We start from the raw sequence: 72,089 nt of genomic DNA on the forward strand, positions 1-72,089 counted from the left end.
CTAATGTTTTACCACAGACGGTTCAATACGATGAACACTACTGACACCGTATACATAACGTCCCAGTAGATCCTTGTAAATATTTGTAAATAGTAGCCTTAAGTTTTTAGTTTTAGTTCTTAGTTTTAGTACATAGTTTAAGCATTTACTCGTGTTTATTTGCCCATTTTTTGAATTGACATTTTGGGGCTTACATACATAATAATTATAAAAATATTACTTTTAAAATTAATGGACTTCAGCTCGCAGTTAAGCTGCAGCTTAATTTTGTACTGGAGAAGGTGGCGATTGTCACATGTATACTTATTTTTAATTAGCAGTAAGTCATGCTGTATAGTCTTAAGATGTAAATCAATAAAAAATGGCCATAGCCAAAACCGAAAACCGAAACCGTTTGAAAATTGTCTCAATGTTTTTTAGGCTAGTTCAGGTTGCATGTGTCAAATTTCACTGATTTTGGTGCATTTTTATCTCATATCAGATGCTAATATATATGGAAGCTGCATCCAAATCTGGACCAATTTTCATTATTTTCTATAGGATTAATCCTTGTATTAATCCACTGTGCGCCCCTCCGAAATTCAATAATATATATAGCCTATTTTCACCACGTGTGTTCCCTGTACATTTTCTGAAAATTTCAAGAACATCGGTTGAGCAGTTTTTGAGTCTATACGGAACATACAAACATACACACTTTGTCTTTTATATATAAGATGAATGACCATATACAAAAATTCAGCCATTTCGGTGGAATTTTGAGTGTGACGTAGATGGTGGAAAATACCAAGCAAACGTCCTGACCGGCTTTAACATGACAAAGCCCAGATTTATCTTGGGCCCTCTTTCATCTCAAGTGAAAACTAACTTCCCCGTGGTGTCACCTGTGGAGCTGCCTTTACCCCATAAGGACATTAAAAACTTGGGTTGGGCGTTGGGCTAGTAACCATCCAACATACTATCAAAAAACAAAGAAAAAGAAAAGCAAACGCCACCCTTTATAGAGAAGGTGCAGTTTACGCACTGACAGGTATAGTTGAAAAGTAAAAGGTCCATATACATACATAAGTGCCATACAGGAAATACGATAGATTGGGAAAGTCGTCACAACAACACCTGATATTTCGTACTGGTTATAATTAGAGATTCGTTCTTGAGACAAATTGTTTATATTTTTTACTACTATTTTTGTTTGAGTTTATTTCATTCAATACCATTAAAGTTCAGCCAAAGTATGCTAAGCATGATTACGAGATTTAGCTTTTACTTGGGACTTAAATTACCTGTGTTCTGTCTAAAGTGTACTAATGTACGCAACTCTGTTTTCAGTATCCAGATTGCACTTTGAAGAAGGCAGTTATTTTATTTTGGGTTTTGTTTTGTATAATCTTATTGTTTTTGCCGAATTAACATTTTCTTAATGCGTTTTTTCAGTTTCAGTATTACTTGCTGATGACTTTAATGAAACGTTAAGTATTATCTTTGTGTAGCGGAAACACGTGTAAAAATTGCTCGTATCCTTCGTAAAAGCAAACAACAGATTTAGCAGAATTGTTTTAATGATTCGAATAAAATCAATAAATTCATTCGAAATACTCATTAAATGGAAATAGCTCTATTGTAGGATTCAAATGATATTTTTATTCAATCGATAATGGTAAAACTAGACCAAATTTGTCTTTTAAAAAAATAAAGTGTTCAAAAGTTGTATTAGAAATTTTTATTACGGGTGGTCCCGGGCCCACAAGAAAACACCCTGCGTATGTACCTTCCTATTACAACAAAGTGACGAATCAAAATAAATAATACCAAGCTGTTTTTTTGTCACCCTGAGATTAAAAAATTATCTTCTAACAATACTCTTCGATTTTGAGATGTTTGTCCGTCCGTCTGTCCATTATAAATTGTAATCAGACTCCAGGCCGCAATTATGAACCGATCGTCACGAAATTTTGTATGGAGGTCGGGTTCAGACCAGAATTGATCCCTACTGTTGTTGGTGATGATCGTGAAATATTTAGCGGGTGAAATAGACCAAAAACATAATATTTATACATTTTTTTAGCGGCTCTGTTGGTCGCAATAATAGTCCGATCAACGCGAAATTTTAAATAAGGTAAGAATATATGACAAAGAAGAAGCTTACAATTTGAGATGGCGATCAGATAATATTTAGAGGGTTAAATGGACCACAACTTTTGTTTGAAAATTGTGAAAATTTGTAATATACAGCTTATATCTTTATTCCTGTAAGAGACATTCCGGGCAAATAAACTATACTTGGAAGAGGAACACTTGACCTTTCTATTGATGTTAATTGTGTTGGTGTACGTGATAATATAACAGAGATACAGCCTAATAGATATACCCTAATAATATACCCTGTTATTTGTTTGTAGTGTAATCAAAACACACTAGAGGTCGCAATTATAGCTCAATAATCACGAAATGTGCACGAGGTAAGAGTTTAGGTAGAAGATGATGCCTACAATTTTGGATGATGATCTGATATTATTTAGCGGGTGAAATGGACCATTACTTTTGTATGAAAAGTTATAATATATATATTTTTGGTCTATATTTTATTTCCTGGAGGCATATACCAGCAAAGTAGCCTAGATATGGAAAACTACTACTGACCTTTCCCCTGATGCAAATTGCAATAATGTGTCTGCCACATAACGGGCCTACTGCCTATACTATAATGGGTTTTGTGTAGAGAACCACATTTTCCCATTCCCAGTTTTTGCATTATTGCAAATAACATGGTGCCCTAGCGTATTAATTGTCCAATTGGATTTGTATACATACATTGCATCATGGGTTGCTTTGCCACATTTTTTTAAAACGATTCCCCTGGCAAGCAAAATCAAATGTTCAATGGTGGCAAAATACCCTTCAGTAATATTGGCGACATTTTCAGCCAAATCCTGAAGCAAAATCCTGAAAGCCTAAAATAAACCTAAAAATGTGAACTTTGACCGCGATTTATTTAAAAATACCTCCAGCGATTTTTTCTTGTTATCGGATTTTTCTTATCTATAAATATTGATGTTTCAGATTCCGCAAAAAACTTCCCAGGTGTAAGCGGTTTTCATTTGATACTAGTTAAGGGCACCGTACATGACATTGATGTATAAGGAGGCGAAGCAGTCAGTGCATAGTCCCAATTTGAACTTCTATTTTAAAAATGGTTAAACCTACGAAAATATCAAAAAACTTCCCAGGTGTAAGCGGTTTTCATTTGATACTAGTTAAGGGCACCGTACATGACATTGATGTATAAGGAGGCGATGCAGTCAGTGCATAGTCCCAATTTGAACTTCTATTTTAAAAATGGTTAAACCTACGAAAATATCATAAAGGTCAATCTTGTAGAGAATTTTCACAGCTACAATATTTTTTCTAATCCCATTTAGATAGGACTTGCGGTTTCCAAGCCAAAACATGAAAATCTTAAAAAACCCTAAAAATGTGAGCTTTGACTGTGATTTATTTGAAAATCCCTCCGGCGATTTTTTTTCTCATCTACGAACATTGTGGTTTCAAAATCCGCAAAAACTTCCAAGGTGTAAGCACCTTTCATTTAAAGTTAGTTAAGGCGCACCGTGTACAATAAGTTTATTTGTTCCCTAAAGAAATTTTGATTTGTGGAAAGCTTATTCCCAGGGGTAGTGATGTAGGGTATCACATGGTCGCAATTTAATATTTAAAATAAATTTTTATCAATGATTGTACTCTTCAATTTTCATGAATTATTTTGTATTAAACAACGATTAATTACAAAAATTGTAAGTCCTATTTGGAAGTGGGATTCGACCAATTACTATTTTTTCTAAATTTATTGAAATGTGTCAATACAATTTTTCACTCAGAAATCCCCATATACATATTTAGGATACAAAATATTGCCTACCCCGACAATACTTTTACTATTGGGACAATGCATTAAACTGAATCAGACATACTTATCTTTACAATACAATAGATTTAACAGAATTTTTTTAAGATTCTTTATAATTTTTTCCTAGAAGGAACGATTCGTGAGATAAGGGAAAATCGCATATATTCAGGTGAAACGGCTAAAATAACCGGAGTAGCCGGGTCTGTCCCCCCAAAAAATATATGTTTTGTTGAAGACCGAAATTATACCTATCTTTAAAAAAAAATCCAACAAAATCGGAGCGTGTTTAGTAGAGTTTTTCCATGCTAGAGTCAGTTTATGCGAAAATAGCCCGTTTAACCCACATGTGTAATCGAAAGCTCAACAGGAACGACCTCAATGAAAAATCTCCGATTTTTTTTTGAAATTTTCGTGGACAGAGGATCCGTTTCTTCTGTATAAATATATAAATGACCTCCATGCGAACTGTTGCAAGCATTGATTCTTTTAAGGCAATTTTCGACGACTTTTTGACACATATTGGGCGGTACCTCAGCCATAACTTGACGAATATTGGTTTTGTAAGTGCTCAAGAGTTGAAAGTTTATCTGCATAAACACGGTATTTCGCGTAGTCCCATAAAAAAGTCTAATGGTGTCAAATCGCATTATCTTTGTGGATAGTTTATATGAAATAAAGCCGTATTCGCTCGAGTTGTCTGACATGTGGCACCGTCTTGTTGAAACCACATATTCTCCAAGTATTCTACAAATAGCAGACAAAAAAAAGTGGGTTATAATACTCCGATTTGACGGTGACAGTCGTTCCATCGTCGTTTTCGAATAAGCAAGGTCCACCAACGCCTTCGGACCAAAGAGCGCACCAAACAGTGCATTTTTCTGGATGTAATTGCCTCCCTTCAATTACTTGAGGATTCTCAGAACCCCAAATACGAAACTTTGGGCCGTATCAGACCACCCCTTCGGGTATCTCCCCCACAAAAGTTAATATTTTTTTTTTTTTGGTTTAGTTTGGCTTTTAGGTCAGGAATAAAAACAAGAGTTTTTTGTTTTTATTTAGTTTTATTTATTATCCAATATTTCGAACGTCCTCGACGTTCATCATCAGGGATTTTTCTTTTAAAGAATAAGCAAATAATATATGTTATAACAATATATAAGCAAAGAATGATTATTTATTACAATTTCACTTAATTAGCTATCGGTTACAGCATCTGCACTTCACAACTAATGTCCAACTGAACTGAAATTTTTGTGTTTTCCAATAATGTTTCTGTATATTTGGGCACAGTGTTCTGTGTCCATCTTATAATTCATACGTTGTTCCATTGGTACATTAATTATGTGCAACATTTCTAACATGTACCTACGTCTACTGTTGCTTTCTTGTGCTAAAACATCCTTGAAGTTTTGAGTGTGTCCAGTTTGAGCACAGTGTGCCGCAAGAGCTGTTTTTTGTTCTAGTAGTTTGTTTTTCACTTTTTGGTCCGATTTATGACCACTAAATCTTGTCTTTAACTTATTTTCCGTCGTACCCACATATACTTTTTGGCATGAGTTTGACGAGTCACCATTACATTTTATTTTTTAGATAACATTCGATTTGTCTTCATTGTATGTTTTAGATTTTGTACGGCTGAAGAAGCTGTTATTGGTATTGTTGCTCTTCATTGCTAATTGGTAGCGTTCTTTGTCGTATAAATTTGAACCTGAGAATCTTTCAGAAAATCCTGGTATATATGTGAACCTTTAAAACATATTTTCTTCTTTGTGTTCATTGTTGTTCAGGGGTTTTAATGTTGCCTGTCTGATCAATTCATTGATCGTTTTGTATGGAAAATCGTTCATATTTAAGATATGTCGTATTTTCTTTATGTTTTTTGAATGGCGACCAAGTTGCTGATGTTTAGGACTCTTCTTATAAAATGCATTGCCGTGTTTATTTTTATTCTTCTGGGGTGTTTTGAATGGTAATTAATAAGCCTACCAGAAGATGTTGGCTTTTGATACCAATCCAGTAGCAACGTGTTGCCTTTTCTATGAATTATTGAGTCTAAGTATGGTAGTTGACTGTTGGTTTCACAATCCATTGTGAACCGTATTTGTTTGTGGAACGCATTTAGAGTTGCAAGAGTTTCGTCAATTTGGTCTTTTTTAACTATACAAAATATGTCATAAACATATTTTGTTAACGTCTTTGGTTTGATGGGTAATTTTTCCATCGTTTCGTCAAGAAGTTTCTCCATAACTATGTCGCAATGATTGGAGAAATAGGCGAGCCCATTGGCATTCCTTTTAGTTGTTCGTAAAACTTGTCATTGTAATGAAAGTATCTTGATTCCTTGACACACAAGCTTAAAATTTCTATAAACAGATTTTGTGGAATGTTTGTGTGTTCCTTAATGATGTTCCATTTTTCTCTAATGGTACTGATTGCCAGGTTTACAGGGATACTGGGAAATAAGGAAATAACATCAAAAGAAATTAACATTTTGTCGTCGTAAATGTGTTGGTTACTGATTTTGGATTTGAACTCGATTGCGTCTTTAATATTGTATTTTGATCCAATTGTTAATACTTTCAAAATTGTTCCTATATATTTGGATAGAGCATATGTCGGTGAATTGATATTTCATATTTTTTTATAAAATGGTGTGAACGATAACTCGCGAACGGAACAATCGATTTGGTCGAAACTTAGCACATCGTATTATTCCTTTCAGATATTGATCGGGTTTGAATATGGACTTTATCGGTCCACTCCTTCGGGTACTTCCCACACAAAATTCGGATAAAGCGAAGTTTAAGAGCTCCTCTCGCATCGTTTTGACTCTTTATACCCTACACCACTATGTGGAAAGGATATTATAAGTTTGTTTTGGGAAACATTCATGTAACACCGCGAAATATTCGTCGGAGACCCCCAATGTGGTATACCAATCTTCATATCTCGGCGAGATAAAGCCATTTTGAGATGTGTGTCCGTCCGTCCGTCCGTACGTCCGTCTGTCCGTCTGTCCATTATAAATTGTAATCAAACTCCAGGCCGCAATTATGGACCGATCGTCACGAAATTTGGTATGGAGGTCGGTTTCGCATCAGAATAGATCGCTTTTTTAATTGGTGATGATCGTAAAATATTTAGCGGGTGAAATGGACCAAAAACATAATTTTTATCCGATTTTGTAGCTGCTCTGTAGGTCACAATAATAGTCCGATCGCCTCGAAATTTTAAATAAGGTAAGAGTATATGACAAAGAAGAAGCTTGCAATTTGAGATGGTGATCAGATAACATTTAGAGGGTTAAATGGACCACAACTTTTGTGTGAAAATTGGGAACATTTTTAATAAACAGCTTATATCTTTGTTCCTGAAAGACACATTCCCCACTCGTGAGTAATAGTTGGAAGACGATCTCTTGACCATTCAATTGATGTCAATTATGTTGATGTACGTAATCAGATAACAGAGTTACAGCCTAATATATCCAGTTTTTTGTTTGAAGTGTAATCATAAACCCGCTAGAGGTCGCAATTATAGCTCAATAGTCACGAAGTTTGGCCAGAGCTAAGAGTTTAGGTAGAAGAAAATGCCTATAATTTTGCATGATGATCTGATATTATTTAGCGGGTGACATAGACCATTACTTTTGGATGAAAAGTATACAAATTTTATTTTTGGTCGATATTTTAATTCCTGGAGGGCATATACCGGCAAAGTAGCCTACATATGAAATAATAGCTACTGACCTTTCCCCTGATGCAAATTGCAATAATATGTCTGCTAGATAACGCGCCTACTGCCTTATATATAATGGGTTCTGTGTAGAGAACCACAATTTCCTCCCATGCTACAAATTGTCTCTATTATGACAGAGAAATTTTCAGTTCAGTTATCAAATTGGAGTTTTTATACAAATATTGCAACATGGGGTCGCCTCGCCACCTATTTTATACCTCAGGATTTAGGGTAAAATGGATACAAGCAAAATACGACCACAGATGTGTCTCATCGAAATATTGGTTTTAGACCCCAAATATGTTTGGACGAAATTCGTTTCAGACAATTTTGAGTCTATTTAGCTCTGTCCGTTCATATGTCACTCTCAATGTCTAACTGGCTGGTGCGCACGACAACTCTCGAACGGATCTACCGATTAGAACCCAATGTTTTACTTTGTAATATTTTGCCCAAACTTTGTTTAAGTTCGAATCTCACCTCTCCCAAAAAAGTTCAAAATTGTTTTCGAAACATTGTGCGAACGATAACTAACGAAGTGAGCAATCGATTTGCTCTAAACTTTCCAAATCCGCAATCCGAAACATTACACATCGGTTTCTTTCATCCAGTCATGTATCAGATTGAAATATGGACTATATCGGTCCGTCCTTCGAGTACTTCCCACACAAAATTTGGGAAAAGTACAGTTTGAGGACCCGTATCGGATCTATTTGATTTTTTTTTTGAAGAAGGTTCTTTTCACGTTCCCTATTCTGGTCCCTTTTCCGGGGTAAGATATACTTCCTGAGATTATAGTCCAGAAGTTCCAAAAACTCCTGCTGGTCCAACTAGAATTACAAATCTGAAAAAAATAATTCGCAAACTTTTCCAAAACGCAGAAGTTAGCTTACTAAAATTGATTTGGTATAGCCCCATATTACGATACCTGCAGATTCCATATATTTTGAAGCAAACTCGCGTTACAAAATAAATATATTTTTATACAGCAGAGACTGATGGTATATCACCGTTAGCACAGCTGACTTATACTATCTTATTTGGTGAGTAATTGAATATGAATAATTTTTTTGATTTATAAATTTGTTTGCATGCAAAATTTTTGAATTTCTATTCATTATTAGTTATCTCTACCGGTATAAACTATATTTTTGATATCACAATATATGCCCACAATGAACTATTTTCGAAGCATATGTGATGTACAAGTGCACAATTTTTGGACGATAGATCTTCACAAAACTCGCAATTTTCCCAATTATCAAATATACCAAATTGCATATTTATTTATTTAAGGTGTATTCCAAAAAGGAACCTGATATTCAAACACAATTTGAAGATGTAGCAGGAGGGGCTAATCAATGTGAATTTTCCAATTTTCGAATATTTTTTAGAAATGTATAAATTATATATTTTTCTACAAACATCCCAGTAAAAACAAGGGAGGCTTCTCTTATATCAATGGATTCATATTAAGTTATTGATATGTGACCTAGTTTTTATCGCCGAGTCCGAACGGCGGGTCCTAAGTTGCCACTTGTAGAAACGTTTTTCATGACTGAAATACTCAGGAAATATCGCCAACATTACTAAGGGGTATTTTGCCACCGTTGACAATTTGATGGGAATCACACCCGGACATTCAGCGTGCAAGCCGGTTGCACATAGCTAATTCATAGAGGGGTGGTGTAGGGTATCACATGGTCGGTCCTGTCCGACTATAGCCTTTACTTACTTGTTTTTCAGTAGATTGTTCCAGCGGCCTCATTTACAACGGTATATTTTTCCAGATTAAGTCAGTACTTCCTTAGATAATCCCCAAAAGCTCCAAAACTCTGTCGGCACATACCAGAATGGCTTTAGTGCAAGATAACTCTAAAACTTTTTCAAATATTTCTTTCCAATATAGTTTAAGGTAATTTAATATTTCGAGTCCTTTATGAAGAAGTTTGGTTACTAAAAATGTTTGGTATATGTCAATGATTTAGTAAAGCCCCATATTACGGTACATTCAGATGTTAAAGCAAACTCGTGACAAAAGCAATATATTTTATATACGGCATAATTATTGTGTTTGGTTTTGTTGTCAGTCTGTGGCTGAGGATATATCTCCGTCAGCACAGCTGACTGGTACTTTCTTAGTTGTCGTAGTAGGTTTTTATAATTTTTATGCATTGTGTGATAGTTAAGCGATCCATTTTCGTCAATGCCAGACTTTCAACTGAAAAGAAAAAAACTTGGTTTAACAACATATTTTGACATGTGTTGAATTCCAGTCCCATACTTTTGAAACCACGAAATAGATAACCCTGTATCTTTTTTGCTATCAAAATATTACTGAATAATCCATGTTTGTTCCCTTCGTATAGATATCATGCTAACCGCGGCCCTTTAAAAATTGAGGAGTACAGAGCCACGGAAACACCTGGTCGTTTACTGGGCAACCGAACCAATACCAAACCTTTGATAATGTTTTTATGTACTTCCACGGTGGATGTACGTGTATATGTTTGTAACATTAAACACGTTTAATTGCAATAAAAAGAAAATAAATTAGCCAAAGAAGTGTTTAATAAGATGGATTTAACATTTAGATTGATGAGAGAAAGAGAGATGTATGCATGTATTCCCACATGACTGTTGCGAAATAACACGTTTTCGTCTTATGGTTTCGAGACAGACAATGTCAGTACTTTAAGGATTTTGGGCTCATTAAACAAATATGAATGTATGTGTGTAAGTTTGTATGTACGTGTTTCACAGAACACCTTTTCATATCTGTTCTAATGAAAGATAATTTGTGTCTCATTAATAACTCATCTGATTATATGAATTAGAAAAATGATAATGAAGGAAGCTCAAAAATATGTAATTAATTTTAAATAAAGGCAAAATAACATTGGCAATAGCATTTGTGATGAAACTCATTAGGAATATTTAATAATTCATAGAGTGGAGAATACGTGTGTATGTATGTGTTTATTTACACATGGCTTTGTTAGTTATTTCAAAGTTTTTTTTTCATTTTGGCAACATGGCAAGACTTTTGGATACATAATAAGAGAAGTTTTATATAATTGTCTTTATTTGAAAATGCTTCTAATTTTGTGTATATCTAATCAAGTACATGACCAAAGTAAAAATTGTATAGATTTGTAAAAATATGAGCATGTGGAAGAGGAATATGATAACGAGATGAATATCAATTTTATTTTATACGAGAAAAGAAGTATGAAAAGTGATATTTCATATTATTAAAAAACAAGTAAGAAAAGTCTATAGTCGGACGGCGCCGACCATGGGATACCATATACCACTATCCCTGGACAATCGCTCTCCACGGAACTTCTTTTCAATGATTGTGAAAATTTAATTATCAAATATCATAGATGAATTGTATAATACTTATGACCAAAACCAAAAAGTTATCTAGCATGACAAAGACATTTTTGTAGCAGGAAAGGAAAATTTAGTTCACACAAACTAAAATGTAATGAAACCCACTTATGTAGTACTACTACTTCCGTTGTTTAACCGCTACGTTATTGAAGTTTTTACCAATTTCACAAAAAAGTTTCAGTCCATTTAACCCGCTAAGTATTATCTGATCTTCACGTTGGTTTGTACGCTTCTTCTTCATCATAAACTCAAACTTTGTTTAAAATTTTGCGGGTTATTATTTTGACCTATAGAGCCGCTACAAAATTGGTTAAAATTTAGTTTTTGGTCCATTTCATTCCCTGAACATTTCACGATCATCAGCAAAAGTAATCATTTCTATTCTGGCCCGAACCCAACCTCCTTAAAAAATTCGTTACAATCGGTCCATAATTGCGGCCTTAAGCTTGTTTACAATTTTTAATGGACGGACACACATCGCTAAATCGCTTTATCTCGTCGAGATATGAATTTTGGCATACCAAATAAGAGGTCTAGGACAAATATGGTTGTGGTTCTCTACACGGAACCCATTATATATTAGGCAGTAGGCCCGTTATCTAGCAAACACTTTATTGCAATTTACATCAGAGGAAAGGTCAGTAGTTTTTTCCCATATGTAGGCTACTTTGCGAAATATATGTCCTCAAGGAATTAAAATATCGACCATAAATAAAATTTTATATTTTTCATACAAAAGTAATGGTCCATTTCACCCGCTAAAGAATATCAGATCATCATTCAAAATTGTAGGCATCTTTTTCGACCTATACTCTTACCCGGTGCAAAATTTCGTGGCTATTGATGTATAATTGCGCCTTCTAGCGAGTTTATTATTACACTACAAACAAATAACGGAATATATTAGGCTGTAACTCTGTTATCTGATCATGCACACCAACATTATTGGCATCGAAAGGTCAAGCGTTCCACTTTCAAGTATATCTCACTTGTCCGGAATGTCACTTCCAGGAATTAAGATATAAGCTGTATATCAACAATTTTCACACAAAAGTTTTGGTCCATTTAACCCTCTAAATATTATCCGATCGTCATCTCAAATTGCAAGGTTCTCCTTTGTGATATACTCATACCTTATTTAAAATTACGCGTTGATCGGACTATTATTGAGACCTACAGAGCCGCTAGAAAATTGGATAAATATTATGTTTTTGGTCCATTTCACCCGCTAAATATTTCGCGATCATCACCAATAAGAATAGGGATCTATTCTGATCTGAACCCGACCTCCATACAAAATTTCGTGACGAACGGTCCATAATTGCGGCCTGGAGCGTGTTTACAATTTATAATGGACAGACGGACGGACTGACGGACGGACACACATCTCAAAATCGCTTTATCTCGTCGAGATATGAAGATTGGTATACCACATTGGGGGTCTCCGACGAATATTTCGCGGTGTTACATGAATTTTTACCAAAACAAACTTATAATACCCTTTTCCACATTGTGGTATAGGGTATAATTAACACATTTTATAACACCAGTCAGGCTTTTTGGAAAGATATATATTTCCAGAATTCAGTCTACACATTTTTCCACAGCAACAAATTAGCATCCAAGGAATAATTCTCAATCACAGGAGCATGTATCTTTTACTCTACCTTCTTCTGCTTCTCTTATATCTTTTGCGTGTATTTACATTTTGTGAATTTGAATGGCTTTTTGCACATCTTCCGATCTCGTTTGTTTTTTTTTGCTATATCGGGTTCTTCAAAACATAAACCGAATTGCAAAGAAATCGCGACCTTTAGCCTATGTGCTGCATACCCTAAAAACAAAAGGGATTAAATTTTTTCAACTATTGTATCTAATAACTTGGATCTCAACCTTGGTAATTATCTTAGGATTATCTGATTTGTCGTTCCCTTTTACCTTGGCAATAAATTCCGTGTTAGTAACACTTTTCAAACAGTATTTGTGTTCAATTCATAAAGTTAACTTTAACGGTCCAATAACTCCTAAGAGAAAAAGTAGAAATAACAACAAAGATTGAATATCTTTCATTTCGTATACAATAAAAAAAAAAATAATCCCTTGGTCGATAATATCAAGTGTGGATATTAATGAAACACACAAGAAAAATGAGGCCGTAGTTCCAATGATGAGGGAAGATGAGAGTGTGCCGTGTAACAGACAGGGTAGGTAGTAGGTGGAAAACGCAAATACAAGACATAAGACATAATGCCAATTTCAAATTGATAATCTTAAAAGGAAGAGTAAAAGCAAAACACAACAAGAAGAACGAAAATGAAAGGAAACACTAATCTCATATATCATATCTTCTATGTATGTATGCAAAGATCCGCACTCACACACACTCATATGTATTAATGTGTATTAGCACGAGTTTCCTTTAGACATCGATATAAGTATATGGGTGACTAAACACATTCACATCTAACGTAATGATGGTGGTAGGTATGTTGTAATTTTGTTGGGTTTGCTTTTCATTAAGAAAATCACTCTAGGTACATTTATGACAATTGGTACGGAGAAAACTTATTCCCTTTCCTTTCCTTTCGATTTAATATAATTTCAAAGTCTACGCAGCATTATTTAACCGAAAAATTACTTCGATGTTACGAATTCGAAATAGGGAAAAGACCAAGTAATGGATCATCCGATTCGATCAAAATTTTGGTCTTGGTAATATTTAATCGAAGTTTTTGAGTTTTAGTTTAAATCTATTTTTTGTCGGCTCGTGGATCGTGTTCGTAGGTGAAAGATTCAACTCACACAGTTTGAGTATATATCTCTGTCGGCAATGCCGACTTATACTTTTTTACTTGTTGGTTGACACTTTGGTGGAATGGGTTTTAATCTTAACACAACAGTGAGTTTTAATCTTAACGCCTGGGATGTTTGGGGAACATTATTACAACATTATTATCAATACCTGGTCGTATTGGTTCACATATTTTTATTGACCTTCCCACAAACGTCACCGAAGGTACATATCGTCACCTGAAATGCCCAAAGACGTAACCCTCAACGTAATCCTTTGAGGGTTACGTCTTTGGGCATTTCAGGTGACGACATAAAGGAAACTTCTCTCATATCAATTCATATTCGTTCAATATCTGGCCTCGTAATCAAGAATTCAGTGTGCACGTCTGGTGTGCTTACTATTACAACAAGGTGACACCTTTGAATTTGTATTTGTGAACATATGCTACCGTTAGAACCACTTCATTTTAAAAATTCTGTAGGTAGTAACCCATATTGTTCTTGAAATCTCGCACACATGGTATCTAACAATATTCGGTGTATTGGGGTACTTAACATAAAAATAAATTTGTGTATATGTATCCTTTTGCATCCACCCAACCATACCTAAGAATTGAAACGAACGAACATAAACTCCTGTCAGACAATATATCCTCACTAATAATATTTCAGGAAGAAAAGGGAAAACAACACGTGTATCACCAAATCGTAGATCATAGAGGGAAAAGGGGGTTTGTTTGTGTGTGTGTGTGTGTGTGGTGTTCGAGCATGTGTTCAAGCGAGCGGGTGTGTTGATGTTAAAATACCAAAAGAAAGGAAAACTAAGTTAAATCCCAAAAAAGGACTTTTAAGGTTTCACTCATGATTTTTCAAATTTAAAAACCATGCAAGTAGAAAAGAATGGAAATGATTTGGCTGTGGGTGGGTGGTTGTGTGATTGTATGTATGTAGCGAACAATTGTATTTGCCAAAGAAATATGTATATGGCACACCAAACACAAATTGTGGAAGAAAATTTTAAGATAAGAAATGAGGTGGGTGCCTGCCATAAACCAAAAAGGTCTAACATAGATTTATGCGTAATGTGTATATTAGTGTGTAAAGGAAACAATACAAATATATATCTACATATAATTCAGCTCACGGACATTACTAGTGCATCTATGGAGATGTGTTCATTCGAGTGGACGGGAATATAAAATACACAAGCTTATTCAGGATTTTGGTAATAAACTCTTACAATATAAACGCATTACAAATACACTTTGACAACCGACTGACATACAGTTGCGGATAAGATGCAATTTCAGTAAGAAATGGATTTGAATTTCTACTTAAGATAACGATTTTGCTAGGATTCGACTAAACATTATTCCAATGGCACGCATCATGCGAAATCCCTGTTTCATTTTAAGGGTTTAAATCTGTAAATTTTTTGAGAGATCTACCCCCTAAATTTGTTGCATTGGATCCAAAAACCTTATATATGAAATTTTATGACAATCGGTTAACTTTAACCCATGCCACCTGAACGATCTTTGTTTCCTTAGTAATTTGTATGGGGCCAAAGGTGAATTTTCACGAAAATTCTATAAAGGCCGCATTTGTAGTTCAATCGATGAACAATTTTTATCATTTCAGTGTTTTGAAAATCGGATCTGATGTTGATATATATTTTATATGCCCACAGTGGGTGATAAACCCAACCTATATCATAAAGCGGGTTAACATTCATCCATAAAAACGATAAAAACTTGGATTGAGACGTTCAGTTATTTACAAATTTCCCAAAACTCCGTCTTCTCGAACCGCTTCGGAACAAGTGTTACCCACATGTAAAATTCCAAGATTATAACGTTAACCACTTCGGATGAGCAAAGTGCTCAAATTCATAAAAACAATCATCAATTATGAACTTTATTGTATTCTCTAGTTTCAGTGATTTTGTGAGGTAATACGAGAAAATCCTTTTCGTTTCACATGCACGCACACAATCAAATGTAACACCCCAGCAAACCAAATGTCGGATGTCCGACATATCGGAACAATTTCGGAAGCAAAATCGTTCAGATTTCGTATCGATTTCTATACGATTTTTCGTACGGGGATTCGTTCAGATTTCGTTCCGATTTCGGAAAAAATGTCGGAGGTAAATTTCCCTTCGAAATTGCTAATGTTTTTCTTCCGATTTCGTTACGAATTCGGATCGATATGTCGGAAACAAATTTCCCTTCGCACAACAACCGCCTTTTATATATATTTAACAAGCAACATTTTAGTTTGTTGTCGAAAAACAAAACGGTTGGTTATAAAATTCGCATATACATTTTTTAAATATTTTAAATATAAATGCAACATATAATAATTCAAGCTAGTGCTATAACTACAAAATGATAACAACAGTGAAAATCATTAGATATCTTTAAAATTATAATATTCCAATAAAAAACATAACAAAGAAAATTTATCAATAAAAAATTGGCATCAGAAAAAATTTTTTTCCTTAGAAATCGTTCAGAAATCTGTACGAAAATTCGGAGGACAAAATTCGAATTCCGAATTTCCCAAGGATTTTCTTCCGATTTCGTTGCGAATTCTGGCCGAAATCGATCCGATTTCGCTCCGACATTTCGTTCCGAAATTATGTCAACCACTCCATACAACTTTCGTTAAGATATCGTTACGATTTCGGATCAGATATCGGACGTAACGTCCAAAATTTGTTCCGATTTCGTTACGATATCGGTACGATTGGTTTGCTGGGACTTCTATGAAATGATAACTATTAATACGAGTATGTTATACCTACTATGACTATACATAGTATCTGTGATCTTTTCAACTATTTGACCCTAACACATATTAAAAGGCATACGTACATATGTATGTGGGAAGGTGTGCGCACAAGGGTAGTGGTAAATATGTGCTAATATTTGCACGTGTAACACTACATAATCATGTTAATAATAAACGAATTTTTCCTTCACATCCTTCCCTTTCGATTCCTTTCATCTCTTACTGGGGTGGGTATTTAGACTAGAAACCACAAAAACGTGTGTTGTAACCAAAATGTTGCCTGTGGCATTAATCTGTTATGATGAAAAAAGGACTTGACTCTCCTACCGTTTATGATGAAAGTCATTTGAGCCATATATTGAAAACAATTAGTTTTTTTTTATTTTCTTACCTGCTTCTTTCACTGTGGCTTTGATTCGTCGGCATTGTTTCTTTTTATTTTGGGAGGAATCCCGACAAAAACAAATACAATTTGTTTCGGATACCCAATTATAAATTTAAAAAATTTCGTGTGGTTTAATTTCTTAATAGGAGGTTTACACACGACTACAATTTTTCGAGCTACTTCTTCTTCTTTATTTGCATATTCGATCTCGAATATAAGCGACCAATACAATTATATATCATTATTTGTTACAAATATTAAGGTATATTCATATATTATTAGTGATCTCCATAAAAGCTTCTCTATTTCTGGCTTCACTCAGTAGGATTGAGAGATTTCCAATGCCGATCCATTTCAGTATATTGTCAATCCATGATGTTTCTTTCCGTCCTCTGGATGGCTTCCCTTCTATCGTTCCACCGATTATGGTTTGGAGCAGCTTGTATTTTCGGTTCCTCATTATATGTCCAAGATATGACACTTTTCTTCTTTTTATTGTCGTAATGAGTTCACGTTCTCGATTAACCCTTGTCAGAACTACTGAATAGGGTATCAAATGTGTCCATGGGATTTTTAGGATACGTCGATAAATCCACGTTTCAAAAGATTCCAGTTTCTTTATGTCAACGGCTTTTAACGTCCATACTTCTGAGGCGTACAGCAAGACCGACCAGTAAAGTTTTAACAAATCGAATTTTTGTTTCCATGTTTATGTCATGACTACATAAGACATTTTTGTATTTGAAAAATGTAGCTCTTGCCATTTCTATTCTGCATCGTATTTCTTTTGTGTTGTCCCAGTTTTCATTTATTTTGACACCGAGATATTTAAAAGTCTGTACTTTATCTATATGTACATTATTTATTTGTAATTCGGTTGTTTCTTGGTTTCTGGACTTGGATATAATCATATATTTAGTTTTTGGGATGTTGATCTTTAACCCATACTTTTCGCTACAGATATTTAGACGATTCAGAAGGAATTGTAATTCTGACAGGCTACTTGCAATTAACGTGGTATCATCTGCATATCTGATGTTGTTGACGAATGTTCCACCAATATATATGCCTTTACGAACGTTAGAGACTGATTCTTGAAAAATTCTTTCGGCGTAAATATTAAATAGTAATGGTGATAGTATGCAACCCTGTCTAACTCCTCTCGATATTGCAATGGAGTCGGTAAGTTCTCTATTAATGTCGACTTGTGCTGTTTGGTTCCAATATAGTTCCTTGATGCATTGCAATTCCTTTCCTTGGATGCCAATAGAAATGAGGATTTCCACCATTTTGTCATGCTGTATGGTATCGAAGGCCTTTTCATAATCCACAAAACAAATGTATACGTCCTTTTGTACATTTCTATATTTCTGTATTAAAACTTGTATAGAGAGTAGGGCTTCTCTCGTACCCATGCCTTCTTTAAATCCAAATTGCGATAGCCCCATGTATTCTTCACATTTTTTATATATTCTGGAATGTATAATTTTTAGAAATATTTTTAGAGCGTGGCTCATCAAACTTATTAGTCTGTAATCGGTACATTGTCTAGGGTGGTTTGAGCTACTTTAACAAATTATTACGTTTTTTCTCTAAAATAATTTTTATTTTTGGAATTTTGAAAAGAAAAGTTAGATTGTTCTGAAGGTTATGTACTAAAAATGTACTGTATGAACAAGTTGTCTAAGAAATATTTAAAAAATTGTTTGTTTCAATGCTCTTTTTGAGAAAAACTTCCAGTAAAATCTGAATTACTTCTTTATCTCATGTAATTTCATTATCAAATAATAAAGGGTAGAGGAATTCTATAATGAATATAAACGTCTTGAGGCTTTAAACTCATTCTGTATTCAAAAAATGACGAGTTTATTATTGTGCGCATTGGAAGTGCATGAAATGACATGTTTACTGGACAAAATGTACGATATATCGAGTGTTTTCCGTGGAGTATATCTCTAAAACCAATTAGAAAATTGTTGTACTACCTTAATTTTTTTATTATTTATTTAATGGAGAAAAATTTATTGTTGTGCGTCATAAAGTGCTAATATCTGCTATAAGTAGCATACCCACCAGAATTTTTTTCCTACCATTAACAAAGTTGTAGCTGAAACAACCGTAAACGAAATTAATGCTCAAAAATTGGTTAAATGGTATTAAAATCTGCTGTAATTTCGGCCTTTAGGCTAACGATAAAAATGTACCTCATCGAAATAATGACCTTTGACTTCTCATATCTTTCGGCAAAAGCCGCTTCAAATAATTTGGCGTCGATTTAGCAAAAATATACAAAATATTTCGCTAAAATGGTGCGCACAATAACTCTCGAAGGTTTAAATCGATTTCTTCGAGACATAGATTAGGTTCGAATATGGATTATATCGGTTCTCTCCTTCAGGTGCCTAAAATTTCAATATCCTATTTCACCGAAACTTAGAACATCCTAAAATTACTTCCGGACGTACATATCGCTCATTTACTCAAAGAGTGCCACATTTCAAAAAATCGAGTTTCGAGAAAAATGCATTTTAAGTTGGCGATTAAAATTTGACTTCCCAACTTAAAGAGAATATTACATAAAAAACAAAATAACTACGTGGACCATATTTTTCGAACACCTAGCCAGATATCAGTGTTAAATTTCTGTGCAAGATCAAACATGATTTGAAGTGTTTTATTGCTTCATAAACTCCAAAAACTTTTGTGTTGTACTATGCGAAACTCGTAGTAAATCAGCTGTAACTCGTCGAGTTTTAGAGATATCAGCATGAAAATTTGACACAAGATAAAGTAGAAGTCGTAGAAAAAATAGAAATTGCTAACTCAGAATGTTCATTTTTTAAGTTATGCCACTCTTTGAGTAAATGAGCGATATGTATATCAAATACCAAGAGGGTCTATATGCGACAACATCTTCGGATACCTCCCTCACAAAATTTCAACATAAGTGCAATTTATGGGCTGTTCGAGAATCCTTTGGACATTTTGACCAATGCTACTGCTTGCGGTCTTGGTTACAGCGATATTCTATTTTTCGTGGTAAGTCCATGCTTCCTGACATAACGGTTCAAAAGCTCTTAATCTTACCATGATCAACTAAAATAACGGCTTGACACCATAACTATCAAAAGGAATGACTTCCAAAATTTGGCCCACTTCCAAATTTTTTTCAGGTATCTTCTCCACAAAAGTGCAAAACTTTTGCGCTCTTATCGAAGTCAAACTTATGAGCTCAGCATAAGCATTTAGTCGCAACACCCACAATCTTGAAGTTTTATACCCAAACGTTTCGATATTTTTGTCGGAAAGTTTATACGTCCAAAAAAGGCACAAAATTCTGAAACTCCCTGACTACACAATTTTTAGGACAAAGATTTTGGTTATGAAGCCCGTACTCAATCTGTCTATAGATAAAAGTCTCAACTAACACAGGCTGTCGGCAAACCCGACTGATATTTTTTACTTGTTTTCGAGAAAACAAAAGTTATGAATTTTCATAAGTTTACCTCCGCTGTGCCGACAGAAGTCATAGTCCTTGGAAGGTTTTAAATGTCATCGAGTTCATAAACATCTAATCGTACAATTAAGATAGAAATAAGGCGGAACAACAACCATTGAGATATCAGTAGAGCGATTCTCTAACTCAATTTTTGAGTTACCGACAATTGTCGGTAAAATTAAAATACTTATAATTTCGGTAATTACCGATTTTTTGGTAAGTTAGCGACGAATAAAAAGCAGTGTAAAGTTATACCGATAGTAAGACTGTTTTCAATTTTTATTGAACTTTTCATATATAATTTTGGGTTTAAATTTTACCGATTTTTGTCGGTAACTCAAAAAATGTGTTAGACAATCGCACTACTGATGGAGTTTTTTGACTTAACCTATTTTGTCAGGACTTAGCTAAAATTTTGCCGAGAGAGAATGTGGATTTCGTAGTCTCAAACAGTACTGCGAGTATAATTCGGAGTCTATGAGTCGTAGTTGGTATCGCCCGACTCCTGATACAAATGTTTACTCTTTTTTCTAAATGCCTGTTCCAGAACCTGCAGGAATCTACACATTTTTGCTACTAAATATGAGTCTATTCTTGCAGTACTGGAACAGACCATAAATGTAATTTTCTGAATTTTTTAGTTGGCTTGTATGAACTCTTTCACTTCTGGTAAAATAGCAAAGTTTTGGTGTTTTTAGGACATAAAGGAATATTATTTTCTAACAATAGTTCGGTACAAGCCCAATCTGCACTCGCGGATTCGATTTATTCTTTTTTGGAGTTATTGATTTCAATTAATTAATGGTATACAAATAACATTAATAGGTTTTTAGATAGATCTTCTTGTCAGAATCAGTCCTCGTGGTAAAAATGTGTCCAATTGATAACTTAATAAGGCAAAAATAAGACAAAACTTTTTTAATGGGACTGAAGTTAATGTGGGATATATGGATATGTACTTTAAAGAAGAAGAAATACTGAAAATCTTTGAAATAGAATCGAAAATGCCAAATAAGAGCTACTGTGGTTAAAAATTCTGGGATACATTAAAACGTAATGTTCATTTGAAAGATTTTTTAGTTATTGCGTCAGTTGCGTTGGAGAATTTGGTTAAAATCTTCAAAATACCAGGCGGAATTTGTGTATGGGGACTATACTGAACATGTTCTGATATGGTTAATTTCAATTCTAAACATCCAAAGACTAATTTATTATACTCTGTTCCGAATTTCAAAGTTATATCTAAAATATTGTAAACTCTCTCAATTGAAATTATATACTTTGTATCAATATTACATATAAAATCAACTAAAACCCCTTTAAAATAGCTTTACGTAATGCTACACAACATTTTTTAATTTCATAATTTTTGGTCAAGTTGGCCCCCCCCCCCCTCGAAATGAAATCCTGCGTACGTCCCTGATGTATACATGTTCTTGCAAAATTTCAAGCTTCTACATTAAAAATAACGATCCTATTCATTAAAAGGCATTTCGGTAAATGGGATAACATTGCAGATTTTGTTGTAATGACTTATCCCAAAACCAAGCGTTTCCGCGGTCAGTTCCGGGACTTTTTCTAGTATTAAGGCATTTTAGTATATTCAGGGTATTGAAAGCGGGCTATGTAGGTCCACGCTTTCGTGTAGCCCCCATACAAAATGACGCGTGACGCGTCGTCGTTTTAAGGAATTTGTAAGATATTTGTCCCATTTTACCACCGAATTGGTTGTACATTGGTATTTTGTGTCTCCAGAGGCTAAAAAACATTCCTACCAATGTTGGTTTATATAGGTCCACGTTTTGGTATAGCCCCCATATAGCGCCCCATATAAAGTACGCGTCATTTTAATATATTTTGAATGTATTAGTCCCATTTGACAACAGAATCGGTTGTAACTTTTTATTTTGTGTTTCCAGATGCTAAGAAACATTTCCACCGTAAAGTGTCTATATAGGTCCACGTTTTGATATAGCCCCCATAAGACGATATCTCCCGATTTTCGGTATTTTGAAGGTTTTGGCCTCATTATCACACCGAGATGGCTGAAATTTGGTATTTAGTCTTCTTTGGGGGTATAAAACTTTCCTCCTTCCGATTTTCGGTATTTTGAAGGTTGTGGCCACATTAATCCACCGAAATGGCTGAAATTTGTGGTGGAGGGTATAAAAAGTTCGGCCGAACCGAACTTAACGCTTTTCCTACTTGTTTTATTTTATAATTTTTCATTTCCTTTTGGATGTGTTAGAAATATTCGTCGGAGACCCTATAAAATATATCGCACCTGTTCAACAAAAGCGTCTTTACTCAAAATTTTGAAATCTTCACCTTTATTAAAAAACAAGTAAGAGCGGCGTTAAGTTCGGCCAGGCCGAACTTGCTACACCCTCCACCATGAGTAGTATTGAAGTAAAGTTTAACAATTAGTTTCCATTCGTTTATGAAGAAGACTAAATACCAAATTCCAGCAATTTCAGTAAAACAACGTAAAACAACGATACCGTTCTATGGAGACTATATCAAATTTCTGGCGGAAGGTTTTTAGACTCAAAGAAGACGAAATACCAAATTTCCGATATTTCGGTAAGATAATGTGGTTAAACCTAAAAAATACCGAAAATCAAGAGGTACGCTTCTATGGGGATATAGGAAGACGTGGACCTATACCGATAATTCTCTTCCGGAAGACGGAAACCTGCAACGTAGACCAAATACCACATTTCAGCCATTTCAGTGGGTTGTTGTGGCCACAACCTTCAAAATACCGAAAATCGGGAGGCACCGTTCTATGGGGGCAATATGAAGGCGTGGACCTATTCCTACAAATGTCAGGTGGAAAGTTTCGTACCACCAACGAAGGCTAAATACCAAATTTCGACATTTCAGTGGAATTTTGATGCCACAACCTTCAAAATACCGAAAATTGGGATGTACCGTCCTATGGGGCTACATGAAGGCGTGGACCTATACCGACAAATTTAAAGGGGAAATTTGAATATCCCCAACGAAGACTAAATACCAAATTTCAGCCATTTCGGAGGAATATGTAGGCCACATCCTTCAAAATACCAAAAATCGGGAGGTACCGTTCTATGGGGCCTATATGAAGGCGGGGACCTATACCGACAAATTTCACATGGAGAGGTTGGTACACAAATGAAGACTAAATACCAAATGTCAGCCATATTGGAGTAATATTGAGGACACAACCTTGAAAATACCGGTAATCGAGAGGTACCGTACTATGGGACCTATACCGACAAAATTCTGGGGTAAAGTTTTGTACACTCAACGAAGACTAAGTACCGAATTTCAGCCATTTCGGTGTGATAATGAAACTAAAACCTTCAAAATATCGAAAATCGGGTGGTACTGTTCTATGGAGGCTATATCAAAACGTGGACCGATATAGCTCATTTGCAATACCAAACATAGAGACTTCTATACCAAATTGCAAAGCTCTATCTTAAAAATTGCGAGCTGTATCTTGATTTCAACAGACGGTCATGATTATATCGACTTAGAATTTTACCCTCATCAAGAATATATATATACTTTGTAGGGTCTCCGATGAATATTACGATGTGTTACAAACGGAATGACAAATTTAATTATACCCTCCATATTATGGTGGAGGGTATAATGTTACATAATGCTCAACTTGTCTACTCTTTCGTCAAAAAATACCGTTATGTTACTCTGCATGTCTTCAGAGGTACTACCCAGCAAAAATTTGGTAAGCACATATCATTACTTCATGCATTACCGAGTAATGAGTGCTCATTACACTCCGCATTATCAGGCAGAACATATATAATGGTTTACACATAACTAATTACTTCCTTACTTACTACTTACTTACTAAGTAATGAGTACGGTTTCATAGAGCTAGTGTGTCCGACTACAAATCCTAGAGTTGTGTGTTCAAAGCTCGCCGGCATCGGAATTTTTTGTTCACAAAACTACGAAAAATGTTGATGTACATTAGGCCTGTGCACACAACTACATACATACATATTTTGAGATTGTGTTTGTTTGAAAATACGAATATTTCCCATAGTATCCCAACATACCATTTTGTGCAATTTTATAAAAGCCAAAACAAAAAATATTTATAAAAATGTTCTGCTTCTACAGGGGAAGCCTACAATAAGCGTACACATTAAATATTTTCCATGGGATACTGTTTAGATCATTTTCTAGTTATTACACATGCAGTTTAAAACTTGTTTGTAATATCATCTCAAGTAACTTTAGTATGCTGGGTTGTCTTATGCCATAGAAAAAAATGTGTATTTAAAATTATAATTTCAAAAACAAAAGCTCTCTTTTTTAATTGTGTGAGTGAGAAAATTGACATACACCGACAGCAGAAAGGCGCCCTTTGAACAGTCCTAATGTACATGGATGTGTTTTAAAAACCCTAACTGTTTGTACGAGTGGCCTAGTGTGTAGTGTGTTTGGCTACAAGTCAGAAGTTCGTGTGTTCGAAACCAGTAGAGAGCGAAAGAAAAGAAAAAAAAACAAAAAAAGTGGAGTGTTGAATTTTAATATAATTTCACCTCAATTGTTCTAAAAAAAGAACATATGCTTTTTATTTTTTTTTTTCGACCACCGGTATGTGGTTAAATATGTACTTAAAACATATTTAAGAAAGTATTTCCTTCTTATGACATAAAAATAATGACTTTTACGGTCAATTTGTAATTAGTTTCTACTGCACAAATTTGCTGAATAAAGTCATTACTTGGTAATGACATTTTTTGCTGGGTAGTAATGTATCAGTTTTTTCTCACCACTGAAAAATATGAAATTTTAATATGTATTCTTGATTAGCACGCTATTTTAAGTCCACATAACCATGTTCGTCTGTCCGTCCCTCAGTTGAAATCAAGATACAGCTCGCAATATTTAAGATAGAACCATATACTTTAGTACAGAAGTTTCTATTACTCCCATTGGTATTGAAAATGGGCTATATCGGTCCACGGTACCTCCCGATTTTAGATATTTTGAAGGCTAAAATTTGGTATTTAGTCTTCTTTATTGTTTGAAAAAAAAAAAAAATGAATAAAGGACAAAAAATGTGCATCTTGTCAATAGTGCCTTTAAGTATACAAATCATTTTGTTTGAACATATACTGCAGGCAAAGGGAATTTATGTAGTGCAACGACATCCTGAACATCTATAAAAAGTCAATTAAGACATTCGTGCCAACTAATCGTAAATTCGACCCAATCACAACTTTATCAAACACTAATGTGAACTAAGTTAAAAAAGAGAAAATTGGAATATAAAACTGTCGAATAAATTTTCTCATTAGTAAGATCGTGACATGAAGTACATATATTTTCGTCTACAACTCCTTAGGCTTTATTAATTTATTATTAAATGATTACTAATCAAAGATTGCGTGATTTATTTCTTCGAGACAAATTTATTACCTATTTTTAAATGTGCTAATTAGGTTATTGGTGTTGGCTTAATAATTAACCAAATCAGACAAAATTAACACTAGGCTCGAATCAAATGTAAAAAAAAAACAAAACATAAATTTAATTATATGCCAAGTCATAATTAAATATGTGTCTGTCGCCAGAGATTTCTCAAATCTTGTCATATCTAAAATTAAATATTTATAGTTTCATTTTCTTTGCAAATTTAATATTTGTCAGTCGTGGTCTAGGGTCTCAAACGGAAACAATCCATTAGTGCAATTTATTAACATTAATTTGCACTAGAGATAAAGTGAGAACCTATTGGACTACTCTACTTTGAAAGAATATAACCATAACCAGATGTTGCGAAAAAATTTTCATATATGGGACATTGTCGCCGAACATGTGTGCAGTCACGTTTGAACTTAAATTGAAGAAATACAAAAAAGTGATAATGAAATGAAGGAAAAAGTTGCATGCGGGCTGGCCTGTTGCTATGTGCCTGAAGTGGTGTAAATCTTACCATAGAAGATGTTTAGATGTTTTAAGGGAAATGATTAATTTTTTTAAAATGTATTTATATGACAATATTGATATTTTTGATACAAGATTTTTCACAAAATCAGAACCCGAAATGTCAATTAACAAATAATTTTGCGTCACAATTATTTGTAATTTTTCATAAATTAATAAAACAAATTCGTTTCTTGGTTCCAAAACATTACCTGCCAGCAAATAATCCCTACAAAATAATGGGGTTTTATTGTACTTTTTGGTAATCGTAACTACTTACAAAACCCCCTATCGGTTATTTAAACAAGGACATGTCGTACTGAATGTCTATGACCACTAGAATAACTAGTTAGTTATTCTGTGGCATATAGAAGTTGAAAAATAAGCTAAAAAATGTAATTTTAGAAGAGTTGAGGTTAAACTCGTTTTCATTCTCAACACACTTCTTATTTTTATTTTATTTCGATTTCTGCTGGATTTGATCATGCGAACTTCTGATTTGTAGCCGAACACCATACTCACTCGGCCACGCGTACGAACATTAAGGGTTGTTTAAACGCTAACATGTGCACCACCATTTGTTCTTTATTTTGCCAACAAAAAGCTCGCGTGCCACCGTACTCATGCCTTAGTAATTAGTAATATAAATAGTTATTTTTAATTACATTATTTTATAATGAGTTACATACCCAGCCAACAATTTTTGCCGATGGCTCTGATATCAGATTTTTTTCCGAGATTTCGTAACCTTTCTTTCCGATTATTTTCCGAGTGCTCTGCACAATCTCGGAAGGGAAATTTTGATTTGTTTTCTTTCCGATTAGTTTCCGAGTACTCTGCACATAATCTGAAAGAATTTTTGATCTGTGTATTTTTCTCGCGAGCAAAAATCCCGAACTCTGGTTGAGAGTTGATTGTATACAAACAACGCCAGCGGCAAGGGAAATTTCTTTGCTTTGTTTGCATGCTGTACCTTGTTTTTAGTTATTTCGCAGCAGTTAAGTGAGTAAGACGTAGCGGAACAAATTATTGTGTGTTTTAAAACAAATTAAAATTGGAAGTTTGCATACACATTTTGTAAAAAGCTGTTTATAATAACAAATATTGTTAATTCTATTTTAGATACTCCAAATAAAGAACAACATCGTGATGACATATGGAAACTTTATTAGGAAAAGTTGTGTTTTATAATTTTGCAAACACACAATATCAGCGGGCAGCAGCAATGAATACTATTAAATCAAACTTGTGAAGATGATGAAATAAAGAATAAAAAAATTCGCATTAAACATCCGAACATTTTCCGAAATATAAATCACCGGAATTTTTTTCGATTTTCGGATAAAACCTTACGAAAATATTCAGATTTTTTTCCATATATCAGATAAAATATCCGACAATCTTCCGATTTTTTTTCCGAATATCGGATCAAACATCCGATAATCTTCCGATTTTTTTCCGAATATCGGATCAAACATCCGATAATCTTCCGATTTTTTCCGAATATCGCATCAAACATCCGATAATTTTCCGATTTTTTTTCCGAATATCGGATCAAACATCCGATAATCTTCCGAATTTTTTCCGATTTTCGAATGTTCCTTCCGAGTTTTTTTCCGAAATTGTGCAGATAATCGAAAATTCCCTTAAAATTTCCCTTTTTTTCATTCGAGTTTTTTTGCGAATTCGTTCAGAATTCGGAAAGAAACTCTAATATTCCTTCCAATTTTTTTCCGATAAAACTTTCCGAATTCGTGGGCAACTTCACACAATTTTGTTCCGATTTCTGAACGAATTCGACATCAGAATCGCATACTTGTGCAGAGTTTCGTTCCGAATTCGGAAAAAAATCGGAAAAAATTGTTAGCTGGGTAATGACTAACGGATACGAATTGTTGCTGGGATTATGTATGTATGTATGTATGTATGTATGTATGTATGTATGTATGTATGTATGTATGTATGTATGTATGTATGTATGTATGTATGTATGTATGTATGTATGTGTATATGTTTGTATGTATGTATGTATAGAAGGATTGATCCGAAGTACCCAGGCTTCAGCACGGGTAGTATCAGTGTTTTATAAAGCATTATTTTTGTTTCACGAGATGTGGCTTTGTTTTTAAACTGCTTACTTAAACCAAAGTAGCATCTTTTGGTCAATACAATTCTTCTTTTTTTATTTCACAACTGATGTTATTTGTTGTATTTACGGCGGTACCTAGGTAGACGAAGTCTTTTACTACCTTAAAAGTATAACAGTTGGTCCGAGGTCAATGGACGCATTGCACGTCGATACCATCAACTTGGTCTTCTCGCCGTTTACAGCCAGACCCACTTTAGCAGATTCTCCTTCGACCTTCATAAAGGTATCACTGATCGGCCACTCGTATAACCTTTTCCAGCAGGATGTTGAATAAATCGCACAAAGGCTGTCTACTTGCCTGAAACCTCTTTTGGTACAAAACTCCTTGAAAAGGTTCTTTCCTATTTTATCTCAGGATCGAGTGTCAGTTAAAGTCATTTTACAAAGCCGAATGAGCTTTGCTGGGATACCGAATTCAGACATGGCTTGGAATACCTTTGAACATAGAGGGCTGCGAAGGCTGCTTTAAAATCGACAAAAAGATGGTAGGTGTCGATCGGCATCTCTTGGGTCTTCTCCAGGATTTGCCGCAGGGTTCATATCTGGTCAATGGTGGACTTGCCAGGTTTAAAGCCGCATTAGTATGGCCCAATTATTTCGTTAACCTTATCTATCTTGTAGGCAATAGGGAGAAGACTTATGCCCCTGTAGTTGGAGCATACAGTATTATCTCCTTTCTTGTGGACGGGAAACAGGATGCTCCGGTTCCAATCATCGGGTACACGTTTTTCCTCCCAGATGGTGTTAACTAGCTGATGCATACACCTTACCAGCGTGTCGCCTCCGGTTTTGAACAGCTCGACTGGTCGGCACCTGCTGCCTTATTATTCTTCAGCCGGTTTATTGCTGTCTTTACCTCATCTTGGCTGGGCGGAATACATTCAATGCCATCTGCTGGGATTGGATCTGTGGTATCTTCGTCGTCTTTGCTGCTATTGGATACCAACAGGTTTGAAAAAATGCTCTTTCCATATCCTTAGCACACTATCTGTATCAGTTACCAAATTACCTTGTTGGTCTCTACGGGAGGATGTGCCTGTACCAAAGCCATCGGTTTGATGTTTCACTCTTTGGTGGAATTTTCGGACTTCATTCTAGCTCCTGTACATCTCGATTTGTTCACAATCCCGCTTTTCCATCTCTCCCTCTCTTTCCTGCGGAAAAGACGTTTCTCCTCTCTCCTTTTCTCCCGATATCTCTCTCGTGCGCTACGCGTTGCTACGGATTGTAATGTAGCACTATATGCCGTATTTTTTTCTTCGGTAGCAGCACGACACTCCTGGTCATACCATGGATTCCTTAGTGGAGGTCTTTCGTATACAAGTACTGATTTTGCGGCTGTTTGCATGGAGTGAAAAAAATATTTTGCCATTGTGCTGTTATGTTATCGCGACGAGAAGTTCTTTTGTTGTGATTGCAGCTTACCATGTCCAACTTCCGTGTTGTGTATGTTCGTACTTTGCTGCAACAAGGTAGTGGTCTGAGTCTATGTTTGCACCTCGGATTGATCGTACACATGCTCGATGAATGTCTTCCATTTATCACAACGTGGTCAATTTGATTTCTTGTTCTTTGATCTGGCGACAGCCAGGTACCCTTATGAATATCGAGATGCTAAAATCTGGTACTGCTAACTACCATGTTTTTTGCCGCTGCGAAGTCTATCAGCCTCATTCCATTGTTAGATGTTTCACTATGGAAACTGAATTTCCCGACTGTTGGGCCAAATATTTTCTCCTTTCCATTTTTGGCATTAAAATAGCCTAGAATAGTTTTAACGTCATATGCAGGACAACGGACATATGTTTCTTCTAAGCGCTCATAGAATATATCATTGGTATCTTCGTCCTTGTCTTCGGTTGGGGCATGAACGCTTATGTTGAAGAATTTAGCCTTTATCCGTATCCAAATGTTAACCTTCGACCAACTACAAATCCGCAACCAAACTCATGCTTTGCGTCATGGCAGCTATAATACAGTGCGTCACCTTTAGGTGTTGTTGTGACGCTTTCCCCATTCCATCGTATTTCTTGTATGGCAGTAATGTCGGCCTTATACTTTTCAAGTACATCTGCCAATGCGCAAACTGCACCTTCTCTATAAAGAGTGCGAACATTCCAGGTGCAGATTCGCAGATCATTAAAACGTTTGCATGGGTCGTCAAATTTAGAGGGATTTGTTTTTCTTCTCATTTGTTTTTTCATAGTTAGCTGCTTTTTTCTAGGGCAAGGTTACTAACCCGTCACCCAAACCCAAGTTTTTAACGTTCTTCTAGGTGAACGCACGGCACATTTTAACTCACTTCCTTTAACGGTTGTCAAAGGCAGCTACCCCAGTTGACACCACGGTACCTTTCATCCTCTACGTCACCTATTTTTAATAAATGTAATAATAAGACAGAACTCCTTGTTGATTATATAACTGAAAATATTTATTTTTCTTATTTCCTAGCAAAAATCTGCAGATAATTTTCATTTTAATTAAAAACATTTCGTGCAACATTCCCATAATTTCGCTAAAATAAAACATGTTTTTCATTCGTTCGAAGCATTTATTTTCTTATTATAGTCTGAAATTACTTCATGGCTTATTTTCGAATTATTGTGTGTCTGAAACATTGAAGGCAAAAACAACAAAAGTCAATCGAAAAAGAAAAAAGCCAACCGTTGAAAATATCAATCAATGCGTTTTTATTGATCGAACTGCTTATTTTTCTGTTAATGCCTTTTGCATCCATACTACTATACATTCAGCTGCATGCCACATACCTTCTGTATTCTTATCATCATGATAAGTATTATGGCAATGCCATTAGACGAAACCAATTGCATTTTCTTCGCCCTCCATTCGTTGTACATGCAACCAGCCGCCAGCCCAAAATAATGATCATCTCCGTTTAATATCCGTGTTTCTTTATCGTCTGATTGTTGAAAGTTGCCCAAAGATACATCACGTTTTATACATTTATAACGAATCGTCCGTCTCATCTAGGTTGGTCTTGTCTGGCAGGCAGGGTAAGGCCAAAACAGGCGTGTATGTGGTCGTTGTGGTGGATGTTTGTGTTGAAGCTGTAGTTGTAGAAACACAAAAATATTGTATCAGAATATTTCAGATTTATTAGGTTATGCTTGATTTTAGTTCCTTTTTTGATATAGTGTGTACACTGACAAAAAGTTTTTGTTTTTCACACAATGAATATTAAAATAATAAAAAGTGGAAAAAATAAGAATCAAACCATTTTTAATTTTCAAATATACCGTAAAGGCCACATTTTGGTATTAGAATATATCTATAATTTTTTTTGAGGGCTCTGAATCCCATTTTTGTCGATATCCTCCAACTTTTTTTCGAAAGTTTCCGAGTAATCGGCACATCCTATAAAGAAAAAGTTTGATTTGTTCCTTTTTCGTGCGGACATAATTCCCAACTCCGGGTGAGTATTGAATTTAAGACAAGGTATTTTTTTATACCCTCCACCATAATATAGCTATAATTTGACATTTGGTGTTCCCATGTATCAAGACAATTCTCCACTAAAAATTATGGATATAGGTTCACGTTTTGGTATAGCCCCCATATAACGGTACCGCCCGATTTTAGTTATATCGACGCTTTTAGCCACATTTTCAGACCGGATTAGCTACAATTTGACATTTAGGGTTCCCAGTGAGCAAGAAACTTATCCACCAAAAATTATGGATATAGGTCCACGTTTTCTTATAGCCCCCATATAGCGGTACCGCCCGATTTCTGGTATTTTTGCTACATGTTCTGGCCGAATTAGCTATAGTTTGGCATTTAGGGTTCTTAGTGATCAAGAAACTTCTCGACCAACAGTTATGGTCATAGGTCCACGCTTTGGTACAGCCCCTATATAGCGGTACCATTCGATTTCGCTTATTTTGACGCTTTTAGCTACATTTTCAGACAGAAATAATTTGACATTTAGGGTTTCCAATGACCAAGAAACTTCTGCACCAGAAATTATGGGCATAGGTCCACGTAGCTCCCATATGACGGTACCGTCCGATTTCCGGTATTTTGAAGTTGTTAGCTACGTGTTCTGGTAGAATTGACTATAATTTGGCATTTAGGGTTCCTATTGGTCAAGTGACTTCTCCAGCTAAAATTGTGTGCATAGGTACTTTCGCAACAGAAAGAAAACTAATAATTCCATATTAGCTTAGAATATTTCGTGGTGGAGGGTATAAAAAGATCTGCCCGGCCAAACTTGACCCTTTTTAACTTGTTTATTTTGTAGCAGATTTTTTAGTTATGTTACCAAATTTGGTTGTGAAAACTTTAGTATCTCCTTAAAGAAATGTTTACAGAAATGTTTAAGTGAAAAGCTTATGCACAGGGGTAGTGATGTATCACATAGAGTTTTGTCAAAAAATTAGATTTTTTTCATATTTTTTATGACACAACTCTCCATATTCTATAATTGTGTGCGGGTGAAATTGTGACCGACAAAATGTTATACACGTAGTGAGTGATCTCCTAGGAATTAGAGATCCCCGGTATGTGAGGCGAAAGTGTATTAACTTAGTATAGACTTATTTATCAAGTTCTTTCCATGATGGTACTGGAGGGCTATGCGATGGTGGTGAACCCGATACCACAGTCGTTCCAGCTATTGTAGTCGTCGATAAATTGACTTCGAAGTAAGTGAAGACAGCCAACCCGTTGAAACTAGTACCGTTGAACACATGTAAGGAGCGTCAATCGATTGAAGTCAATAGAAGAAGCCGTCCAAAGAACAAATTTTTGGCCGAAAATGTTCCCACCGCCTCAACTAGCTAAGGAGAAAAAAACGTACCGTAGGTCGATGCACTCACTCATCGGCCGATACCTCCTAGCCATCTCGATGAGACAGTTCAAATTAATCTCAAGGCCGTGAGCAATTTCGAAGGGACGTACCCTCACTTGCCCTCCCAATGATCAAGGAGGTCAAGTTGAGTTCAATGTCAACATCGACCCTTATAGTCCCTAAAGGATGTTGTTGTTGGAACAGTGTTTATTATTGTTTGTTTGTGTGTTAGTTCTATTGCGCAATCTGGCTCTGGGTATATCTCCAGTTTTAGGAATGTGGTTGCTTCGATGGGAATTAACCACAGATCCACTGGAGTTAAATGAGTTGGTTTGGCAGTGTGCTGTGCGGGCCCATGCCGTATGCTGGGCAGATGTTTTGCACGGTGCGATCGATCTTTGCCCCATAAGAATTTAGCGACTGCAATATCCCGAGCACAGTTGAGCCAAACTATTCTGGTTTGTCGCGGCAGCTGACGCTCCTCAGCTGCGATAGAAGGAGAATGTACTCCGAGGACTTTATTCACACTACAGTTACTTATGGCCTTAGCAACTGCGTCCGTGTGAATGCTGTTTAAACCTGATTGATATGATTGTTGATTTGGGGGTTCTCTAGAACGTGAAGATTCTTTTTGATGTGCTTTGGTGTGTCGTGCCTAATCACCAAATGGTGATTGTGATGGTTCTCACGGTAACACCCAAGCAAGTACTGCAACAAAAGCATCTAATTGTGTTACTGTGCTGTAAAAATCATTGCCTCCTCATGTAGGTGGTCCACTGAAGACATCAGGAGGCATCCTGTTTCGGTTCTCAGGGCAGCAGTGTATCACATAAACTCGCGGACCACACTGGCGGCGCATAGCTCACCACAGACCGACCAATCGCGTTATACATATGTGGTCAACAAGTGTTGCAGTTTAGGGATTTGAGGACCTTGTTCCTACTTTTCAGTTTGTCGCAGATAACTGTGACATGCGCGGACGACGTGAATGTGCTGTCAAATGTGACCCCTAGAATTTTGGGACAGTTTGTGGTCGGAATTCTGCTACTATCGACCACGAATGATTCACCTTCTTCGCCAACAACATCCTATTTATAGAGAATCTCTCGCCTCATAGTCAAAAAATGTTAAGTCAAAGGGGATGAATCAGCCCCTGGTTAAGTCAATGAAGCAGAAAGCTGGGCCTGACTTGGAATCGGTCACTATACATAAACGTGTAATACCTTCCAAAACCAACCCTTCGATGCCAATAGAATTAGCCAAAACCTACTACCAAAATAATCGAAGCAGGGATAGGCAGGATAGGTAACCTGAACCACGAGGTATCAGTGATAACAAGAAAACCAGAAAGCCCATGGTACCGAATGAACTACAAGTGACAGTCATCGATGAAGATGTCAACGGGGAGCAGTCAACGTATATCTACTCAACACTTCCAGCCCCGTTTAACCAATACCAAACGGAAGCAGATTTAGTATTATTACGTATATGCTAAACTTCTTCTATATCTTAACCCCAAAAACCAACAGTATCAATATTCGGAATTTCAACCCTATCTGTTTAGCCAATACCTGAACGTACAAAATATCGTACCATTTAGCACTTTTCGAAGTTGCAAAACCACCACTATATTTCTAGCCTATGCACTAATAGTGACCATAAAAGTGTATAACTCTATAAAAATCTCCTTACATCAATCCTACTTTTTATACCATAAGACTTTAGGATAAAGAGGCTGTTTTAGGACGTGGAAAAAACATTGGCATCAAAAGTTAATTTGCGTGATTGATTTGCTTTTACCGTTAAATTATGCTGACACTTTGAAGCCAGATTTACAGTGTTTTTTGACATTTTCTTCTTGATTTTGGTGTTTCTTTGGAAAAGCCGAAAAGTGAGTGTGATTCTCATTCATATGAGAATACTAGACACTTAAAGAGTTCGGGTTTTCGCTAAAAAGGCATCATTTCAAAAACTGAGAAGCCAATTGATAATTCCCTTCGCTGGGATGAAATAATGATATTGGTAGCGATCAGTAAAATTTTGCAACACTGTCAGTTCGTTTTGAAAAACATTACTCTCTGTAATAGAGGGTAATAAATGAAGTTGAGCCAATGGGGGAATACTCCACTCAAACAATCGAAAATGAAATTGAATCTTCAACAATAAACAAAACAAACAAAAAACAGCCGAGGCACGGGCGAATGAATGGAGCTTTGTTAAAAACAAAAAACAAAATTCCAATAACAACCTCACAGGCAACTGTGTTGGTGTTCTTTTCAACTCACAGAATTCGAAGAATTCTTAGTTGATACGTGCTGACATGTTGCAAAATATTTTGATTTTGGTGTTTCTTTGGAAAAGCCGAAAAGTGAGTGTGATTCTCATTCATATGAGAATACTAGACACTTAAAGAGTTCGGGTTTTCGCTAAAAAGGCATCATTTCAAAAACTGAGAAGCCAATTGATAATTCCCTTCGCCGGGATGAAATCATGATATTGGTAGCGATCAGTAAAATTTTGCAACACTGCCAGTTCGTTTTGAAAAACATTACTCTCTGTAATAGAGGGTAATAAATGAAGTTGAGCCAATGGGGGAATACTCCACTCAAACAATCGAAAATGAGATTGAATCTTCAACAATAAACAAAACAAACAATTTTCTTCTAATTTCATTCCGCAAACAGGTTTTTTAAAAAAATCGTATAAAGGATTGTAGAACTCGCGATTCTGAGTTATTTGATATATGTGTCGTAAATGTACTCTACACAGCTTCATAGAAATCTGCATCTAAATACGGAAATTTTGTGCGAACATTTTTCTAAAAATCATATTTTTCGGTCCAAATTTCTACAATTGTCATTCGAATTCCTCGTACTTGATTGCACAATTTAGTTTTTTACGTTCCGGATCCAATAAATCATTCCCCGCGAAAACCCATCTACTAAAACGCGAGTTACGAGAAATTCCAAAGTAGAAAAATCACCTAAAGATGTTTTTGAAAATATCGCGTATTTTATCGCGTTTTCTGTGGTTCGTTTCCACTGCAATGAAACAACTGTACAGCATCTTCGTTTTAGCGGAAACAGAGATTTGAAAACTTCAATGCTAAGGGAGCCACATTCATTTTATCCCAAAAAATTGTGTGGGATGCTACATCCACGGTTCTTGATTAATCGCTTTGAAATAGATATATATCGATGTAGATTTTCATGGTGGACATTGAAATCGGATGCGGACAAAAATTGTAATCACTTTGCGCAAATTAGCGATATTTTATAGGTTTTTTAGTGATTTGATGCAGGCGATGCTACATCTTAGCCTTCAAATTAAATTTCCAAAAATATATGTATACAAATTCAAAGATATGGTCTTGCTGTACATGAAAATCACATGCGGACAAAATGATTTTGATAATTACGCGATTTACACGTATTTTAAAATGCATATAAATTAAAATGGGTTCTGTGCCCTTGATTTCAGAAGCCTTGAGATATATCCTCAGCCACCCATTCATCTTCTTCAATAGGAAAGCTTTTGAATGTCTATAAAGCAAAATCCGTATATTTTAATGGGAGATTTAAACAAAATGAACTAAGTATTCCTATAGATTTTTCCAAAATTTTACATAATGAATGTGAAAAAATATTTTTTCAAAAAAAAATTTATTTTTTAACCAAAATATGTGTTTATTTTGGCTGTGACATCGAAACTTTAATACCAATCTGTATGATTTTAGTCTCATTTGATTCGCCGTGAAGTTTTGCTTCCATACAAATTTTTTTCGTAATTTTATAGCGGGTAAATGGACCTTTATTTTGAAAAATGTTGACTTAAATTCAATAATTTATCAATTTATTATACATTTCGCGAGTACTGAGTAACATTTAACAAATATTATGCAATCTACTAACTCAAGCCACTTCCAGATAACTTTTTAGTAGAAAAATCACCTAAAGATGTTTTTGAAAATATCGCGTATTTTATCGCGTTTTCTGTGGTTCGTTTCCACTGCAATGAAACAACTGTACAGCATCTTCGTTTTAGCGGAAACAGAGATTTGAAAACTTCAATGCTAAGGGAGCCACATTCATTTTATCCCAAAAAATTGTGTGGGATGCTACATCCACGGTTCTTGATTAATCGCTTTGAAATAGATATATATCGATGTAGATTTTCATGGTGGACATTGAAATCGGATGCGGACAAAAATTGTAATCACTTTGCGCAAATTAGCGATATTTTATAGGTTTTTTAGTGATTTGATGCAGGCGATGCTACATCTTAGCCTTCAAATTAAATTTCCAAAAATATATGTATACAAATTCAAAGATATGGTCTTGCTGTACATGAAAATCACATGCGGACAAAATGATTTTGATAATTACGCGATTTACACGTATTTTAAAATGCATATAAATTAAAATGGGTTCTGTGCCCTTGATTTCAGAAGCCTTGAGATATATCCTCAGCCACCCATTCATCTTCTTCAATAGGAAAGCTTTTGAATGTCTATAAAGCAAAATCCGTATATTTTAATGGGAGATTTAAACAAAATGAACTAAGTATTCCTATAGATTTTTCCAAAATTTTACATAATGAATGTGAAAAAATATTTTTTCAAAAAAAAATTTATTTTTTAACCAAAATATGTGTTTATTTTGGCTGTGACATCGAAACTTTAATACCAATCTGTATGATTTTAGTCTCATTTGATTCGCCGTGAAGTTTTGCTTCCATACAAATTTTTTTCGTAATTTTATAGCGGGTAAATGGACCTTTATTTTGAAAAATGTTGACTTAAATTCAATAATTTATCAATTTATTATACATTTCGCGAGTACTGAGTAACATTTAACAAATATTATGCAATCTACTAACTCAAGCCACTTCCAGATAACTTTTTAGTAGCAATTGCTCGCGGTAAAATAATTAGCGTTTTTATAATAATTTTTTCTTTAAAACGAAAATAAAACCGTCATAACTTTTGTCCTCATCAACAAAAAACTGGCTCGCGAGCGGATTCGTACTGGGAATATGTTTCTTAACCTGTGTACCAAAAACCTTTGATGTAGTGCGGAAAAAAAATTTAACATTTTTTTTTGAAATGGAATATGAAATATTTGACAACATTTGTGATATACACTTTGATACGACCAAATATGTGTCTCATCGAAGTAATGGATTTAAACTCCAAATATGTTTGGACGAAATCCGTTTGAAACAATTTGGAGTCGATTTAGCCCTGTCCGTCCGTATGTATACCTGTTCGTCTGTCTGGCTGGCTGGTGCGCAAGATAACTCTCGAACGGATCTACCAAAATTTGCATTTCGTAATATTTTGACCCAACATAGTTTATGTTCAAGGATGGACCATATCGGCCAACTCATTCAAAGTTCAAATTTTTCTGTAAAATGGTGTTTACGATAACTCTCGAAGGAAGCAATCGATTGAGTCCTAACTTTGCACATCGTATTATTCCTTCAAGATATATATCGGGTTCGAATATGGACTATATCAGTCCACTCCTTCGGGTACCACCCACACAACGATAACTCTCGAAGGGAGCAATCGATTCAGTCCAAACTTTGCACATCGTATTATTCCTTCCAAATATACATCGGGTTCATGTATGGACTATATTGGTCCACCACGGTGCTCTTGAAGCAGCTTTAAATTGAAAGCCGCTTACTCCTGGGAAATTTTTGCGGATTTTTAAAAAAATCGACGGAGCGCTTTTTGAATAAAATGTCGTGACTGCAATTTCCCAACTTAAACTTATATATGTAAAATATGGTACAACCTAGGAAAAACTAACGAAAGCCAATCTAGTAGAGAATTTTCACAGCTATAAGATTTTCTCTAGTCCCATTTCGATAAGACTTACCGTTTTCAAGCAAATGTGACCTGAACTTCTATATCTCAAAACTGATAAGCCTATGCATCAAAAAAGTTAACCTTGTAGGCAATTTTCGCAGCTACAATATTTTCTCTAATCCCATTTCGGTAGGACTCGCGGTTTCCAAGCAAAATCGTGAAAACCTAAAATAAACCTAAAAATGTGAACTGTGACCGAGATTTATTTCAAATCCCTCCATCGATTTTTCTTGTTTTTGGATTTTTTTCATCTATGAACATTGCTGTTTCAGAATCCCCAAAAAACTTTCCAGGTGTAAGCAGCTTTCATTTAAAGTTGGTTCTGGAGCACCGTGTCACTCCTACATCGAACACAAAATTCAGTACAATTTCTGGGTCAAGTACATACTTCCTGAGATAATGGTCTAAAAGCTCCAAGAAACCCTGACGGTACAAAATACAATGGTATATCCGCAAGATAGCCCTCGCAGGGAGTTTCCGATTGTACCAAACTTTGCGCATCATATTATTTCATCCAGTCATGTATCAGGTTGGGGGTACATTTCACACAAAATTTTGGAAAAAGTGCATTTTGCAGAAGGTTGTTTTTACGGTAGCTATTTTAACGGTAAAAGTTTTTTTCAGGTAAGTCCATACTTCCTGAGATAATGGCCCAAAAGCTTCAAAAAGGCCTGCCGGCACATACTAAAATGGCTAGCGTGGCGAATAACTCTCAAGCTTTTTTTAAAAATTTCTTCCAAACTTAGTTTAACATAACTAATATTTTAGTTCCCTCTGAATCAGAAGTTTGCTTACCATTTTTTATACCCTATACCACAATGTGGAAAAGGGTATTATAAGTTTGTTTTGGTAAAAATTCATGTAACACCGCGAAATATTCGTCGGAGACCCCCAATGTGGTATACCAATCTTCATATCTCGACGAGATAAAGCGATTTTGAGATGTGTGTCTGTCCGTCCGTCCGTCCGTCCGTCTGTCCATTATAAATTGTAAACACGCTCCAGGCCGCAATTATGGACCGATCGTCACGAAATTTTGTATGGAGGTCGGGTTCAGATCAGAATAGATCCCTATTCTTATTGGTGATGATCGAGAAATATTAAGCGGGTGAAATGGACCAAAAACTAAATTTTTATCCGATTTTGTAGCGGCTCTGTATGTCGCAATTCGGACTATATCGCCTCGAAATTTTAAATAATGTAAGATTATATGACAAAGAAGAAGCTTGCAATTTGAGATGGTGATCGGATGATGTTTAGAGGGTTAAATGGACCACAACTTTTGTGTGAAAATTGTGAAAATTTTTAATATACCGGTAATATCTTTATTCCTGGACCACACATTCCGCCCATATAAATAATATTTGGAAGGACAACCCTTGCCCTTTCAATTAATGCCAATAATGTTGATTTATGTAGTCAGATAACAGAGTTACAGCCTAATATATCGAGTGTTTTGCTTGTAATGTAATCAAAATCATACTAGAGGTCGCAATTATAGATCAATAGTCACGAAATTTTGCACGAGGTAGGGGCTTAAGTCGAAGAAGATGCCTACAATTTTTGATGATGACCTGATATTATTTAGCGGGTGCAATGGACCATTACTTTTGTATGCTAAATAAAAACATTTTATTTTTGGTCCATATTTGAATCCCTGGAGGCCATATACCGGCAAAGTCGCCTATATATGAACAATTAACTACCGATCTTTCCTCTAATGAAAATTGCAATAATATGTGTGCTTGGTAACGGACCTACTACCTAAGATATAATGAGTTTTGTGAAGAGAACCACATCTTCCTCCCATGCTACAAATTTCCTCTATCATGACAGACAAATTCCCAGTTCTTACAAATTGCGTGGAACCTGTCCAATTGTTCAAAATTTAAAGATGTAGCAGAAATTGCTAAACAACGCCAATTTTCAAATTTAAGAATATTTCTTAAAATGTACTGTATATAATTGTTCCACAAACATCCCAGTAGGGACAAGGGAGCCTTCTCTCATATCAATCAGAGCACCCCTATTAATATCAGCTCAATGATATGTCGACAGCGGAATTTTATGCAACACCTATTTTTGTAAAACTTGCATATTTTTGGCTTCTAATTAAATTCCAATCGAAATATATCACATATGCAAAAATATGCGAAATGTATAAATTATGCATATGCAAATATTATTTTTGCATATGGAAAATTTCTGTATTTCACATATTTTCGTGTGCTACATATATTTCAATAATATCTTCTAAAATATTTATGTGTACATTTTTCTGTTTGAAATTCACTTCAGACAAGTCAATAAAATAGAGAAATCTCTAACCAGAGCCACAATCTTCAAAATGTCGAAAATGGTGAGCTTTCGTTGTATGGGAGCTATATGAACGCTTAGACCTATACCGACAAATTTCAGATGGAAAGTTGAATACCCCCAATGAAGACTTAATTCCAAATTTTAGCCAATTCGGAGGGATATTGAGACCATAACCTTCAAAGTACAGAAAATCGGTAGGTTCTGGTTATGGGAGCTATATGAAGACGTGGACATATAGCGACAAATTTCAGGTGGAAAGTTTTTTTACTTCCAACGAAGACTGAATACAAAATGTCAGCCACTTCAGTTTGATATTGAGGCCACAACCTTCAAAATACCGGGTATCGGGAGATACGGTTCTATGGGAGCTATATGAAGGTCCAGGTCCTATATTAGGTCCAGTCCGTTCTAAAATTACTTATTGGTGCCACCATAGTACAATTGTTTGCACACCCGCCTTGCACGCTGAAGGTCGGGCGTTTGATTCCCGGCCAGCAAACATCAAATTTCCAACGATGGCTAAATACCCCTCAGTAAAGTTGGCGACATTTTCTGAGTATTTCAACCATGTACAACTTCTCTACAGGTGGTGTTTTAAGACATGCCTTTCGGACTCGGCGATAAACAGTAGGCCCCATACTATTGCTGTAATATGAATCGTGGTGCACGCCCTGTCCCTTCTGTGATGTTTGTGGAAAAATTATTATATTGTTATTTAAACTTAATGTGATAAGGTTGCAGACTCCAAAAATTTATTTCTTACAATGAGCTTATTTGTCCAAAAGAAACTTTAATTTGCTGAAAGCTAACTCGCAGGGTAGTGGTGTAGGGTATCGTATGGTCGGCCCTGTCCGACTATAGCCTTTGCTTACTTGTTTGTATATGTCAATGATTTGATATAGCCCCACATTATGGCACTTACAGATTCCACGTATTTTGAAACGAACTCGCGATACAAAATCAAATTATTTTATATACGTTTTGTGTGTCCTTCTGTTTTGACAGAGGCTGAGGGTATATCTCCGCCAGCACAGCTGACTGGTACTTTCTTACTTGTCATACCTAATTCCCATTCCAAATTTCAAAACGTTGTCTCTTTCCGTTAACATTACACCAAATGGTACCAAAATTAGTACGTTTTAGTGTTTTTCGAATACTTGTTCATGAAGTTTCTATACTGCTTTTATACTTACACTCCATCTTCGACCTTTGTCCAAATTTCCAAATTCCAACTCCGTTCGTTTGCCCAATACAAAGTGTAATACTTTTCATACCCTTCCGGTACGTATTTCATTCACACCAAATTTCAAGATTCTAGCTACAGCCGTTTCGTTTGGCGTTGATGAGTCAGTCATTCACTACTCTACTCTTCTATATATAAAGATAGATAATGGTTCTTTGAAAGTCGAAATCAACTTATCATTAGACAAATTAAAAGATCCAGATGAAAAAATATTTTACTCAAAGGGGACAGAAGTTCATGTTAAGAAATATATTAGTATGTATTTTTGATACTGATTGAATAAATATTTCATGTTGTACAAAGTATTTTTTCGCCTGTATAAAGTTATCTACATTGTTACAAATGACAAAATTGTTTAAAATGTCTGCTACATGGCGTTTGTGCATGAATATTCAATGTACAAATTATACTCCGAAAATTGTACAACGCCATAAGAAAACGGCAGACATGATCCAACATGTTATTATTTTTTCAATGTCTTTAAATGGTACTGTTTCAGTCATTAAATTGTTTATATAACAACCAACTAAGAATAACATCTTTCAAGCATAAATCATGCAACATTGTATACAAAATCCCATATTTTAGGCTGTTGCTGTTCTTTTTTTTCGGTATCATTTCAATTGTCTTTGATGGCTACAGAAACGCAGATACTCTTAACCAAAAAAATGAAACGAAAACAAAAACAACAATATTTTTCTTAATGGTGGCGATTTCTTATGAGAGCGATAATTTTATGTGATTACGTGAGTTAAAGATGGATTATGAATTATGAAATGAATGAAATACAAAGGATGGATGGATGAATGTTCCATTTGTTCTTGTAGTTGTTTTTTTTTTTTTGGGATTTTTTGTCGTATTTATTGAGAGGAAGAATAAAATGAAAACAAATTTATTCGACAATAAAAACAACGACCTACACGAGTGATATATTCGACCAACACGAGACAACAAAAGATGGTGCTTAACGCAGCAATTTAAGGAATTAATAGCCAAGTGGAGGCAAACATCGATCTAAGAAGTTAAATACCCATAAAGTGGAAAGCAATTTTTATGTTTCATTGAGAATGACACCACATGTCGTGTGGTGTATTATGAAAGGTTTTGTTATGTGATTTTTCTTGACATTGTTTTTATTCACTCTGTCACATTTGGTTAATAAATCTATAAATCATTTATTTAGTACTGCGCATAATAAACATTTTGATGAAAGATATATGTATGTAAAATGCACATCTACATGCATACATACATATATACTGGTATGTTGGGTTATGTGTATAACCCATACACAACACCCTTTACATATTATTTTATGTCTTTAATATGTAAATATGTAATTCATAAATGTCAAGAGCTTCGTAATTTATAACATTGTATTAAATTAAATTCAATTATATTGAATTAGTATGTATAATTAATAAAAGAAATAGCACAGCTGATGTTTGCTATCTTCACATAATGGAAGATTGAACAGTAAGTGCTATATGAGCACTAGGGTTATCACTTATTGCCTTTTTCCTCAAAACTGATTTCCTGGTCCAGGAATGAATGAACCTTTGCCTATGAATGACTAAAATATTGTTTTTCTATACAAATATTAAAAAGACCACACACAAAGCACCTTGAAATTATATTTTTGTTAAAAAATACATGCATATACCTTCAGCCTTTATGCTTATGAGAGTATATGGGAAGTGATGCCAATTCTTTCCATTTTCAAAAAATTTTTCTTTTCGCGCTACATCAACGAACGTCGTCGCAAAATGCTACATTTGTAATGCAAAAACAAAGGAAATAAATAATATTGAAGCAAGTTTACAAAGAGAGGTTCAAACAGACTGTTATGAATTTGGGTAGTCACCTCTGCATGCACATATTTGGGTTTTCGAGTATTTTCTACACGCATCCTTCAGATTAGAACCAAAGAAACGGCAAATTACGTCTCAGCTTACAATATTAACATATGGTATCAGTTGGAGAACTATCAGAGGAAGCTGCAGAATCCAGAAACAAGGACATAAAAAGGTTTCGACAAAATCATACGCGAAAAATTTCTCGTGTTTCTACAAATACAGACTTAATTAACCGCTTACTTCTTAGCTCCGACGCTTTCATAACTGGACAACGAAAATACCACAATCGGTCGGGAAATGTGATAAAAATTAGCAAAATATATAAAATTTGGGAGGTATATTATATGGGAGCTATACCAAAAAATGGACCAGTCGCGGCCATTTTGTTACATAGTTATTTTTACGCCAATATGGTGATACGACCAAAGTTTCAAATCGATATCTGCACTGGAAGTATTTTTGGCCGATGTTTCCATACAAAGTCGACCAGTGTGCATAGGTTAAGAAAAAATTTCACAGTACAAGTACACTCGCAAACTATTATACCCTCCACCATATGGAGGGTATAATTAAATTTGACATTCCGTTTGTAACACATCGAAATATTCGTCGGAGACCCTATAAAGTATATATATTATTGATCAGCATAAATTTCTATGTCGATTTAACCATGTCCGTCCGTCCGTCTGTCTGTCTGTTGAAATCAAGATACAGCTCGCAATTTTAAAGATAGAGAGTAAAAATTTGGTACAGAAGTTTTTATTACTTGCAGGACGGTTGGTATTGAAAATGCGATATATCGGTCCACGTTTCGGTATTGGGTATTTCGAGGTAGAACGGTACCTCCCGATTTTCGGTATTTTGAAGGTTTTAGCTTCATTATCCTACCAAAATGGCTGAAATTTGGTACGTAGTCTTCTTTAGGGGTATAAAACTTTTCCCCAGAATTTTGTCGGTATCGGTCCACACCTTCATATAGCCCCCATAGAACGGTTCCTCCCGTTTTTCGGTATTTTGAAGGCTTTAGCTTCATTATCCTACCAAAATGGCTGAAATTTGGTAAGTAGTCTTCTTTAGGGGTATAAAACTTTCCCCCAAAAATTTTGTCGGTATCGGTCCACACCTTCATATAGCCCCCATAGAACGGTACCTCCCGATTTTTGGTATTTTGAAGGTTTTAGCTTCATTATCACACCGAAATGGCTGAAATTTGGTACTTAGTCTACGTTGGTGGTATAAAACCTTCCCCCAGAACTTTGTCGGTATCGGTCCATGCCTTCATAGAACGATTCCTCCCGATTTTCGGTATTTTGAACGTTGTGGCCTCAATATTCCACCTAAATGGCTGAAATTTGATATTTAGACTTCGTTGGGGGTACTCAAACTTCCCCTTTAAATTTATCGGTATAGGTCCACGCCTTCATATAGCCCCCATGGAAAGGTACCTCCCGATTTTTCGTATTTTGAAGATTGTGTCTTCAATATTCCACCAAAATTGCTGAAATTCGGTATTTAGTCTTCAATGTGATATAAAACTGTTCGCCAGAAATATGTCTGTACTGGTCCACGCTTTCATATTGCCCCATTTCTGACTAAAATTCGTCGGTATAGGTCCACGTTTCGATATTGCCCCCATAAAACGGTACCTACCGATTTTCGTAATACTGAAGATTGTGACGTCAATATCCAACCGAAATGGCTGAAATTCGTTATTTCGACTTCCAAGAGTTATAAAATATTCCAGAAGAGTATTATCAGTATAGGTCCACGTCTTTCTATATCCCCATAGAAGCGTACTTCTTGATTTTTGGTATTTTTTAAGTTTTAGCCACATTCTCTTACCGAAATATAGGAAATTTGGTATTTAGTCTTCTTTGAGCCTAAAAACTTTCCGTCAGAAATTTGTCGGTATAGATCGACGTTTTGAAATAGCAGCCATAGAATGGTGCCTCACATTGTTTTACCGAAATTGCTGAAATTTAGTATTAAGTCTTCTTCATACACGAAACGAAACTAATTATTCCATTTTACTTCAATACAACTTGTGGTGGAGGGTATAACAAGTTCGGCCCGGCCGAACTTAACGCCGTTCTTACTTGTTTTTGGTTGTTGCGGACAAAAGTTATCGCGGTTTTACTTCGGCTTTTAAGAAAAAATATTATAAAAACGCTAATTACACTGTGCTACACGAAAAATTTTCAGGGGTTCTGATGCATAAATTCGGTTTTGTGCGAGTCCATGGAAGACGAAAATACCTCTGGTTTCTTTGGGTCACTTCGTTTTTTGATTTTATAACGGTAAATGTAGTGAAAACGGGTTTTCTTGGATTTTCAAATTTAAACGGGCATAACTTATTTTTTACACTACGGATTTCTGCAGGTTATTTTTTTTTTTTTTTGTTGAAAGGGGAGAATAATGTCTTTCGAAAAAGCCATAGGTTTTCAAAATCGGTTAACAAATTACTTTCCCTAATGCGAAAAACCAAAGAAATCGATTGAAAAATATCATTTTTTGTGTTTTAACTTTTTGGTTTTTTGTATACTTTCCTTTATAAAAGATTGGTACCGAAGTGCGTATGATTGCAACTTGAATTTTTCTACTCAATATTTACGCACAAAAAATAAGCTGTAGAAATCATTTGTGGAAAATATATGTTATGCCCGTTTAAAGTTGAAAATCCAAGAAAACCCGTTTTTCATTACATTTACCGTTATAAAATCAAAAAACGAAGTGCCCAAAGAAAAAAAGGTAGTTTCGTCTTCCATGGACTCCCACAAAACTGAGTTTATGCATCAGAACCCCTGCAAAAAATGTTTGTCAACTTTTGTATCACAGTGTTATTTTAATGAGCACTGTTGTCACTAAAAAGTTATCAAGAAGTAACGCCAGTGAGTAGATTACATAATATTTGTAAAATGTTACTCAGTATTCGTGTAAAGTAATCCTACTTTTTTCAAAATATAGGTCCATTTACACATCAAAAATTACAAACAAAAAAATAAGTTTTAAATAAAAACCTTACGGGGAATCAAATGAGAGAAAATTATAATGATCGGGATAAAAGCTTGGATGTTATAGCCAAAATAAACACATGCTTGGATAAAAAAAATTTGGTTTGAAAAAATAGTTTTGACATGCATTCTAAAGTTGAAAGTATTGGAAAAAATCTATAGGAGTACTTCAATATTTCTAAGAAATGACTGAAATTTGGTATTTAGTCTTCGTTAGGGTTATTAAACTTTCTCCCCTAAGTTTGTCGGTGCAGGACTTCATATATCTCAAATAGAACGGTACCTCCCTATTTTCGGTATTTTGAAGGTTGTGGCCACAACAACACACGGAAATTTTTGAAATTTTGTATTAAATCCTCGTTGGAGGTAAAAAACTTTCCGACTGCTTTTCGTCGGTATAGTTCCCCCATAGAAGCGTACCTCTTGATTTCCGGTATTTTGAAGGTTTTAGCCACATTATCTTACCAAAATTTCGGAAATTTAGTCTTCTTTGAGTCTAAAAACTTTCGCCGAACTTAACGCCATTCTTACTTGTTATCAAAATCATTTTGTCCGCATGTGATTTTCTTTTACAGCAAAGCCATACATACAATTTTGTGTATATATTTCGAAATTTCATTTGGATGCTAAGATGTAGCGTCTACTGCATCTTATTAGACAAACTCATATAAAACATCGCTAATTTGCGCAAAGTGCATACAATTTTTGTACGCATTATCGATATATATCTATTTCAAGGCGATCAATCAAGAACGATAAAACGAATATAGCTCCCTTTCAGTGAAGTTTTTAAATCTCTGTTTTTTTTTTTTTTGTTTCCGCAAAAACTGAGATGTTGCACCCGTTTCTTAATTGCAGTGGAAAAAACCCACAGAAAACGCGATAAAATGCGCGATATTTCCAAAAACATTTTTAGGTAACTTTGGAATTTCCTGTATCTCGCGTTTTAGTATATGGATTTTCACGAGTAATGATTTATTAGATGTAGAACGTAAAAATTTAAAATTTGCCTTCAAGTACAAGGAAATTGAAGGACAATTGTAAAAATTAGATCCGAAAAATATGATTTTTAGAAAATTATAACGAGTGGTTTGTCTAGGGCTGAGGTTGGCTCAGTCGCTTCCAGAGTCGGCCTAAGGGCCCACAAACCTTAAGTAAAACACGAGTGTTTACGATTTCAATCTTTATTATACACCCTTGGTGTTTGTTGAAACGAATATAAGTGAGGAAAAATGGCATTGAGCTGGCTATGAGCGTTGAGCTGGCTATGAGCGTTGAGCTTGCTAAGAGCTTGGAGCTTGCTAACAGGCTTCGAGCTTGCTAAGAGCTTGCAGCTTACTAAGAGCTTGGAGCTTGCTAAGAGTCTTGGAGCTTGTTAAGAGCTTGGAGCTTGCTAAGAGACTGGAGCTGCTAAGAGACTGGAGCTTGCTAAGAGAGGTTCGCTAGCGAGTATCGAGACGGCGGACGAGCCACACCTCTTGTCGTACTTTGTCGGCTGGTGATCGTGTGAATAAAACCCAAATGCATATTTGGGTGGTTGCACGAAGTGAATGAGAATTATTATTGAATGGGATTGTGATGACTGCACTGAACCCAACATATGATATATGATGATTGGACACTATTGAGTTTACCCCATACTCAATAGTTTGATACTGACGGTATAATGGAAATATTAAGGTGGGATGGATATCAATGCGGGTCGAATGAGATGTAAGAATTGTATGAAACGGTTACGTTACAAAATGTTCGCACAAAATTTGTATACAGATTTCTGTGAATCTGTGTAGACTACATTTACGACACATATATCAGAATCGCGAATTATATAATCCTATACATAATTTTTTGAAAAACCTGTTTGCGGAATTAAATTAGAAGAAAATTTAAAAAAACGTTTAATATCTGGTTTCAATATGTCAGAATCATTTAATGGTGGACACATATCAAATTTTGAAAAGTTATACAATAGAGAGATGATCCTCATTAAGTTGGCTTCTACTTTTACTTTGACAGGAAAATTGTGAAAAGGGTGGTTTAATGGCAAATCAAGAGAAAACAAATAAAGACACGTTGGCTTCAACCCATTTTTTAACATAAATATAAAAATCTAGGCAACACCGCGTGTTGCCATACGCCATTTGACATCATGTGACGTGTTGTTTACAGTGACTTGAAAAAAAAAAATTGAATTTACTTGTGAACATTTTCGTCCAAGAATTTTTCACAATTCTCGATGTGGATAATAACGGTAAGGATGCATAGATGAAATTAAATCTTTGTATGTCGATAAATTACCATCTTATAGGACTATGAAAAACTGGTTTAATGAATTCAATCGTGGCCAGCACTCGCCAAAAAACGAAGGCCGTGAGGGTTGCCCAAAATCGGCCGTTGTGAAAAAAAACATGTCGTGCATGAACGGATAATGCAAGATCGCCATGTTATATACCGTGAGATAGAGGAATGTTTGGGCAATTCTTCCACCAACTAACATTTCATATTGCATAAATACCTGGCCGCAAAAATGGATTTTTGTCGGTAGATCCAGCAAAATTGGACAATCGTTCAAAAAAAGGATATTGTGGATTGGTTCAAAGAAATTGCACAAAAAGGATCGCCGTGCTTCAAACGACGTTAATAAGATCGTCACAGATGACGAATTTAGGATCTATGCTTGGGAACCCGAAACAAAGCAGGAATCGGCCGCTCGTGTCTTCGAAAGCGAAACAACTATAACGAAAGTTGTTCATGTAAGAAGCACTTCGAAGCAAACGGTCGCCTGTTTGTTCAGCAAAACTGACCGTGTGGCGACTGTACGGCTTGAGAAATATAGAACGGTTAATTTTGAGAGGTACAATACAATTTGTTTGTCTGAAGTCTCCTGGGAAATTCGAACAACAAACAAGAGAAGACGAATCGTTCGGCATCATTACAATGCGAGCTCTCACACATCGATTCAAACCAGCGCACACTGGTCGAAACCACTGATCTAGCGGCGCAAAAGTCAAAAAATCGAACTATAAAATTGCGAAATATTTTCCATTGTATCGATTACAGACACTTCGCAGACAAAGATTTTGTTTTTTTTAATTTTTGTTGTTGTAAATATTCACTCGGTTATTCACTATCAAATGCAAGAGTTTTTGTTGCATCAGATTTTAAAAAATTGTTGCAAAAAAATTAACTTCATATTTGTTTAAATGTTAAATGCATTCGTAATGAAACTGGACAAGATTTACATTCAATTAATAGCAGAGGGTGAGATTTAAATTATAAAAATTAGTTTGGGGTCTGGAGGTACTTAGTTTTATAGCAATAAATTTTTAAAAAATTCAATTTTTTTGTGTTTTTATGGGTTGTACGCGCTTGTTCCATAGAGTGCATCTTGTAAACTTAGCCGAACTTAGGTTCGATTATTTTTTGGGGAAAGAAGTTGGACTCTCTGGATGCGGAATAACCACATTTGGGCTGCAAATATTTGCAAATCTTTTGATGACTGCACTTTTAAAAAAAGGGATTTTGCATGAAATTCATACAAATTTAGCTGTGCATTTGTATGGGAGCTAAATCAAAATATGGACCTATCTTGCTTTCGACCACCGTGCAGCGCCTGTTTGACCGGACAGAACGTGGAACTGATGGGTCATGCGCCGTACAGCCCTGACTGGGGATCCAAAGACATCATTTGATTGCAGCACATCAAGAAAAAAGGCGTGGTCAACGAAGTTGCTGTAAAATCGTTCAAAAACCATGTTTTGGAGGTGTCTCAATCGGAGTGGAAAAATTGATTCGCCAATAGCTTTGATCGCACGAAAAAGTGTATAAATCATGCTGGAGGCTGCTTAAGAAAACAACAAACCTTGGATTCAACTATGTTAAATTTTCAAAAATATTTCCCGTATATCTTTGTAAAGTTTCCTTTCTTTCAAGAAAACTACGTTTAATGTCTAGGATGAGAACTGATACAATTCTTTTGGCGATAAGATTAAGTTGATGGTATAAACAACAATTTTGAGGCAGTTCATGACTTCAACTTCTTCGTTACTTCCATACTCATCGAAAGGGGAGTCCCCTATGTTTTTTCTCCCACGATATTTATCTCCATTTTGATGAGTAGTGCAAATAAACCTACATAATACTTCCAATTTAGACTTTTGGTGGCATACGAATATTTCTACAACAAATAAATATGAATAACAAATATCATTATCACACAAAAAGTGAAGGGATCTGATAACACAAGCATTAAATCTATGTTCTTTAACTTCTTTTCCTTTTGATCGTAAACCGTCATTTTATGTTCGTTCCATTGGAACTCCTCGCTAACAGAAATAGGAACAAAGCAATATACACATGATTTAAATTCCGTAAACTCCCACCTGAGTTTAAACTTTTTGTTGTTTCCCGATGCCGGCGTCTCCAACGTTACCGACTTTCCATAAGGTAAAACATTAAATTGAATAAATTACCATCTAATCATTGTGAAAATAATCGAAATTCAACTTATTACGAAATCGAGCTACACATTTGGTGTGTGCGCTTAAATACTAATTAATTGGCTATAATGGTAATTACAGCCATTCACCGTAGATGAAAAGGGGTTATAAATGTTGTTAACGTTCAATTAAAGATGTGCTGGAGAGAATATTAAGTAGTAGATGAAGTTTAGGCGAACCGAAAAAATAGAAAGGCAATAGCAGGTCGGCGGCAATACTTAGAACAGACAGAACCTGCTGAAGAGCTAAACACAAAAAAAAAATAAAATATATTCTCCAAACAATATATTGAATAACACATGATTTTTGCGGCACTAATATCTAATTGATGTTCAAGAAATAAATCACTAAAATCTAGCCTACCCACATCAAATTTTCAACCTACCGAAGATACAGAATACCAATATCCATGCATGGGAATCAAACGGAAAAAAACTTAGTAATATTTATTGCTCTTAGAGTTGCAATGCATTTAAATATTATTTAAAATACATACTTTTAAGGTAGACAAATGTTTTTGTTTTTAATGGGAGTTGGCAAACTAAGACTACAGTAGCTTATTGTGTTATAAATTAGCGCAGACATTTTTAAAGAAAACGAAAATTTTTATTCCAATTGAAGACTTTTCGAAATTGTAATTAGTAGTCGGTGTAGCAAACAGTGAATGTCGAATAATAAATACATTTATGTTAAACCTTAAAGTTGAGCAGTTTGTACATTTTCTCAATATTAGAATATTGAAAAAAAAAAACAGTTTTTGATTTTCTTTATTATACCCTACTCCAGAATGTGGGAAGGGTATTATAAGTTTGCTTCGCTAAAAACGCGAAATATTCGTCGTAGGCCATATTTTATATTTCGAGGAGATTAAGCGATTTAGCTATGTGTGTCCGTCCGTCCGTCTGTCCATTATAAATGTTAATCAAACTCCAAGCCGCAATTATGGACCGATCGTCACGAAATTTGGAGGCCAGCTTCAGACCAGAATAGACAACTATTTTTATTGGCGTTAATTGTTAAATATTTAGAGTGAAATGGACCAAAAAAAATTTATCCGATTTTGAAGCTGCTCTGTTCGTCGTAAAATGGCCCGATCGGCGAAATTTTGAATAAGGTTTGAGTTTATGACAGAGAAGAAGCTTGCAATTTAACATGATGATCAGATAGTATTTAGCAGGAAAAATGGATCGTAAATTTTATGTGAAATTAGTAACATTTTTATACCCTTAGCAAAATGTGCCTCTTCGAAATAATGGTTTTAGACCCCAAGTATGTTTGGACGAAATGTGTTTCAGACAATTTGGAGTCGATTTAGCAATGTCCGTCCGTCTGTCTGTCTGTCTGGCTGGAGCGCACGATAAACCGATTCGGTTCAAATTTTGGCTTTCGTAATATTTTACCCAAACTTAGTTTAAGTTCGAAGATGGGCTATATCGGTCCACTCCTTACGGTACCTCCCCTACGAAAGTTCGAAAATGTTCGGAAAATTTGTGCGCACGATAACTCTTGAAGGGAGTAACCGATTTGGTCCATACTTTGCCTATCCTGAAACGTGTACCAGACTTAAATAAGGTTTCAATATGGATTCAATCGGTCCGCTCCCTCGGGTACCTCCCACACAAAATTTCGGAAAAGTTCAGTTTAGGAACATCTCTCGAATCGCTTTGATTTTTGTTTTAGCAACTTGTATTCACTGCCCTCCATACAACGGTACAAGTTTCATCAGGGGCACGTCCATACTTCCTGAGAAAATAGCCTTAAAGTTGGAAAAAACCCCCCTATGACACCGTGTGAGGTGGTTGCAGCGCAAGATAACTCTCGAAAGGATCTGCCGATTCAGTCCAAAATTTGGCCTTAGTAATATTTTGTCCAAACATAGTTTAAGTTTAAAGATAAGCCATATCGGTCCACTCCTTCAGGTACCTCCCCCACAAAAGTTCAAAAATGTTCGGAAAAATTGTTCGCACGGTAACTCTTTAAGGGAGTGGCCGAATTGGTCTATACTTTACACATCCTAATATATCTACCACATATAGATCAGGTTCAAATATGGACTATTTTTGTTCACTCCATCCGGTACCTCCCACACAAAATTTCGGATAAGTTTACTTTAAGACCTGATATCGAATTACTTTGAGTTTTGTTGAAGCAACTTGCATTCGCTGCCTCAATTACGATGGTAAAAGTTTTTTTTAGGGGCAAGTCCATACTTCTTGAGCAAACAGTCCGAAGAGTGTAAAAACCCACTTCCATAACGGTCAATGTTGATCATGATCATAATTTTTTTCACGCACAGAAACGGTTCAAAAATACGGTTTTTTGTTCCAGCACCATAACCGCTTAAAATGTCTAATGCATATTAATCAAATCTGATTGTCAATTTTAATAGCTTTCTAATGATATAAGTATACGGTTAATCGTTCATTAAAACCGGATAAAAATTCGGTTTTAATATCAGAATAACCGGTTCCATAATTCAGATATCCGGATCTTTATTCCAAAAAATAATGAAATTAACGTGCTTAGCAAAACGAGATACAAGTGTTTTAATGACTCCGAGAATTCTAGGTCATCAATAGGTTAAAAATAATGTATTGAAATAAATAGATATAGGGCTGCTTGAGCAAGATTCGGGTAAAAGTGAAAAACGACCGCTTCAACAAGATTATATCGATTTTATGTCTTTGGGAACCATACCTAAAATCTTTCGAGCGCCATTTTTGTAGAATGTTCCGAAGCTGAAAAATGTCATCTTGTGCCACCTTTATTGCGGTTCTTGAAAAATAAAAAAATAAAAATGTCATTTAATTTGACTGCAGACATGTCATCATAAATATAAGCTTAAACAACAGCGAACAAAGATATAAAGCTGATTCCTGATGGTTTATAGGGTCTCCAGCAAAATATTCATCACGCCATATCGCGAAAGTTCGACTCAAGGCGAATCTGTCCTTCTGTATATACTCACCAAGGGCTTTCATCTCCAATAGGAATTTTCCACCCCCCAGACTTTAGCTCCATTTTGTTGCACAGTGTTATTAGTTTTTATTAATTTCTCGTTGGAGTGCATATGAAAAACGAAAGCCGAAGAGATTCCCACACAACCACCAAATTATGCGGCCGGTTTCGCTGTTAGTTTAAATAAATACTCATAACTGCTTTAAAATTTGCCCAAATAGAAAAAAATGTTTGTTTTTTTATTTTTGTCAGTTATTTAATAAAAAATAGAAGCCATTTGCACAGTGAGGAGTTAAATGGAACTGGAAGATCGGTTCATTTTATAGTGTTCAGTATTCATTGGACCTATTTTAAAATTTTATTTATTAAAGCTCTATGTTGAAATTGTGACTACATTAAGTTTTTGACGATTTTTTTACTTTTTAAAGGGCTTTCACTAAGAAAATGTATTTACTTTAAAGTTAAACCAGCATTATTTTACTTAAATTTTATAAAATTTTTACCACAATTTTTAATACTCTTCCCGAGTTTTAATATATTGTTTGTTCGAATTCCACTACTAACTGTGTCTTAACATTTTTATAATTGAACGTAGTAAAATACAAAAAGAAAAATCAAAAAATACGAAGGGTACAAACGTTGATAAAAATTGATTTTAGCTGATAAAACTACAAAAAGTGTTTATGTTTGGTTCAATATCTCTATACACATTAGTCAAAAAATCTGAAAATATACTGTAATGTTTTGTTGAGTAGTAGCATCTTCCAGAAGAAATAAAGGAAATCAAAAACCACATTTTTCAAAAGTGTCCGATTTCCCTCTGTAAAGAAATATAACGTGTTGTCCTGTGTTATGAATTTAATTTTTCACAATTTAGTACTAATTTTAGATTTCTTGGACTTTTTTGGGCCATGATTTTTACCATAATTACAATGTTTTAGTTAGAATCGAAAGTAGTTTAATTTTATTCTGAATAAATGGAATTATTTATTTTGTTTTATTTTTATCCCTCTAGAGCGACAAAAAATACATAACATAACTATCTCTTTACAAAATTTCCTGTATCCTGTTTAATTTATTCAATTACAATGTAATCCTTTTTATAAATATTGCGTCATTTCATTTAGATTGACGTAGCGGGACATTGTTTTAAAACGGGCTTATGTAGTTATCGTAAATAGAAAATAAACAGGACATAGAATTTATTAAGCAACCATTATGTGTACCTTTGGATGGCAGACATTTCAAAACCCATTAACCGGGATTAAATGCTCTTAATTAAATTATCATACGACGTTAATTGTCGAGCTCACAGTTGGCGTATCCATTAAAAGGATTAAATATATTTTCCCAAAAAAATATTTATGACACATGCTAAAGCCGTAGGCCTTTTGGACATGCTACAGTGTATAGTGGATGTAAAAAACGTTGAAATTTGTGTATGTAGGTACATGGGTATATACTACTAATGAAAATGTGAAAGAGATAATCATAATACAAATTTTTCCATTTATTCCATATCTATGCACACCATGTGATACACATTTCACGTCACCTCACAGTGGCCAATTTTCCGAAAAATATGGCCAAAAATCGAAAAAAATTTTATCAATTTACACTAAATAGTGTAAAATATTATTTACAGCAAACCACTGCGTAGTAGTTATGGAAAAATATATACGTTGGTATAAAAGCAAATCAAAGTGACCCCATTTTGGATTTTTTGTCTTAATATTTAAATTGTTTATAAACAACAGTCTTTATTTTTATACCCTATACCACAATGTGGAAAAGGGTATTATAAGTTTGTTTTGGTAAAAATTCATGTAACACCGCGAAATATTCGTCGGAGACCCCCAATGTGGTATACCAATCTTCATATCTCGACAAGATAAAGCGATTTTGAGATGTGTGTCCGTCCGTCAGTCTGTCCATTATAAATTGTAAACACGCTCCAGGCCTCAATTATGGACCGATCGTCACGAAATTTTGTATGGAGGTCGGGTTCAGATCAGAATAGATCCCTATTCTTATTGGTGATGATCGCGAAATATTTAGCGGGTGAAATGGACCAAAAACATAATATTTATCCAATTTTCTAGCGGCTCTGTAGGTCTCAATAATAGTCCGATTAACGCGTAATTTTAAATAAGCTAAGAGTATATCACAAAGGAGAAGCTTGCAATTTGAGATTTCGATCGGATAATATTTAGAGGGTTAAATGGACCAAAACTTTTGTGTGAAAATTGTGAAAATTTTTAATATACAGCTTATATCTTAATTCCTGGAAGTGACATTCCGGACAAGTGAGATATACTTGAAAGTGGAACGCTTGACCTTTCAATTGATGCCAATTATGTTGGTGTGCATGATCAAATAACAGAGTTACAGCCTAATATATTCCGTTATTTGTTTGTAGTGTAATAATAAACTCGCTAGAAGTTGCAATTATACATCAATAGTCACGAAATTTTGCACCGGGTAAGAGTATAGGTCGAAAAAGATGCCTACAATTTTGAATGATGATCTGATATTCTTTAGCGGGTGAAATTGACCATTACTTTTGTATGAAAAATATAAAGTTTTATTTATGGTCCATATTTTAATTCCTTGAGGACATATATATTTCGCAAAGTAGCCTACATATGGGAAAAAACTACTGACCTTTCCTCTGATGTAAATTGCAATAAAGTGTTTGCTAGATAACGGGCCTACTGCCTAATATATAATGGGTTCCGTGCAGAGAACCACATTTTTATCCCATGCTACATATTGTCTCTCCAAAAGTTTGTGTAACACCACGAAATACATATTTGTCCTAGACCTCTTATTTGGTATGCCAAAATTCATATCTCGACGAGATAAAGCGATTTAGCGATGTGTGTCCGTCCATTAAAAATTGTAAACAAGCTTAAGGCCGCAATTATGGACCGATTGTAACGAATTTTTTAAGGAGGTTGGGTTCGGGCCAGAATAGAAATGATTAGTTTTGCTGATGATCGTGAAATGTTCAGGGAATGAAATGGACCAAAAACTAAATTTTAACCAATTTTGTAGCGGCTCTATAGGTCAAAATAATAACCCGCAAAATTTTAAACAAAGTTTGAGTTTATGATGAAGAAGAAGCGTACAAACCAACGTGAAGATCAGATAATACTTAGCGGGTTAACTGGACTGAAACTTTTTTGTGAAATTGGTAAAAACTTCAATAACGTAGCGGTTAAACAACGGAAGTAGTAGTACTACATAAGTGGGTTTCATTACATTTTAGTTTGTGTGAACTAAATTTTCCTTTCCTGCTACAAAAATGTCTTTGTCATGCTAGATAACTTTTTGGTTTTGGTCATAAGTATTATACAATTCATCTCTGATATTTGATAATTCAATTTTCACAATCATTGAAAAGAAGTTCCGTGGAGAGCGATTGTCCAGGGATAGTGGTATAGGGTATCCCATGGTCGGCTCCGTCCGAAAGGCATGTGAAACTTATTTAAAATGTTCAGTGTCGCCAACGCACGGTGGTCGAAACCACTGATCTAGCGGCGCGAAATTCATAACTTGCAAACGAATTGAGATACGTCACTGAAATTTTGCACAAACTCAGCTTGTACCTGTGGGTAATAATGGGCCAAATATGAACAATATCGGCTGTTGTTTTGGTATAGCCCCCATATAGCGGTACCTTCCGTTTTTCGGTATTTTGAGGATTTAAGCCACAATTTCGTAGCAAATTAGCTGTAATTTGGTACTTAGGGTTCCTAGTGGTCACAAAATATTTCCACCAAATATTATTAACATAGGTCCACGTTTTGATATAGCCCCCATGTAACCGTACCTCCCAATTTAAGGTATTTTGAATATCATGGCCACATTTTTAATTCAACTTGGCTGTAATTTTGCATTCCGTGTTCTCACTGCGTATAAAATCTTCTTGCAAAACATTTTCAATACGGATTTATGTTTCGATGTAGCCCCTTTTATTGTACCCCCGATTCGTTGAATTTTTACTTGTTATCCCATATTTAATAACATATTTAGCTATAATATGGTATTATAGTGTCTCCGGGGGTAGAACTCCTCCTTGCAAACATTTCTCAAGATAGGTCCATATTTAATATTTAAACAAATATGAAGTTAATTTTTTCGCAACAATTTTTTAAAATCTGATGCAACAAAAACTCTTGTATTTGATAGTGAATAACTGAGTGAGAAAACGAAATCTTTGTCTGCAAAGTGTCTGTAATCGATACAATGGAAAATATTCCGCAATTTTATAGTTCGATTTTTTGACTTTCGCGCCGCTAGATCAGTGGTTTCGACCAGTGTGCAACGAAGTGGTCGTTTTTTTTAAATTGATGCCTGTACTTGTTGATTTTTTTCAAGGTCAATTGTCACAATAAATTATAAAAATAGTTGGGGATAAAATCGATTTGGACTATGTACCATATCATTTTATAAAAAGGGAAGAGTTTTTTTTACCACTTTTCGTTTTTATGTGGCATTTTGTCTTGCAGATATATATAATTTTTTAGGTAAAATTTAGAGTTTTGATTATTACGAGACCTATAGTAGATTTTATGACAAACAATTTCGTAGAATATTTTGATCTGATACGATCACTTTTTAAAGGAGATTTTTACGATTTTTGAAAACAACAAGTGAGAAAGTATCAGTCGCTGTGCTGACTGAGATATACCCTCAGCCACTAAAAAAAACAAACACAATAATTTTGCCGTATATAAAATATATTGATTTTGTATCACGAGTTTGCTATAAAATATGTATGTACCGCAATGTGGGGCTATACCAAATCATTGACATATACCCAACATTTTTAGTAACAAATCTTCTTCATAAAGGACCCGAAATATTAAATTACGTTAAACTAAGTTTGAAAGAAATTTTCGAGTTATCTTGCACAATAGCCATTTTAGTATGTGCCGTCAGGCTTTTGGAGCTTTTGGACCATTATGTTAGGAAGTATTGACTTACTCCGAAAAAAAACGTACAAACTACTGAAAAAAATAGAATCAAAACGATGCGAGAGGAGCTCTTTAACTTCACTTTATCCGAATTTTGTGTGGGAGTTACCCGAAGGAATGGACCGATACAGTCCATAAACCCGACCTATATCTGGAAGGAGTAATACGATGTGCAAAGTTTGAACCAAATCGATTGCTCCCTTCGAAAGTTATCGTTCACACCATTTTACAGAAAAATTTTGAACTTTTGTGGGGGAGGTACCCGAAGGAGTGGACCGATATGCCCCATCTTCGAACGTAAAACTAAGTTTGGAAAAAATATTACGATACCCAAAATTTAGTTCGAAGATTTGGCCACACAGACGGACGGACATGGCTAAATCGACTCCAAATTGTCTGAAACTAATTTCGTCCAAACATACTTGTGGTCTAAAACCGTTATTTCGATCATCCCCCACAAAAGTTCAAAAATTTTCGCTAAAATTGTGCACACGTTAACTCTCGAAGGAGCAACCAAATTGGTCATAACTTTGGACATCGTAATATTTTAAAGAAACATAGATCAAGTTCGAATATGGACTATATCGATCCACTTCTTCGAGTACCTCCCACCAAAAATCTTGGAAAAGTGCAGTTTAACACCTTTTGAATTTTGTTGTAACAACTTGTATTCGCCGCCCCCTTAACAAGACGATGCACCTTTTTTCAGGCGCATGTCCATTACGAGACATAGACCTGGTTAGATTATGGACTATTTATGTCAACTTCTTTGGATACCTTCCACATAAAATTTCGGAAAAGTGCAAGTTAGGACCTCCTCTCGAATCTTTTTGATTTTTCTTGCAACAGGTTGCACTCAATCTTGAGAAAATGACCCGGAAACTGTAAAAAACTCTTACGGCCAGCATGTGTACCCACTAGGTGCGCTCGACAATTCCCGAACCGATTACTGCGTTGGTCCACATTTTGCATATCGCAATATTTCTTAGAATATTATATGCAATTCAAAGATGGTGTTTATAGGTCCACTCCCTCCGGTACCTCCCCCACAATAGTTCCAAAATATTCGCTAAAATAGTAAGCGCAATATCTCATAAATGGAGCAACCGATTTGTTCCAAACTTTGTCGAAATATTTTGCCTAAACTTAGGGTAGCACCACGTAGGGTAGGTCCATTCCTTAGGGTACCGCCCATATAAATTATCAACATTTTTGTTTAAGTGCGCTTAAGGGTCTGTGCGGAAATCCTGTGGACATGTTTACCTATCTTTGTCGGCAAGTTCATAAGCCCCATCTGAAGACCCCCTAAATACATACGTTTTTGGGGAAAAGGAGTTTCAATTCACACAGGCTGAGGTATACCTTATTACATGTTTTTTTTTGTTTTTTTTTTTGCAAAACTGATACCTATATTTACTTGGTATGTAATGCAAATAGGACAATTTCGCATAAACTCAGATGAAGTGCAACTTTAACCCTAAAATGGTTTTTAATTTTAGCATATTTTTGGAGTTTCCATAAAATGTAGAGTTTTAATGTATTCTAGGACCTATAGTAAAATTTTATGGCGAACTAATTAAGTAGAATTTGATCTGATACCATCACATTTAAAGGGATTCAAAATTAAGCCAGCCACCGGAAAAAACGTAAGAACTCAAAGTTACATCAAAATCCATTCAGTTTTAGAATTTTGACCACGTTTTTCGTAAAATCTACCACTGTACATCAGGTTTTTTTAAGTTTTCACTTAAATTCTCAGAATATTATTTTTGTACGAATAACTTAAAAAGTTGACTATTTTACGAGAATACTACAGAAAGCGTGTAGCTTCACAATTTTCCCTCAAAACGAAAGCATTTATACGATTTGATCTGCTTATCTCTTCCTAAAATGAATTTAACATCGAGGGAACAAAATCTCAAAACGAAGGGACTTTACATTAACTTTTAATGTAAATAACTCAGGTTCTGAAATATTTGTCTCATATTAATGGGTATGGTGCTAAATATGGGCAATATATCACCAATATTTTTGAAAATTTAACATAGCTGAAGCCAAGGTTTACCCTTTTAGAACACGCGACTTGTGATTGTATATTATACAAATTAAATGTTTTTGGCTAAAATGAGATGTTTTTGGACGTGGCAAAAAATATTGACATCAAAAGTTAATTTGCGTGGAAGGTGTGGCTATATATATATGTTAAAAAATAGGTAAAAATGGGTTGAAGCCAACGTGTCTTTTTTTGTTTTCTCTTGATTTGTGAATAAACCAAACATTTCCCGATTTTCCTGTCAAAGTAAAAGTAGAAGCAAACTAAAAAAGGATCATCTCACTAATGTATTATTTTTCAAAATTTGATCTGCTTCTACCATTAAATGATGCTGACATTTTGATTTACAGTGTTTTTTGGACATTTTCTTCTAATTTCATTCCGCAAACAGGTTTTTCAAAAAATCACATATAGGATTGTAGAACTCGCAATTCTTAGTTATTTGATATATGTGTCGTGAATGTAGTCTACACAGTTTCATAGAAATCTACATCCAAATACGGAAATTTTGTGCGAACAATTTCCTAAAAATCATATTTTTCGGGCCTAATTTTTACAATTGTCATTCGAATTCCTCGTATTTGGTTGCACATTTTAGTTTTTTACGTTTCGGATCCAATAAATCATTCCCCGTGAAAATCCATCAACTAAAACGCGAGTTACGAGAAATTCCAAAGTAGTAAAATCACCTAAAAATGTTTTTGAAAATATCGCGTATTTTATCGCGTTTTCTGCGGTTCGTTTCTACTGCAATGAAACAACTAGTGCAGCATCTTCGTTTTAGCGGGAACAGAGATTTGAAAACATCAATGATAAAGGAGCTACCTTCATTTTATCCCAAAAAATAGTGTGGGATGCTACATCCACGGTTCTTGATTGATCGCCTTGAAATAGATATATATCGATGTAGATTTTCATGGTGGATATTGAAATCGGATGCGGACAAAAATTGTATTCAATTTGCGCAAGTTAGCGATATTTTATAGAGTTTTTAGTGCTAAGATGCAGCCGATGCTACATCTTAGCCTCCAAATTAAATTTTGAAAAATATATACAACTTAAAAAATATGGTCTTGCTGTACATGAAAATCACATGCGGACAAAATGATTTTCATAATTACGCGATTTACACGTATTTTAAAATGCATATAAATTAAAATGGGTTATGTGAACTCTATTTCCATTTCAGAAGCCTTGAGGTATATGCTCAGCAACTCAATTATCTTCCTCAATAGCAAAGCTTTTATATGAATGTCTATAAAGCAAAATCCGTATATTTTAGTGGGAGATTTAAGCAAAATGAAGGAAGTATTCCTATAGATTTTTCCAAAATTTTATACTACATAATGAATGTGAAAAAATATTGTTTCAAACAAAAAATTATTTTTTTAACCAAAATATGTGTTTATTTTGGCTGTGACATCGAAACTATAATACCAATCTGTATGATTTTAGTCTCATTTGATTCGTCGTGAAGTTTTGCTTCCATACGAATTTTTTCGTAATTTTACAGCGGGTAAATGGAACTTTATTTTGAAAAAAGTTGACTTACATTCAATAATTTATCAATTTATTATACATTTCGCGAGTACTGAGTAACATTTAACAAATATTATGCAATCTACTAACTCAAGCCACTTCCAGATAACTTTTTAGTAGCAATTGCTCGCGGTAAAATATTTATCGTTTTCATAATCATTTTTTCTTTAAAACGAAACTAAAACCGCCATAACTTTTGTCCGCATCAACAAAAAACTGGCTCGCGAGCGGATTCGAACTGAGAATTTGTTTCTTAACCTATGTAACAAAAATCGTTGATGTAGCGCGAAAAAAAAAATTTAACACTTTTTTTGAAATGGAATATGAAATATTTGGCAACATTTGTGATATACGCTCATAGAAATATTGGGCTGAGACTACAGAAAATATACATATGTATGTGAATAGTATGTAGCCAATATTTTCATATTCCATTTCAAAAATTAAAATTTGCTTTTTGGTACATATGTATGTATTATGTCAATTTGTAGTTGTTTGGTTGATTTTAAGAGCAAATGAGAACTTAATTTTAGCGATTGGTTTAATAGTTTGTATGTTATAGCCAAAATAACAACATATTTATTTGGGTACAAAATATTATATTTTTTTGTTAAAAACTAGTTTTCACATGCATTCTAACTTTAAAATATTGGAAAAGATATATACCCTTACTAAATAATGGGTTTTTATAGTATTTTTGGTAGTCGTAACTACTTACAAAACCGCCTACTAACCCATTATTTTAACAAGGGCATGTCGCTCTGAATAGCTAGTTATTCTGTAACCACTAGAATAATTGGTTATTCTATGAAGTTGAAAAATAAGCTAAAAACATATGTTCTTCTTTATAGCATTTAAGGTGGAATTTGTTTTCAATTTCAACAAACTTCATATTTATATTTTATTTCGCTCTCTGCTGGACTTGATAATGCGAACTTCTGATTTATTTATATTTTATTTCGCACTCTGCTGGACTTGATAATGCGAACTTCTGATTTTTAGCCGAACACACTACACACTGTGCCACGCGTCCGAACATTAAGGGTTGTTTAAACGCTTACATGTGCACCACCATCTGTTCTTTATTTTGTTAACAAAAAAATCGCGTGCCGATGGTGAGCGTTGAACACATAACCCTAGGATTTGTAGTCGGACACACGCTCTGTGCCACCGTACTCTTTACTTAGTAAGTAGTTTTAACTTGTAACATTACTTTGTAATTGGTTACATAATGACTAGCGGATCCGAATTTTTGCGGGGTAGGAGTACTATTTCACTCCTGGGTAAATGGGCGGATTTTGCTATAAAACGCATCCGATTTTAGTGTCCATCATTGGAAGTCTACATAGATATATAGTACCGTGCAAAATAATAGCAGTGCGGAATAATAATGCTGCTATAAATCCTTAAAGCAATTTAATTATCTGCAACAGGCGAATGCTTATAAGTTGCCAGACCTCACGGGCTAAAATATTTTACATAAATATGCAACTATTAAGAAACACCATTAAGGTTTTCTGTTCAGGAACGTTTTTTCGTGTGCAAAATAATAGCAGTGAAAGTAAGCCAAGTAAAATGAACATGTTAAAAGCTGTTAATTTATAACTTTTTAGAGTTGAAAAGTATTTTGGAATTGAAAATAAGACAACTTATAAGCATTCGCCAGATGCAGATAATTAAATTTCTTTAAGGATTTATAGCAGCATTATTGCAATTTTCGTACATGACAGTTCCGCACTGCTATTATTTTGCACGGTACTGTATATCAACTTCAATAGAGTGGAGAACCGCAAATGTAGCATCTCACACTATTTTTGGGATAAAATGAATACAACACTCTTATCGGTGACGTTTTTATTAAGTTTGACTTCCGCTTATAACTCCTCGAAATAATCTTTGTTGATCCCACAAAGTATATAAAAGTATTCTTGATGCGCTTGCAATTCTACATAGCCATGTTCGTCCGTCTGTGCAAATCATCATAGCATCCGAAGGGATTTAAGTATGTAGATGAAATGTTGGTGAAATCTGGTGTAGTTCCGTAGAACTTTTGGTGTTGAAAATGGGATATATAAAAGTACGCGTAGAAGCCCTCCTAATTAGTTGTAATTTGGTATTTTGTGAGCTTAAAAGAAAAACATTTCTACCAAAAATTGTTTATATAGGTCCCCGTTTTGGTTAGACCTCATTCATCGGCAGTACGTTTTATTGGAGTTCACACTAAAGAGGAGTAGCAAAACACGTTTATAAACGCTCTTAGAAAAAAAATTGATTCAAAATACATTAAATTTCTAATGCACAGTAGGGTTATGGCTTTTTACACCCTCATATCCCTTTATCATAGCGTGATGAGTTTCTATATAAGATTACACAAAATCTTAATTATAAGGTGATTCGATAAAGAAAGCTTCAGCACAAAAAACTTTTAAAGTTTTTATTTTTCAGAACTTTTGAAAATTTTTTGAAGTCACTATAAGCAGATGTTTAACTGAAAACAAGGTATGGGGGCACACGACATAACCGATGTGACGTAACCCTTGGTTTCTCACTATTTTATCGTCGTATTATACATACATATGTACATATATAATTTTATATTATATATAACATTAATGCATATATTATTAAAACTAAAGGTGGTTTGTGCGGGACATTTCTCAATATTTATATGAAATAAAAGTTATGTTATACCCTAGACAGACGGCAGCGTTAATTTGCATTAACTGCCTTAATTCAAATTAATTCGTGCATTATCTACATTCTTAATGCACAAAATCAAAGCAAATTTAAACTGAATTTAGAAATTTCAATATGGCAATGCTGTTGAAAATCAATTGTCTTTTGTCAAATTTCCATGTTTAAGAAAATAAAAAAGGAAAGCAAATCAACAATTTTCGCGTTTCTTCAAAATAAGTAGCGGTCTTTCGCGAGTAGAACAGCAGCTAATCGTTTTTCACGCCTTCTAACAAATCTCTTTTTCAAATTTTTATTTTCACAAAAAATTTCATTACCCACCATACCAATTCTATCGAAAATTATATCTTCCTCAAATGTTTTTCAAAGTTTTGCAATATTTATATAATATTAAAAAGACTCAAAAATATCGCGAATAAATTAAATTTATTTTTGCTTCATCGTGGTGAAAAGATCAAACGTAGGAGGTGTATTTGTTTCGCATATTTTGGCGAACTTTTGTAAAGCTTTATGAAATGGTCAGCTGGGTACAAACAAACAACACAAACAGCTGTTTCATAAATGCAGATACTATCGTCTGTCAGGGTGAAAAATTAATTCAAATTAGGACATTTTTAATGCAAATTAACTCTGCCGTCTGTCTAGGGTATTAGTCATTAATTGCAAAATGGCATTAAATAGTGCAACGGAAAATAATTTTTTGAGATATTTCATTTCATAGCATTTTTTCAAAAAAAAAAAATCAAAGTGGTTTGTGCGGAACCTTGTTTTATAATAAAGTGGAATGAATGTTATTTTATGCATTAGTAGACAAAAGTTCATTCATTCTCACTACTGGAAATTATTTTTGAGAAAAAACGTCAAAAATCATAAAACTATTGTATAACTAAGAGAGTACAGTACAACAATCCCTAGTTGCCGATGATTTTGAATGTCAAATAAAGAAAGGAGCCATACGAAACTGTTAATTATTTATTGAAATTTCTAAACAGCGGTTCTACTCGATTCCTCGTTCAGCTTTAAGACCTCTTATTGAGCACGAAAAATACATTTTTAATGATTTTTTTACAAGAAAACCACCAAACTTTTTTAGAAGATTTTCTTTTCATCTGACGTTTTCAAAAATACCACTTCGAGAAAACCGCGTCTAAAACTTCGATGATACATAAAAATCACATTGAATTTGTCCTTTCTAACGCTCATATCTCAGTTAATAATATGAGCCAATAACAAATTTTTTGATTTTGTAATATTTGCAACTGGTCATAACCCCTTAAATCCTAATAAAAACTAAGCTTTTAATCCCAACGCTATATATGCTTTAAACATTTCTAAGTAAAATAACTAAAACCGCTAAGTGTAGGAACTAAGCAATTGATTCCAATGCTTTATTTACATTTCTAGGTAAAATATCTTCGGAATACATTCCATGCTCCTAAGGGACTTTCTCACTAACCGGATGGATAATCAACTTATTCCTTTAGAAAAAAGGAAGAAGCAACATCGACTTTTCAGGGAACTAGGTCCAACACTATGTTATATATACTGTTGCTTATCATACTCAGACATCAGTGATCATTCAGCAGATTCCGATATTAATTTGATATTGACTGTATAACACTGTGCTACAAAAGTGGACAAATTTTTTTGCAGGAGTTCTGATGCATAAATTCGGTATTGTGGGAGTCCATAGAAGACGAAAATACCTTTGGTTTCTTTGGGTCACTTCGTTTTTTGATTTTATAACGGTAAATGTAGTGAAAAACAGGGTTTCTTGGATTTTCAACTTAAAACGGACATAACTTCTCTTTTCCACAACGGACATTTACAGCTTATCTTTTATTTGGAAGGTGAGAATCATGTCTTTCGAACAAGCCATAATTTTTAAAAATCGGGTAACAAATGGTTACGTTATAGTGATTTAAGTGTGACAAAAACGCATTAAAAACAGGAAAATGATTTTCCTCGTGCTGTAGGCTGCGTAGGAGACACTAAACTGCATAATTACTTACTTTTATCAAAGAGGTAATTTAGTTAGCTTTACAAAATGGGGAAATGAAATCGGTTGAAAAATGCGTGAGTTATGCCATCTTTAGTGTTTTAACTTTTTGGTTTTTCCTTTATAAAAGATTGGTACCTTGTGCGTAATTGTTAACTAGACAAATTCAAACTACAATCATACACACCAAGGTACCAACTTTTATAAAGGAAAACCCAAAGAGTTAAAACACAAAAAATGCCATAACTCACGCATTTTTCAACCGATTTTGTTGATTTTCCCCATTTTGTAATGCTAATTAAATTTCCTTCTTGATAAAAGTAAATAATTACGCAGTTTGGTGTCTTCACGCAGCCTAGAGCACCAGGAAAAGCATTTTCCTGTTTTTTAATGCGTTTTTGTCACATTTTAATCACTATAACCTAACCATTTGTTACCCGATTTTTAAAAATTATGGCTTGTTCGAAAGACATGATTCTCACCTTCTAAATAAAAGATAAGCTGTAAATTTCCATTGCGGAAAAAAGAAGTTATGTCCGTTTAAAGTTGAAAATCCAAGAAACCCCGTTTTTCACTACATTTACCGTTATAAAATCAAAAAACGAAGTGACCCAAAGAAACCAAAGGTATTTTCGCCTTCCATGGACTCCCACAATATCGAATTTATGCATCAGAACCCCTGCAAATTTTCACTGTAGCACAGTGTAATTAATTCAACAGTAGCTAGCCAGAATGTCGACATTTGGACCGGATTATCGGATATAATAGTTGTTGAGGAATTTGCCTATTGCGTAACCTTATTATTGAATTGAAGCCAGGACCCATCTATAAAGTCATCCAGTCCCAAATTACATTGGGCAAATGTACTTGCTGCATTTGCTAGTTTGAGGGAGGAAAAGGTGAGGCATATTCGATTCTTTTACCTGATGACAAACTGACAATTGCAGCAAGAAAAGTCGACTAATGTAAATCTGGACATAGTTTGGTGTTTTAAAATCGAACACAAATACAAAATCACCCATTACAAGAATATGTAAAGCAAATTTTTATCCTCCACCATAATATGGAGGGTAAAATTATAAAATTTCCGTTTGTAACACATCGAAATATTCACCGGAGACCCTATAAAGTATATATATTCCTAATCAGAGTAAAATTCTAAATCGATATAAAGTTGTCCGTCTGTCCGTCCGTCTGTCGAAATCAAGATAGAGCTTTGTAATTTGGTATAGAAGTTATTATTACTCATGTGATGTTTGGTATTGCAAATGGGCTATATCGGTCCACGTTTTGATATAGCCCCCATAGAACGATACGACCCGTTTTTTTTAGTTTTATCTTCATTATCACACCGAAATGGATAAAATTTGGTACTTAGTTTTTGTTGGGGGTATAAAACTTTTCCCCAGAACGGTACCTCCCGATTTGCGGTATTTGGCCTCAATATTCCTCAAAAATGGCTAAAATTTGGTATTTAGTCTTCATTTGAGGTATTAAACTTTCCGCCATAAAACGGTACCTCCCGACTTGCAGTATTTTGTAGGTTGTGTCCTCAATATTCCATCGCAATGACTGAAATTTGGTATTTAGTCTTCATTTGGGGTACAAAACTTTCCGTATGAAATTTGTCGGTATAGGTCCATGCCTTCAGATGCCGCCATAGAACGGTACCTCCCGATTTTCGGTATTTTAAAGGTTGTGGCCTCAATATTCCTCCGAAATGGCTGAAATTTTTTACTTAGTCTTCGTTGGTGGAATATAGCTTTCCCCCAGAAATGTGTCAGTACAGGTCCACGCCTTAGAGTAGCCCCAATAGAAAGGAACCTCCCGATTTTCGACATTTTAAAGGTTATGGCCACAATAATCCATCGAAGTGGCTGAAATTTTGTATTTAGTTTTCGTTGGGGGTATTTGACTTTCTCCTCTAAATGTGTCGGTAACCTCACATCCCAGCTTTCGGTATTTTGATGTTTGCGGCCTCAATATTCCAGCGAAATGGCTGAACTTTGGTATTTAGTTTTCGTTGGGGGTCAACACTTTCCACTTGAAAATTGTAGGTATAGGTTTACGCCTTCATTTTGCCCCAATAGAACTGTACATCCCGATTTTTGGTAGTTTAAAGGTTGTGGCTTCAATATTCCACCGAAATGGATAAAATTTGGAATTTAGTCCACATTGGGGGTATTCAACTTTCCCCTCTAAATTTGTCGGTATAGGCCACGTCTTCTTATAACTCCTATAGAACGGTACATCTCAATTTTCGGTATTTTGAAGGTTTTGGCCTCAATATTTTACCCAAAATGCAGAATTTTGGTATTAAGTCTTCGTTGGGGGTGCAGAACTTTCCAGCTGAAATTTGTATGTATAGGTTCACGCCTTCATATAGCGCCCATAGAACTGTACATCCCGATTTTCGGTCCAGGTCCAGGCCTTCATATAGCGCCCATAGAACGGTACCTGCCGAATTTCGGTAATATGAAGTTAACACACATTGTTTTACCGAAATTAATGGAATTTGGTATTTAGTCTTCTTTTTTTCGTTTATGAAAGGAAACTAATTGTTCAGTCTCCTATCAATATACCTCGTGGTGGAGGGTATAACAAGTTCGGCCAGGCCGAACTTAACGTCGTTCTTACTTGTTTTAGAAAATGTTTATTTTCATTGTTATATTGTGTGGCGTAAAAAATAAGAATTAATGAGATTTTCCAATAAAAAAATCAAGGCGCTACAAATATTAGTTTCGTAACGGCTATGTGGATGTATAGTAATGTTTTTTTTTTTTTTTTTTTGAAAATTTGCCTCCTTGTTAACCATATTCTTGAACCAAGATTTTAGATTTCTTAACTTAGATTTTCTAAAGCCTAGCGATTAGGCCCTTCCCTGATTTGAAGAACATCATTTATCATTGATTTTAACATTCGATAAACAATGGTCGACTGTTGTTTCAAACTTCTAAACGCAAAAACACCAGAACTGCTTTGTATTGATGTCAATTGTCTTCACCCAATGAATAGCTAAGAAATCAACATTTATTTTCACAAAAACAAACAACGAATAATAAAAGGTTTGACAACAATGTCCCCTTTTGTTATTATATTCATATAACAAGGTCCCTCCTTGCCTTATCCCTATCTCTTATCTCGTTTTATTTTCTCTTCATCGTTTATTTTTACGTGAACGTACATAGATGTGCAAAAAAACAACAACACTAAAGCAAGTCACATTTATTGAATTGTCCTCTTTCTCTATAGAATTTTTCGATTGTATTGTTTATTTGTGTTTTGTATGTGTCAAAGAAAAAGTGTCAAATTTCGATTTGTTTTTTTCTTTCAGAAGGTCCTTGAGGACAAACATACTTTTAATGCCATCAGTTTGAAAGGCCTTCAATGGTATTTATGTGTGTTAAGTGTATTGTTGTTTTTTGTACCTGTTTCGCATTTTCAATCGTTGTCATGTCAAAGGAATACATAAATGTTCATGCACACAGAAATATAAAAAAATGTTTTTATCTACATTAGGGTTAGTTGATGTTTTTATAATTTGAATTTTTAACTACGTTGGTTTTTGATTGATTTCAAAATTTGAAAAAATATTTTTTCAAAACCCCTAGTAAATTCAAGAAACACATTGAGAAC

This window comes from Musca autumnalis, unplaced genomic scaffold (genome assembly GCF_047663935.1).
Source record: "Musca autumnalis isolate F117 unplaced genomic scaffold, ASM4766393v1 scaffold_4, whole genome shotgun sequence".
Taxonomy (NCBI): Eukaryota; Metazoa; Arthropoda; class Insecta; order Diptera; family Muscidae; genus Musca; species Musca autumnalis.